This window comes from Scleropages formosus, chromosome 10 (assembly GCF_900964775.1).
Source record: "Scleropages formosus chromosome 10, fSclFor1.1, whole genome shotgun sequence".
NCBI classification, from domain to species: Eukaryota; Metazoa; Chordata; class Actinopteri; order Osteoglossiformes; family Osteoglossidae; genus Scleropages; species Scleropages formosus.
Window position 1 is genome coordinate 2,836,707 of NC_041815.1, and position 72,089 is coordinate 2,908,795.

Here is a 72,089-nt window from a genome sequence, read left to right on the forward strand (position 1 = left end):
GATTTCATCCAAGCTAGGGGGATCAACTTCTGACTGTAACTGCATGTCAGAACATCCTATGACCTCCCCAACTGTTTGTCTACACCTTGCACACCTCTCTTCCTTAGTAAGAGTGGGCTCAATTTCAACATCAACGCCCTGAAAAGGTAACACCTGCCAAGGTTCAGAGTTATCCTGTTCCTTAGCCCTTGCACGGGTAATCACACCATACAATGCTGTTTTACTGACCAAATCAGGCAACACGGGGAGATCCTGCCCCAATAGCATAGGATAGGGTAGTCTTGGCACTAGTCCTACCTTCAACAAGAAGGTCTGGTCACAAACCCGAATATACACATCAGCAGTGGTATGCTCACTTTTGTCACCATGTACACAGCATACAGTAAGCCTATCCTCCTCATTCCAAAATTCTGGAGGAACTAAAGCTGCCTGTACCAATGTCTGTGAACACCCAGTATCTACAAGGCCTACAACAGGCTTCCCATTGAGCTCAACCATAACAACAGGATCTCTATTCTGTATAGTTCCTATAGAGGAGGTGGGCCTGGGAACATAGCACAAATGAGTATATTTAGTCTTTTTAAGTGGACAGAATGTACTTTTATGACCTGGGGCACCACAATTAAAGCATGACACCGAAGCTTTATCTCTGGGCTCAGACTTAACACTATCAAGACCAGTGGGCAAGGTGTTCTTAGGATAACTATGTTTAACATCAGAACCAGCTCCTTTACACACACCATCAGACTTACCCCTGGCTTGACGGTCAAGTCGCCCAGCATAGCGATGGGTCCTGGAGCTCTTGTGGGCTGCTACATAGTTCTCCACCAATTCAGCTGCTTCTGCTGCTGTTGCAGGACTTCGTTCTTTAACCCAGATCTTCACTTCAGGGTAGAGAACTCGCAAATATTGTTCCAACACCACTGTTTCCATGATGTCCTCTTTGCTGCTTTGTTCAAACTTGACCCACTTACAGAAGAGTTCCTTCAGCTGTACATAGAGTTCTTGGGGGGGTCTCCTCAATGCTGGTTTCCATAGACCTGAACTGCTGGCGATAGGTCTCTGGGTTGATTTCATACTTTTTGAGCAGTGCTTCTTTTATTTTGTCATAGTCCATACTACTCTCTGACTCCATAGCTCCAAAAGCACTTCTGGCCTTACCCGTTAACAATGGAATTAAACGAGTGGCCCAGCCTACCTTTGGCCAGCCATAAACTACTGCCATCCTTTCAAATGTAGTAAGGAAATCTTCAATATTATCAGAGTCCTCCAGCTTTACCATGTTGGATCCATAACACCTCAATGCTATGGATGATGAAGGGCCTGGAGCTGATAAAGAAGTGCTTCCTCGCACCTTCTGTTGTTCCACATCAAGCTGTAACTGGTGCACCTGATGAGACAGGACTTTAAACTGTTGAACCTGATGGGCAGTCTCTCTCTCCATCCGTTCGTCTCTGACTCTCTGAAACTCCATAAACGTTTCAAACATCTTTGCAAGTTGCACCATAGCAAGATCACCAGCAGGAGGGAGCACCACATCTGCAGCATTTTCATCTTCTACTCCATCTTCTTCTTCCTGTCGCTTCTTCTTGCTTCTGGTGGCCATTTTCTTCAATGGTCACTACTCTATCGATTCTCCACTAAGTCAGTCCAAGTCCCGCTTCTGACACCACATGTGAGAGTATGGACGACGGATGGAAGCAGCAGTGGAGAATTGAAGTAGTTGGACCAAAAAGGTTTATTTTTTTTCACTAAAAGTATTCCTCAAAACACATTAACCCCCAACCAAGTACAAAACAAACACTAAGTTACAAAGAACACGAGGCCTATGAGCCATGGGCTTAACCCCTTGTATCAACATCAATGCTTAGCTCTCCTATTTACTGCATGAGAGTGTCTACATAAGTTTGCATCAATTCACCCTCCCCACTAATGCCCTAATACAAACTTATATAGCAATAACTCCGCCCTTCTGGTTATACCATAACAGCCTCAACTATTCCAAAGTACACTTCCCCAAAAATTACATCCAACATAAATACTAAAACATACAAACAATACAAAACATTTTCTACTATAAATATCCCTACGTTACAACTTATAAAAACATTTATCAATCTACACAATAAAACACCCCTGCCTAGTTGGTTGTGCCCAAGGACTCCCACCTAGATATACCCCAAATAGTTCACTCCATCTGGTTTACAACACAAGGCACCAAACACAACAGAATACCAGACAGCTGCACGGTAAGGAAAAAGCCTACAGAAATGATCTTCTAAAAACAATAAATACATTCACTCTCCACAACCAGTTACATATACCTGCCATACATTTATAAAAAAAATATTATTAGTTAATGACAAACAGACAGATACCGGTAGGCCTTTCCCGGCACCCAATCTAGTTCAAACAAAAAGTGTTAAATGGAATACTAAACCAGAACAAGCAATATAACAATACAAGGTGAAATGCATGTGACAGGCAACAACAGCAACAAGGTTCAGCATTTCATTGATGGTACTTTGCCGGCATCTTACTGATTCCTTGCAACCAACTTGCCTGTCACAGCTCAGTCTGTGACACTTGAACTCCTCTACCTGAGGCAAAAACTCTCCCCTTACCTGGAGGGGGCATACCATCCTTTTCCGTGACAGGACCATGGACTCAGACTTTGAGGTGCTGATCCTCATCCCCTCCGCTTCGCACTCGGCTGCAAACCGTTCCAGTGCGTGCTGGAGGCAGCCATGTGACGGTGCCAAAAGGACAACATCATCTGCAAAAAGCAGAGACGTCACCTTCCGAACCCCACACAGAATGCCCTCCTGACCTTGACTGCGCCTTGATATCTTCTCCATGAAAACCACAAACAGGAGTGGAGACAAGGCACAACCTTGGCAGAGTCCAACACCCACACTGAACAGGCCTGACTTAATGCCGAGTATGCGGACACAGCTTTCGCTCCGTATGTACAAGGACCGAATGGCCCGCAGTAGTGGCCCTGGTACCCCATACTCCTGAAGCACCTCCCACAGAATTTCCCGGGGAACACGGTCAGGCCTTCTCCAAGTCCACAAAACACATGTAGACTTGATTAGCAAATTCCCATGCCCCTTCAATGATCTGTGAGAGGGTAAAAAGCTGGTCCACTGTTCCACGGCCACGGTGGAATCCGCATTGTTCCTCTTCAATCAGACGTTCAACCATCGGCCGGAGCCTCCTCTCCAGCACCCCAGCATAGACTTTCCCAGGGAGGCTGAGAAGTGTGATGCCCTGATAGTTAGCATACCCTCTCCGGTTCCCTTTCTTAAAGATAGGGACCATCACCCCAGTTTGCCAGTCCAAAGGCACTGTCCCCGAGGTCCATGCAACATTGCAGAGGCGTGTCAACCATGACAGCCCTGCAACATCCAGGGCCTTAAGCATTTCCGGGCGGATCTCATCCACCCCCGGTGCTTTGCCACTGTGGAGCTTACCAACTACCTCAGTGACTTCCACCAGGGAAATGGACTCTGACAGCCCGAAAGCCTCTGGTCCTGACTCCTGTAAGGGAGGCATATCACCCGGGTTTAAGAGTTCTTCAAAGTGCTCCTCCCACCTCCCGACAATGTCCTCATCAGAGGTCAGAATTTCTCCACTCCTGCTAAACACAGCCTGAGCGAAACTCCTCCGACCACTTCTGAGCTGCCGGATGGTTCTCCAGAACCTCTTTGAAGCCGACCGATAGTCGTTTTCCATGGCCTCTCCAAACTCCTCCCATGCCCGGGATTTTGCTTCTGCAACCGCAGCTGCTGCTGCCTTTTTCGCCTGCCAGTACCTGTCTGCTGAGTCAGGAGTCCCCAGAACCAACCAGGCCCTAAAGGCCTCCTTCTTCAGCTTGATGGCTTCCCTCACCACCGGTGTCCACCAGTGGGTTCTCGGATTGCCGCCCTGGCTAGCACCAACAAGCTTTTGGCCATAGCTGTGCCTGGCTGCTTCCACAATGGAGGTTTTGAACAGGGTCCATTCAGACTCCATGTCCCCCACCTCCTCCGGGACATGGAAGAAGCTCTCCCGGAGGTGTGAGTTAAAATCATTCCGGACAAGGTCCCCTGACAGTCGTTCCCAGCACACCCTCATTAAACATCTGGGCCTACTGGGTCTGTCCATCAGTTTTCCCCGCCATCTGATCCAACTCACCACCAGATGGTGATCAGTTGACAGCTCAGCACCTCTCTTCACCCGAGTGTCCAAAACATGTGGCCTCAAGTCAGAAGAAACGACTACGAAGTCGATCATTGATCTTTGGCCTAAGGAGCTCTGGTACCAAGTACACTTATGAGCATCCTTGTGTTCGAACATGGTGTTTGTTATGGACAAACCCCGACTAGCACAGAAGTCCAATAACATTTCACCATTCGGGTTCAGATTGGGCAGGCCGTTCTTCCCAATCACCCCCCGCCAGATTTCCTAGTCATTGCCAATGTGAGCGTTGAAGTCCCCCAGCAGGACAATGGAGTCTGTAGGTGGGGCCCTGTCCAGAACCCCTCCCACCTTTTCCAAGAAGGCCGAATACTCTGAACTGCTGTTTGGTGCATAAGCACACACAACAGTCAAAGTTTTCCTCTCTGCGACCCTAAGTTGCATCGAGACGACCCTGTTGTCCACTGGGCTCAGCCCGAAAAGGCATCGTGGGGGGGCCATGTGGGCCCACAACCTGCAAGGTGGTGAAAACAGCTCAGGAAATCATGGGCACACAGCTACCAGCAGTCCAGGACACCTACACCGCACGCTGCCTCAGAAAGACAATGCGCATCATGAAAGATCATAATCACCCCGCACGGGCACTTTTCTCTACCATCTGCAAAGCAGCTCAGGTCTATTCGAACCTGGACTGCTAGGTACAGGAACAGCTTTTACCCCACTGCTGTAAGAGTATACAACACTAACCAGCGTGCCACCTTTAGTAACTAGAGTTGGACTGCTCCACCCAAGAACATTGGTAAATTACACTGACACTTTAAGCATTCTCATTCTCGTTCTCTGGCTGTCATCTGGTATTATTGTTATTACTGTTACCATTATTTATTGCTATTGCTGTTGCACTACTCATTGTCATTGTTTTGTTTGTGCATTATTTCTATTGTCTTTGTTTTTGTCCATAGTCTGTGGAGAAGCACACACACACACACATTTTCAGAACCGCTTGTCCCATACGGGGTCACGGGGAACCGGAGCCTACCCGGAAACACAGGGCGTAAGGCCAGAGAGGGAAGGGGACACACCTAGGACGGGACGCCAGTCCGCCACAAGGTACCCCAAGCGGGATTCGAACCCCAGACCCACTGGAGAGCAGGACTGTGGTCCAACCCACTGCGCCACCGCACCCCCCTGTGGAGAAGCATTCAGGAAGAATTTCATAATACTTGTACATGGTACCTGTACCTATGACAATAAACTTGAACTTGAAGTGCCTGATTCTATGTTAATTTTCTATGTGACACACATACAATACTATATGCGTGCTCCATTTAAAAAGAAATTATAAAGGCACCTCTCAGGCTCTTTACATTAAGAGAATTTTTTTTTTCACATTTTGTGACAGTTGAATTTTACAAGAATCACTGAGTTTTAAATATTTGAACTCAGTTTGTTGAGTCACTCCTGCTTTATGAATATGAATAAAAAATAATAATTCCACATTAACTGTAAAAAGATTCATGTCACAGTAAGATGTTGCTTTTCTCCTGTTGGCTAGCTAACTTGCTAACTGTCACTAAGGAAAGAAGTTTTGAGGTGATGAGGTCAGGATCAAATACAACATGCGCCGACACCCAGCATTGTTCCTCCGGGCCCTCCCAGTCCACCCAACAGTGCAATAACCCTCACCAGCGCCTGAAGTCAAACAACTCCCACACGATGTACGAGGGGGTGCCTGCGACCTGTACTGGAGGGAGTGGAGTGACGTCCAGGGGCTGCTGGAACAGGGATGTGGCATATGGCTTTAGGAGCGACACATGGAATGTCGGGCATATGCGCAGTTATGGGAGGAGCTGGAGTCTATATGTCACCGGGTTGATGCAGCGGAGGACTTTGAATGGGCTGACGTACCATGGGATGAGTTTCCTGGATGGTAACTTCATCTTGAGGCCTGGATTGACAGCCAAACCCATTGCCCTGGCACGAAGGTGAGCATGCAACGGTGGCATCAGCCTGCTGCTTGTATCTTAGGGTGCTTCGTTGAAGGTGATCCCAGATGGCTCACCATGCCTCCTTGCTCTCCTGATACCAGATGTCTACTGCTGGTACATTGCTAGGGCTGGGATGCCAAGGGAACAAGGGGGGTTGATAACCTAAAAAGTATTGGAAGGGGGAGAGACTTATCACATAGTGAGCTGTGACGGGCATGCTGGTAGCAAAGAATCAGTAAAATGCTTGCAAAAATACCATCAATGAAGTATTGAATCTTGTTGCTACTGCTGCCTGTTCACATGCATTTCATTTTGTTCTATTATGCTGTTCATTTTGGTCCAGTATGTCATTTAACATTTTCTGTTTGAACCAGGTTGGGTGCCAGGAAAGGCCTACCACTATCTGTTTGTCATTAGCTATTAACATTTCTTTTATTAAAGTATGATAAGTACATGCAGTTGGTTGTTAAAAGTAAACACATTTATTGCAGTTTTCAAAAATCATTTCTGTAATCTTTTTGCTTACCGTTCAGCTATTTGGCATTTTGTTGTGCTGGGTAGCTTGTATTGCAAACCAGATGGAGTGAACCATTTTGGATATTTCTAGGTGGGAGTCCTTGGGCACAACCAACTTGACAGGGATGTTTTACTGTGTAATGGGAGAAATGTTCTTATATATTGTAAGATAGGGATATTTATAACAGACAAATGTTTTGTATGGCTTGTATGTTTTTGTATTTATGTTAGGTGTTATTTTTGGGGAATATGTGTTTTGGAATTAGTTGTTGAGGCTGTTATGGTGTAGCCAGAAAGGTGGAGTTACTGCTATAAAGCTTGTATTTGGTCACTGGTGAGACTCATGCAAACTTATTCAGACAGGCACTCATATAGCAAACAGGAGAGCTGTGAATTGCTGTTGGTGTAAGGGGTTAAGCCCATGGCTCATAGGCCTTATGTTCTTTTGTAACTTAATGTTTGTTTTTATATTTGGCTGCGGTTAATGTGTTTTGAAGAACATCTTTTTTAGTAAGGAAAAATAAACCTTTTTAGTCCAGCTATTTCAGTTCTCTACTGCTACCTCCATCCGTCGTCCATACCCTCACAAGACTTGTGGACGAGTGTGTTTGCGAATTGTGCGCGTATTCGGCCCACGAGAGGTACTGGGACCATTGGTGCTGCTTGCCGCTGCAGTAACTGCTCAGGGAGCAGCTGATGTCTTGCTGGAGCTGCTCCACCTGCCTATTGGTCTCTGAATGATATCCCGAAGTCAGGTTGACTGAGAGCCCTAATTTACGCCAAAGCCCTTCCAGATCTGTGAGGCCTCGGTCTGAGATGATGTCCTTGGGGAGGCCGTAGAAGCAGAACACACTGTGGAACAGGGCCTCTGCCATCTCTAGAGCTGTGGGGAGTTTTGGGAAAAGAGCAAGGTGACATGCTTTCGAAAAGCGGTCAATCACCTTGAGCACAATGGTCTTACTGCCAGATGGCAGGAGGTCCACGAGAAAATTGACTGCTACATGAGACCATGGATGGGCCGACGTGGGTAAAATTTCGAGCAGACCTGCTGGCTTCTGGATCTGGGTCTTAGCCTAAGTGTAAGTTGTATATGAGTCTATGTAGTCCCAGACATTTTCTCGAATGGAAGGCCACCAGAACCGCTTCAGGTTATAGTAGGGACAGCATTCGGCTGTGCCTCGGGTGGCCTGCTGTCTGGGAGTCATGGGCACGCCGCAGGAGCATCAGTCGCATGCTCACAGGTATGTACTCCTTTCCAGCCGGTTTGTCTGTGGGTGCAGGCTCAGTCTCCTGAGGTGCCTAGAGGTCTTGGAGAAGCTGCCATCACACTGGAGGCATGACACAGTGCCAAGGTAAGATGGGCTTAAGATGGGGGGGCCAGGACTTGTGTACTTTCGTACATCCGTGACAATGCACTGGCCTTGGTGTTTTTGGTACCGAGTCTGTAGGACACTGTGAAGTGGAACAGGGTAAAAAATGGGCCCTCTGCAGTTACTCCAGATTCCTATGGTCAGTTAGCACCAGGATAGGGTGTGTGGTCCCCTCTAACTAGTGCCCCCACTCTTCTAGGGCCAACTTTATGGCTAATAACTTCCTCTTTCCTATTTCACATAGACCCCTACTACATTTGTTCACATGTTGTATTGCTGTATGTTTGGGGTTTAATTGTTATTGATGTATAACAGTTTGTATTAATATGGAGAGGGTTATGGCTTAAAGGGTGGGTGCTGTTGTGCAGCAGGTTTGGCTGGGTCCTGCTTTCAGGTGGATCTGGGGTTCGAGTCCTGCTTCGTGTCCCTTGCATAGGACTGGTGTCCTGACCTGGGTGTGTACCCTCCCCCTCAGCTATGCGCCCTGTGTTGCCGGCTTCGGGTTTGGCTCTGGCTTGCCACGACCCTGTTTGGGACAAGCGGTTTCAGACAGTGTGTGTGTTTGTGTGTGTGGGTTATAGCTTTGTAAACTGATGTTTTTTTTATGGTTGTTTATTGGGCAGGAAAGTGTCACTTCAGGATTAGCCAACCAGTGCTAAGAAGGGAGAGGCTTGTGATTTTCGAGGTTGGGGGGCAGTTCTGAGAGAGAGGAACGGGAGTTGGGGAAAAAAAAAAAACTGGAAAGAAGGAGAGAGTTCGAGAACGTATGAAGAAGATTGTGGTTTTATTAAGTTAAGAGACCGGGGTTTGAGATTACAAAGTAACTCTGGGAAAAAGAAGAACTCGAGAGTGAGCCATGTTTGGTTTTGTTCTCACTCAGAAATTTCACTAAGCTACGTGAGCAAAATAACCACTTGGTATTTGGTGGTCAGTTAGCTCCGATTAGCTTGAGTGGAGGAGAAGGAATTGAGTACATGTGTGGAAGACACCGTTGCGCTCAGTTTTGTAACCACGACCCTAGCGGTGGAGTGGAAGTGCCTGGGATTTGCTATGGTTTTGTCATAGCCCCAGAGTGACCTGACCGTGGACAGAGCGCCGATAGGATTCGCCATTGCCCCGCCCTTGCTGGAGAGAGAGGATATGAAGACAGGTTGCTGACTGTTTCCCGAATCACGCAGAACAGTGAGTAACGACAGATTTCCTCAAGGTGGACAAATAAACTCCAACAACCTCACCAACGAGATGGTACCATAGACTGAGTAATAAAAGCCCTGGCTATTAATGTGTTCACTTTCTGTAGTTGTGAGTACTATATTTAAAGGTGCAAATTACTAGTTTTTATATTAAATGTTCTTTGGTTTTGTATTTAACTGAGATGATGTGATATTCCTTTATGTGTGTTAGTAATAATGTTTTTTGGAAAAGAAAAAAGGGCTATGGTTAGATTTTACACTACACTAACTGGGCCTCTCCTCACCCTAGCAAGAGTCTCACGCACACACACACACACACACACACACACACACACACACACACACAGAGTCTGAAACCACTTGTCCCAAGCAGGGTCACAGCAACTGGAGCCTAACCCAGCAACACAGGGCGTAAGGCTGGAAGAGGAGGGAACACACCCAGAACAGGACACCAGTCCATCACAAGGCACCCCAAGCGGGACTCAAACCCCAGACTGACTAGAGAGCAGGCCCAGGCCAAACCCACAGCACCACTGCATCCCCTTGTAGCAGGAGTCATACACCTCAAATTGGAAAGCAACAGTAGATGCATCCCAAATTTATATATTTGTAGATACCGCCAATTCACCTCGCATGCAATGGAATTTTCAGAGGTATGATAAGACAATCCTGAAAAAAAAATCAGAACTGAGTGGATGGGCTGCATGTGGGGGCTCATCCGGGATCTATTTATTGTTTTTTCTATTGTTGTGAGTATATTTTTGTAAGAGGGACACCTAACGCTAACAGAGCTATTTACACCCCTATGGTCACTGAAGTGTGTTTCGTGTGCATTTTGTGATTTGATGTCTGGAAAGTTGTTGTAATATGGAGTTAGAGCAGATATTCCAATGGTTTAATGACAAAGCTATTGATGTAAGAAAAGCTATTGTGTTTAGTGGGGTTTCTCCTGATGTTATTGATTAGACTATTTACAAGGTACGGGATGGGGGAAAAATATTTGGTCACTGTAAAGTAAGAAGAGGGTGTTTAGAACATGCTGGTAAAAACCAATTAGTTTTAGCTGAAACTACAAATGATATGACTAAGACTACCATAACAGTTAGCAGCTGGAGATGAGTTGGGGCCCTGGGTAGTTAATGTCAGTGAGACCCAAGAGTGTCCTATACTTAGTCTGGAAACCTATTTTTTCACTAAGTTCCTGCCATTCCTAGTAAGTGAAGAGAAGACCTTAGCTGATGCCACAGGTTGGTTTGGCCCTACTCCAGTGCTACCTGTCGCTCCAAACTTGAACACCAAACTCGTGAATGCCTTCTCCTCACTTGTTGAGAAATGCCAAGCCATGCCTGCGGATGGACCAGGCTGTCGTAAACTTTGCTTGTTTTTCGGTGTGAAACCAACTCCACCTGAAGAGGAAGAGCATGACACCTGGCCTGAGCAGACCACCCACATGCTGGACAAGTGGCAGTGTTCAGATATTGTCAAGAAGCAGAGGATAGCTGAGAGTCTTAAAGGGCCAGCAGCAGACATTGTCCAGTGTTTGACAGTCCATAATCCCTCTTTAACTGCTAATGATTATTTTGAAGCTCTGGAAGCAGCTTTTGGAACAGCAGACAGTGCAGCTGATCTCATGGTGAGGTTCCATAGCACATTCCAGCAAGAAGGTGAGAAACTGTCAGCATACTTATTCTGTCTAGACAAGCTGTTGCATGCAGAATTGAAGTAGCTGACATGGACTGAACCCGCATTGAGCAGGTTGCAAGAGGCACTCTGTCTCATGACCTCGTTTTCATTTGCGTAAGAGCGACATATAAACTCAAACCTTCTGCAAGCTTCACTGAGTTGCTTTGTGACGTATGAGAAGAGGAGATGATCTTGGCAAGGCTAAGTGTGAAGAATGCTGCTATTCCAGTTATGGTTAGGTGTGTGGAGTGTGCTAGACCCTTCCCTTCACTGGTGCAGTCAGAGCCTGCTGCAGTACCTGTGGTAGTGGGGAATGGTCAGGCAATAGAGAGGCTCCGGAAACAGTTCCAAGGGCGGAAGATGGAGGTTGCCCAGCTGTTTTCTGCCTCTGTAGCTTCATCCGATGGTGTGCCACAATAAGTAACATAGAACCTAAGTCAGAAGAGTACATGGAACTCATATGCATGTGGAAGGGTGGGGTGTGAAAATATGTTTAAGTAGTTAATATTTTCAAGTGATTAATATGTTCTAATGTGATGTAAGAGTTAAGACATTCAGAAAATGTATGCTGTATGTTTAACGCAATGGAGAAATATTGATAGGGAAAACGAAATGCAAAGAAAGTTTAACCTTTAGGATGTGTCCCGACACACTTCTTAAATGGGGACAAATTGTTTGGAGTAAAGATCGCTTTTGCGTTGGATGCAAGGGAAGTTTTGAAAGTGTTTCCAGGCCTTATGATAATGTATGTATAAGTTTGCAAATAAAAGGAGGCAACGCAAACCGACTGGGGAGACACCCAGCTGTTTGGGGCTCTCCCATCGGCCGATGTTGTCATGAAAAGTCTCTATGTGTCTGAATGTTTTGTGCAGATCATCTCCTGCGACTGACTGGTTCCAGAAAAGGAAAGATGATTTCTTCCACAAGGGAGTCTAAGGCAGCTGATGGGAAACTTCCCAGGGGCCTCAGTGAAGAAACAGACTGCTTCCCCGGAGGAAGACAGATTCCACAAGGTGTGACACGCTAAGACAAAGGGAGGATAATTTGCCAGAGGGTTTAGTTGGACCCAGTACTATTGTCTCTGTGCAAATTGAGGGGATTTACGTCACAGCTTTACTTGATAGCGGATCCCAGGTTACTCTATTGTATCACTCCTTTTATGACCAGTATTTGAAACACTTGCCTTTGACCCCTATCAAGTGCCTAGAGATTTGGGGCCTCAGTGTGGAGCGGTATCCATATGATTTCTATTTGTGCTTGAAACTGGAGTTCACTGGAGATGTAGCCGGAGTAGCGGAGACCATAGAAACGCTTGTGCTTGTGTGTCCAGATCCGGCTGTAAAAGGGGAGGTTTCTATGGTGGTTTGCAGAAACACCTCCATAGTTAGGAGACTCTTTCAGTCCTGCATAAACTAAAGGGGGGAGGGGAACATCTTAGCTACCCTCGCTGTCCACCCAGCAGTAAAAGAAGCATATAAGAAGTTCCAGGAAGCTTCCGACGGCATGGCTGAGGCAAGGCGAGGGACCGTCTGGTTTGAGAGGGGCAAGCCTTTCACTTTAGCACCAAGTGGGGTCAGTACAGTGGCTGGCATGCCGAAGTTCCCCAGATGCCTAAATAGTCGGGCTGTGGTCAAAGATCGTCCAGAGGAGGGTTGCTTTCCTGAAGGGCTTCTGGTAATTGCCTGTTGTGGAGAAGTCAACTGCTGCCCATTGTTGTCATCTCAGAGTCACTTTGAGGAATGTGCCTCATCAGCTGGTGACATTGAAATGTGGAACGCCTGTTGCACACCTTTTTCCAGTGGATGTAATAAATGCAGGGCCAGAAAGGGAGAAGACAATGTCATGTATATCTCAACTGTCCCCCTCCCCTTTCACCTTTGGTAATTCTCCTGTGCCTCCTGAGTGGAGGGAGAGACTATGTCAGAAAATGATGGAGAGGAAAAAGGTTTTTTCCTGCAGTGAGTTTGATGTTGGGTGTGTAAAGAGTACCCAAAACCTTATCTGAGTGACAGAAGAAAGACCTTTCAGAGAATGTTCCAGACATTTACCGCCAGGTGATGTGGAGGATGTGAGAAAACATCTCAATGATTTAAAAGAGGCTGGAATCATTTCAGAAACTCAAAGTCCTTATGCTTCTCCAAAAGTTGTGCTTCTTAAGAAAAACAGAACTATACGCATGTGTGTCGACTAAAGTCATAATTCTGCTCAGCTCAGGGTCTGGAAAGCGTGCTGGGCTTGTTCAGTCCAGGGGAGGCAGGTGCTCTCATCTGTGGTGAGGGCAGTGAGCGGAAACAGCTATTCAACTGTAACCCCATATGAATAATCTGTAGAAATTGGCAAACCCCAGGAATCTCTGCAAAACAGTCTTTGGATGGGGCCACTCCATCACTGCCTGGACTTTCCCTGGGTCCACTGCCACCCTTTCCTTGCTCAGGATGAATCCAAGAAACGCCATCTACTCTTGGTGGAATAGACACTTCTTGGCTTTCACAAATAGGCGGTTCTGCAAGAGGAGTCGGAGCACCTCTCTTACCTGCTAGACATGTTGCTCTTGAACCTAGAATAGATCAGGATATCATCCAGATACACAAGGATGCAGACATTCTCCAGATTGCTGAGGATGTGGTTAACGAAAACCTGGCATACGCTAGGGGTGTTGGCCAAGCCGAAAGGCTGTACCCAATACTCGTAGTGGCCCAGGGTGGTAGTGAAGGTCGTCTTCTACTCATCCCCTTTACGTGTCTGAAGCAGGTTGTGTGTGTGCTGCGTAGGTCGAGAGTAGTGAATATCTGGGCCTCATGTACCTGTTCTAATGCTGCAGTGACCAGGGCTAGTGGATGAGGGTATTTCACAATGATACTACTGAGTCCCCGGTAATCTATAAAAGAGTGGAGTCACCTGTCCTTCTTGCCAATAAAGAAGAACCCTGCAGAGGCTGGGGAGGTTGATGGTTCAATGATCCCGGCCGGAGCTCTCAACCGATGTGGCACTGCATGGAAGGGACAGACATGACCAGGTGCACTAAGGGGTCCCAGGCAATCAGCTCCCCTTTGCTTCAACAGAACACAGGGTCGTGCTGGAAGAGCCATGGGAAACCCAGAATAACAGGAGTGTCGGGAGACTTGAGCAAAAAAAACCTGAGATCATCCTGATGGCAAGCCCCTACCCTCAGGCGTGGTTGTTCGGTCCGTATCTCCACCACCCCAGTCCCTAGTGGCTGGCCATCTAGCACGCTAACCTGCAACGTTACGTCACAATCATGGCGGGGATTGTTTATGTGTCTGCGTGAATCCCTCATCTATGAAGCAATCTGCTGCTCCAGAGTCCACCAGTGCACGCATGCTTGTCTGTGTCTCCCTTCAGGACAATACCTGGTATGCCAGTTCGGCCTGTATGCAGGGGCGCAGCCCATGCTGAAAACTGACCAGAAGGGACACGTCATTCCACCCACTCTGCTCGGCCAAGGTCTGGAACTCCAAAGTGTAATCAGCCACTGAGAAATTCCCCTACCTGATTTGCATCAGCTGATCTCTGGTGGTGCAAGCCGACAGGGAGTGGTCAAACCCGGCTTTCAAGCAACGTTTGAATGCTTCGTATGTGGTGTTGGTGCGATTCTTCCACACTGCTGTGGCCCACAGGAGCGCTGGCCAGGTCGGCAGAGTGAGGAGGTAGGTGATATTGCTCTCTGCAGTGTCATACAGATGAGGCAAGGTGGTGAAAATGAGCTCACATTGCATCAGGAACCCTTGACACTTTGTTGGAGTGCCGTCAAACTGGTCGGGCATGGCCAGGTGGGGGTCCTGCGTGGGCACCTGTGAGGTAGTCGTTACCGGCGCAGAGGAGGCTTCTGGCATGGTGTCGGCAGAGGCATTTTTTCTGAAATGCCAGGATGAGCCCCTGGAACACCTCAGCAAACTGGTTCAGGGACTGCTCGTGGGATCCCAGTAGCGTGCCTTGGGAACCACGCTCGAGCGTAGACGTTCCAGCCCTGCTGGGTCCAAGAGTGAGGCAGAACCTTCTGCCACTGCAGGCACCAGGAATAGAGGCGTCAGACCAAAATACAAGTGCATATTTTTATTCGGTTGTGTGGTCAGACAAGGGGCAGGCAAAAGAGTAGTCAAAAACAAGCAGGAGGTCACCGATTAGCAAACGTCATCCAGAGGAAAGAAGCCAGAATCTTGGTCAAGAAGCAAACGCAGACGGTCAGCAGCTGGGAGATCAGAACGTGGGTACCGGGAGGGAACGGAAATGGGAAAAGAAGGAGTGAGGCAAACTTTGGTTGTCACAAGTGATAGTGGAGGCTGCAGTTCTTTGAATGAGGTTCCGCAACCTGGAATGTCGGGGCAGCACTTTTATGCCCCGTCTCCTTGATGCCCTGCAAGTACGTCCAATTGGCATGCAGTCATGGGCGTGATATTGATAAAAACTCAACTGTGACAAATGGACTAGTTTGTGGGACTAAAAGACAATGACTCTGAACTTACTGTATGGTTTTGTTTTTGTTTGTTTAACTCTTGGGGGGGTATTGCTGGGGAGAAAGGGAATCTAAACAATGGGCAGATACTCAAACTCTCCTTTCTGTCCTCTGCATACTGTGTATGCTTTGACAGCTAAAGTCCCCCCTTTGTTAACGCTGGTATAATTTGTTAAAGGAAGGTGTGAAACTGAGAAGGAACAGAAAGCAATAACTGAACTATGTAGCATTACACACAAAGACCAATTAAAAAATGTCAGTATATTAAAAAGACTATGTACAAGAAATAAATTTATATTTATTCATTTAGCAAACACACACACATTTTCAGAACCGCTTGTCCCATACAGGGTCGCGGGGAACTGGAGCCTACCCGGCAACACAGGGCGTAAGCCCGGAGGGGGAGGGGACACACCCAGGACAGGACGCCAGTCTGTCGCAAGGCACCCCAAGCGGGACTTGAACCCCAGACCCACCGGAGAGAACTGTGGGCCAACCCACTGCGCCACCGCACCCCCGCTCATTTAGCAAACATTTACCTCCAAAGCAACATACATCTCATAGAAAATATTATTTGTGCATTACATAAGCAGAAACAAAGACATAGATGCAGATGGGTGATTTTAAAGTACAGGCAGTCCCCGGATTACGAACAAGTTCCATGTCATCAGTCAGTCTTCAACTGGGGGATGCAGTGGCACGGTGGGCTTGGCCAGGTCTCGCTCTCTGGTGGGTCTTGGGTTCAAGCCCAGCCTGGGGTGCCTTCGGATGGACTGGCGTTGTGTCTAGGGTGTGTCCCCTCCCCCTCCAGCCTTGCGCCCTGTGTTGCCGGGTTAGGCTCCGGTTTGCTGCGACCGTGTTCGGATCAAGCGGCTGCAGACAGTGTGTGCCTGTCAGTGTGTCTTTAAGTCAGATCAGTTCGGTGGTATCTAATGTCAGTTTGCCATAGTATACTGTGTACCTTTCTATGCATAAAAAACACTTCCGGATACACTAAAACATCTTTAATATAATACATACACACACACACACACACACACACATCATCTGAACCGCTTGTCCCATACGGGGTCGCGGGGAGCCGGAGCCTAATCCGGCAACATAGGGCGTAAGGCTGGAGGGGGAAGGGACACACCCAGGAAGGGACGCCAGTCCATCGCAAGGCACCCCAAGCAGGACTTGAACCCCTGACTCACCGGAGAGCAGGACCTGGTCCAACCCACTGTGTCCCCCTTTAATATAATAATAATAATAAGAAGAAATGTAACTACAGTATTTATACTAGAGACATAGAAAGAGATAATACATTATTTAGCAAATGCTTTTCTCTAAAGCGACTTCCAATGAACTCTATGTAGTGTTATTGGCCTACACACCTTATTTACCACTGTCACTGACAGCTCACTGTCTTTGTATACTGTACTTAAAACTCCCTAAGATTAGCTCAAAAATAAATTCACTGTAATTATTTTTACAGTGCATCATGGAGCATATTTCTTCAGTGCTTTGTATTCAGTCATTTGGTATGGAGTCAGTTGCAATTGCTACATTTTGAGAACCTGCATAAATTACAGCAGGGAATATAAGAGACTTTGGCAGTAGCATTGTTACAGCTGAATTTATTTTCGACTCATGGCAAGCTGTCTGACTTCTTCAGTGTTTTATGGCTCACAGTTCATCACCTGGCTACTTTATAAAGCTTTATAAACTTTATGAACTTTATAAAGAAAGAGGCTTGTCATTACTTTTTTAGAGTGGTGGGTCCTTTTTTGTGGAGTAATGGATATTGTATTTTCAAGGCTTATTGAATCAGTTTGACTGCAATCTAATATATTTCCGAAGCAGCAAAAGAAAAATAAATCTGGGTAACCAACAGCCATGGATTCCTACTTGTTTTAATTGTGTAATGAAACTTTTTTCTTTTCCTGTATCAACAGATGACTTTTTATTTTGATAACTAATTTGCTTCTGGTTCAAAACTGTCTCTTAACTATGTGTACAGAAATACATACATGCCTGTTCTTGGAATGTGGGAGGGAACTGAGGCACCCAAAGGAAAGCCACACAAACATTGGGAGAACATGCAAATCCCACACGGACTGAGCTGAATTTGAGATAGGCCATGCTGAGGCAATTTAACAAAAGTTAATGATATTAAATAATAATAATATTAAAAAGAAAAGTAGCACAAGGTATATTTATTACAGCTACTATATGCAAAATTTTTACTGAACCAAACCAGAAAACACACACACACACACACAAAATGACGGCCCATTTCAAAAGGATAGATAGATGTTACTTCGGCTTTGAGGAAGAAGCGCAGTCTGGCAGAATGGACTGGCACAAAAGAGCAGACATTACAGGTGCCAAATTAAGGACATTTGTGGAACAGAACAATCCAAGTCTGGTCACAAACTATGGTGAAGCATCCCTTGACTCACCTAAAAAATCTTTTGGATTATTTGGGTTAGGGGTGGGGGAGGGGGTTTGGCCGGAGCCTGCTGTGAGGTGGGTCTGGGGTTCAAGTCCTACTCGGGGTGCCCCCTCCCCAACCTTGCACCCTGTGTTGCCAGGTTAGACTCCGGTTTGCTGTGACCCCTGCTTGGGATAAGCAGTTGTAGACATTGTGTATGTGTGTGTGATTATTTGAGTCTGCTGCTGAGCAGGACCTGGGACTGCTTATGCGATCAACTAAGTCTGCTTTCTGTCCCTTGGACCCCATACCAACAAAACTGTTCAGATCTTCAATTATATGTGATACAGCTTACACACAGCAGTTAAAGCTTCTCTGTTATATGGGATGATTTCAGTCTCATTCAGAACCACTGCTATAAAAGTTTCTTGTGCAACCCTCCCTGGAACCTACTCAGTAATTATACAATTTCAAATATTGCTTTTATCTTTAAAATGTTGGAAAGGATTGTCTTGCTGCAGCTTCTCTGGGTATTTAACTGGTAATGCACTGCAGGGAAAATTTATATCTAATTTTTTTCCATGCCTTGGTACTGTAGTTGCATTATGTCCACCTGTCAAATAATGCAAGCCATTGAACATTTGTGACACTCATTATCTTTACTGTAACCTTTGACACCACAGTCTGATGTCCTTCCACATATGTTTCAGTATAAGGTGGTGGCAATTACTCTTTATTTCCCATCAAATAGGGGGTAAGTTGTCGCTCAGTGCTGGGTCCATTACTCCTCTCTATTTATACTACAGTTAAGGGAACATTCCAAAAAATAAAAATTTTCCCACCTATGCCAATGACATGGAGCTCACAGACACGCAAGTTACTAGCCCTGTTCTCTCTGAAGCACCTCTCACACTGTTGGTGTTATTGCTTTTCCTTTAATTGTGATGTAGTACACAGCTTTTCCTTCAAGACATTAGACAGCATCAGACATCAACCGCGCATTTTTGCCTTTACCAATTTCTAGTTATTTTTAAATACAACTGAATTGTACCTGGTGGTACTGTTCTATCTGTAAAGACAGAAAATGTACTGCAGTGTGTCTATTGCACTTGAGCGCATTTACAATTCAGTTATTCAACAACATTAGCATTAAAGTTTAATAAAACAAAATCAATATTGAGTGCATTATTTTTACGATTCGTTCGACCTTATCCACGCTAGGGTACGCGAGCTGCCGTTGTACCAGTTTTTATGCAGCGCGCACGCGCGCACACACACACACACACACACACACACACACACACACATTTGTACAACATGTCTCCGCGTTAGGACGTGCTAATGACGATATCAGGCAGTAAGCAGCAATTTGTGATGATATCGATTTTCTCAGAGACGCACTTGAGGTCCTCGAGAATGAGCCGAATGCTATGAGATGAAGTGATTATGCCGTTCTGCGAACTGCTCAGAGAAGCAGTAGCCGCGCGGATCTCTTTGCTCGCGCTGCAGTGCACGTGCCGGTACATGTGTCGTACGTCGTCGTACAGTCGCCAATTGCTCTCTTGCAGTTTCTGCTCAAGTAAAGTACTGCAGCGACCGCCCTGCTCAGCTTTGGTCGCAGAGCAATGTTCAGCGTTCCTCTCTTTAGCCTCCTTCGTTACGACAAGCGGCGGTATAGCCGAATGAAAAGTGTTTCCAGCAGAAACCTGGGCGTTTTGCCCGTCATCATCTGGTTCCTCTTCGCTGTCTGTCTCCGGCGCCTCTCCAGGAACTTTCAAATCAGCTGCGATCGAGTGCGCAGAAGAAGAAACTGAAGTTATATACAGCTCCTCATCTGAATCCGTCTCGGAAGCTTCTCCTCGCACCACTACTTGGTACTTGTTGTTGTGGGCCGCCATTCTCTCTGTGCGCCTAAAAAAGACCCCAAAAAGAATTTTGGAAATAAATTACAGGATGTGATATTTAAAGATAAAAGAAAATAACAGCTGCTGAATATAAAGGCTCCTCACGTTTAAATTTATAAAAAGTGTACTAGTCAATGACAAAACAGCTCCAGAGAAACCTTGCAATAATGGTGTTGCGTGTAAAGAAAGTCATGTGAACAGGAAGCAAAATGTTGTTCCCGGCGTCCAATCACGTCGTGCATTTCGTAGCACGTGACACCACACGTCAACCAATCGGAGTCATATGACAGAGACGTAAATATGAAGCGAACTAGACGCTGCGTAAACTGCGGGGAATGGATGATGTTTTATTTTTAACAGTAAGCGCTTTAAACATTTTAAACCACTGCAAGCAAGGCGGCTACACAATGCCGTCTCGCTCAGCTGGTTCGCGGCACCGTAGGCACGCGTCACCAATTCTTGCGATATCTCGTGGCTTCCTTGTGAAACGGTCATTGGACCATTTTGTCTCATCCGTCGGCGTCGCTGCTAATTTTGCTAACCGGCAGATGATCATAATACTGTACAGAGAGTGGTAGAATGAAGCCCCGTTTGTCATCGGCGTGACAATTCTAACCGCAGTCGCGATGCATAAATCCTTTAATCAGTCCTTTTTAATATGAATAACTTATTTTCTGCTTGCGTAAATCACTGTTTCATAAGATCTATGGAAAGTTAAGAGAATAAGCCAGATTGGTCCATGCCATGGATGGCATATGATTCATAGTGATTATTTTTAAACTTAGCACATTTGCTTAACGTTATAATTATATATAAATTATATATATTATGTTTATATGTAAATATTTATAGTATTTATATATACACATACTTCAGTGCGTAATTAGTAGTTTGTTTCACAGTGACACTGACTGTCCTTTGTCAGAATATAATAAACCACTAACGATTCTTTCTTCTGTCAGACACTAACTAAAATTTAAGTGCCAGTCATAGGTGTCGTTAACTTTTAATTTACTGTCAGCTGAATTTGTTTATGTCACCGATTCCATCATGCATATTCTTCCTCAGCATACTGTATGTCTTGTACTGTGATGATTTTCAAATAATTTCATATTTGTCCTTAGGCATGTTATGCTGGCCAGTTAATTACCCTTAAAATTGTGTTTTTCTCCCTCGTCGTTGATGTTTTTGTCTGAAATTCCATCAATGTCTTACATAATTCTGAATATTTTAATGAATTTCATGTTGACAGTTTAGTAATGTAGCCTACTCATTTTGGGATGGATCTTGATTAGACCTGGATTGGTCTTTGGTCTGATGTTGCTGAAAAGGTAGGAGTTTTACGCAATATGGTGTTTTTGAAAGGTTTATAAATTGTTTCTTTTTGTATTGTTTCTGGAAATCAAAATTTCCAAGTAGAGATGTCTTCAGATTATTAAAAAAAAAAAAATACATTTATTAATTTTAATAGACTTTACTGGCAAAATATATCTGTTAAAGGTTTCTGAGATTATTAAGTAAATATTTTTTTTAAAGAAATCCAAAAAAAACGAGCTTTGCACTGGTAAGAACAGTATTAGGTTGGTGTAACAGATGGCAAGTGTAGTTATTGTTGAATTGTCCATCTCATCTGAAGGTTTTTCCCCTCTTTTGTCCTTAAGTCTTTTGCAAGGAGGGCTGCTAGCAGAACTGGCACAAAAAAGGAAGAAGATGGACTTAATCGAGAGGAGGCCCAACAAGTGGTGGACAGAGACAGACACTTTCACCATGCTGGCCTTGATCGAAGAGTTGGATCTGGTGCATGAACTAGATAAGAAACGTCAGCGCAATGATTTACATTTCCGCCGCTTGCGCCACAGTCTAGCAAAAAGAGATATCCATTTCACTGTCAACCAGATCCGCAACCGCTGGAAGAGTCTTAAACATAAATACCGTAAAATCAAGACTGCAGGATACCGCAGCCATGCTGCTCGTCTCTCAGCCATAGAGTCCTTTCGCTATTTCAAGAAGCTGGATTGTATGCTTGCTCGGAGACCCAGGGTGTCTGGCCAGGTGGAGGAGACAACAGCAAGTCATAACCTGGTGGTGGTCTCCAATTCTGACCTGGAAGATCATACTGACAGTATTGCTGCCATTTTTAAAAAAATGTCTTTTTGGATTCTTGTTGATGTTGACAGTTAGAAGTTAGCATAATAATTGCTAGATTAACACTTGTCTAAACTGTTTATTTTACAGTATTTTATGAGTATAGAGTACTGTGCAAAAGTCTTAGGGACTTCGATGTTTCACAAAAATATTTGTTCTAGACAGTTATTTAATGTCTTCTGCATTAGTGTCAATGGGAAAGAGCATATTTTAGATTTCCAAGCATTCCTTTTGCAAAAAGTTACAGTATTATAATAAGGGTTTTATATGTTGTTCAAGAAAGAAAGCACACACACTGTCTGAAGCCACTTTTCCCAAGCGGGATCACAGCAAACCAGAGCCTAATCCAGCAACACAGGCAAGGCTGGAAGGGGAGGGGACACACCTAGGATGGGACGCCAGTCCATTGCAAGGCACCCCAAGCAGGATTCGAACCCCAGCTCTGCCAGAGAGCAGGACCCGGCCAAACCCGCCGTGCCAAGTGGTTGTTGACAATGGGTGATTACTAAGCTTTGTAGGAAGTTTATTAATTAAGAGTGTTATTTCTGGAAGCATTGTCACTTTACATCTTTTTTGCCAAGTGCCTAAAACTTTTGCACAGTACTGTATACTGTATTGTTTATTATATTCTGATTTCCATGCATTGTTTGATATAATTCTCAAGCGTTAGGTCTGTCCGTAGTCTACATTACATTAAGGCTGCAGGTGTTGTACTTACTTGTTTGGTTTAAATTGTAATATATTTTATCAGTTTACCAGTTAACTAATTCATTAATGAACGTATGTGTATGTGCATCCGTAGTGCTTTTCATTGCCAAGTTTAGCTGATGGAATTTGACTACTCGTGTGTGATTCAATTTTAATTCATTAGAACATCATTCTCAGGTGTTTTTGGTGTTCTGTTTTGGTTATTGTGTATATTCCCCTCTCACAGGTGATATTCCTCAGTCTTTCACCACTGTACACCGTCAGGCCACTCTTCTTCGACCAAAGGCAGATAATGAGGAAAGTAAAGGACCACCTGAGAACTCACTGGATTTCAGGTCAACCAGTTTGGATATTGGGACAGAGGAGGTTGTGACTTTGGGATTGTCAGGGGAATACCTGTATCCAGTGAAGACTGAACCACATTTGTTTTCTTCCTTACGAGGACTAGAAAGCACGAGAGATTCGTTAAGCTGCAGCCCAAGAAATGTCTCAGGTGACTGTATGTTTCATTCATTTGGAGACACAATTATAGGGCATTAGAGACACAGACAGAAGCCATACATAGAGTAGCCTCTGCTGCAGATTACAGTAATACTGACAAACATATCATTCAAAATGCTGTATTTAACTCCAATTTCAGGCATGGATTATCACTAATTCTCAAAATAGTGATTATTAATAGATCCCCCCCCCCAGCTAGATAATTGAGTTTAGAGAAAAAATAAATCTAATTAAGTTTGCAAGTGCAAGAGGTTGAATAAAGTATTTTATGTCTGGACCCAGAAAACAGGGTGGCATTTATACTAATGAATGTGTGTATCGAATTTTACAGAAATATTTTGAAAGACACAGGCACAGTATTCATACAGTTTAAAAAAGTTATCACTCATATGCAGATCTGTACAATAGATAATTCTGTTAAATTTGTCTCTCTGTTTTTGCAGGCACTTGTGAGGATACCAGCAGCCTGATTCTCCAGCAGCTCACAATTCTCAACCACCAGCTGGAGGAGCAGCTTGCAGAGCAAAGGGCTTTCCATTGTAGCATGCTGGGCCTTATGGATCGACAGATAGAAGTCCTGCAACAACTATCGAATACAACAAGGGATCCCCCAGCAAAGGAAGCTCTTGGTGAACAGGATCCTGCAATTAACCAACAAGTTCATAATGCTCTGATGCGCATCCTTAAGGGTGTGGAGCAGGCCCAGGTACAGGGATTTGCAGCCTTTCAAAATAAACCCTCTACCTCTGAAACTATTCCGCCATCCTGGACGACTTCTCTGCTAGAGGGTCACAATGCATCTCCTCCAAGTGATGAACACTTACTTTGTGAAACCTTGCCTGAACAGCCTCCAAATGAAAGGGACTCTGTTCCCTCTGATGCAACACTTCTTGAACAGCACAGCCCTTCATCTAGAAAATGTGCTGTAATAAATGGTTTGTCAAATTTGTGCCAAAACAAGTGAGATTATCTGACATCAGTATTCTTGTAATTAATAATTATAGCATTACATAAAGTTCAAAGATTAGTCCTAACGTTAGAACTCTTAAAAACCTGTTATGAGTAAGTTTTTTTTTTTCTTTTTTTTTTTAATTTTATTTTTTATTTTATTTAATATTTCTATAGGTACTAAGACTTTTATCTGTGTCATTTAAGAATGTCGTCTTTTGATATAACATCTGAATAATGTCATTTTAGAATATTACTGTGTCTTTTCCCCATATCCCTTTGTAACTGATGTCACCTTTTCAGCATGTTTTATTTATTTTAAGCAAGACACATTTACCTCTCTCTTAATGAACATCTAATGGGGTCAGCCTGAGAACCTATTAATTCTGTCAGCTCAGATTTCACCTTTTTCAAAAGAGTATAGAAACAAAGTACATTTGGATTTTATCTGAAAACTTGACAACATTAGGTCAATCTTCAGCTGGTTCTGGGACAATTTATTGTGAACTTTCTACACTGAATTTATACTGTCTTGTACATAGTTTATTCACCCCTGATGGACTGGCATTGCATCTAGGGTGTATGTCCGGTATTCTAGGATAGGCTCAACACAACCACTGTTATACAATGAACAAGCAATTATGAACAATGGCTAGATGGATGTTTTTATTCAAATTAAAGTCATACATTGGAAATTTGCATTTTATGCAAAACTCCTGCGATTCTGGCCATTATTAAGTGTATTTTTCACTAAAACAGAGTTGGATTACTTGAGAATTAGTCTCATACTGAATGTTTAATTTGATGTAAATTATAAATCACATATTTCTCAACAGGAAAAGGGCATTCATTTGAAGCAGACAGTTTATAAATAATTAGATTTTTTTAAATATAGGTAACACTCAAAGTGTTTGGTTTAGGTTTAAATGAGCTAAGTGTAATGAGTTTTAAATATAAAAACTGTACATGGATTTGGCTTAACTAGTACACATTCATGAAGAGTGTACTGAGAATTTAAAATTTTGTTCTGATACTTTCTAACATAAATTAGTGCACATTATTAACCATAATTTAAATTTGTATGCTGGCAATCAGATGTAACAGAAAAGCAGTTGTTAATATTATATTCAGGTCTGTGTGTGTATGTGTGTGGCTAACCTGTAATTGAGTGGCATCCTATCCAGGTTTTACCCTGCCTTGCTGAGCACCCTATGCTTCCAAGTCTTTGACCCCATGGTTACTGACAGTGAGTGAGTGAGACAGCTAAATGTAAACTAACACAATGCATAATGTATTTCCAATGCATAGATACTTGTTGGTAGTAAAGTAAGGTGCATTTCTTTTTATTTGCTATATCCTCATGTGTTTCTATACCTGACAGAATGATAGGAAGTTACAAAATGAGCAATTAATATTTTGTGGAGTATTCATTGGATTAAAGAGAGTAAATGGTGCTAAATATGTCCCATTTTATTAACGCTATACGTCCATGTGTTTCGAAAACATTGAAATTATGAAATGTACTATTTCAAATTTGTGGACACTTAACAACTCATTTTAAGAAATTTTTAATAAGTGTAAATATATAGATATTATGGTCACAAACTGCATGTTTCTACAGAGAATATCAAAAGAAAAATACTTTCAGATTGCAAGAATGGAAAAGGGTTAAAAACTGTCATTTAAATTACAGTTTATTTCCCAGATATAAACATTGCATTTTGTGGGATTAAGTATTGAGTGCTGCATGAAAAAGAATGTGGATTATTATTAATTCCTCGATTTAAACAAAACTAACTCATCCCAAAATTACAGGGCTTTTTTTTCCCATAAGAACACATGTTAAAGATGAAACTTATATCATGGAAAAATTAACAGTTCAAATTTGACGAGCATGAGACAAATAAAAATAGTTTTGGTTGTTTTTGCAGTTTGGTTTTTTGTTAATGCTTTATGCAGTTGGCTGTTGTATTTGAATGCTGCAGTCTGTACCTTTTCAATAACATTGAAAAGAATCATCCACAAGTGGATCCATTGCCACTGCTTCAGAGTACTAAGAAGTTTCATTTTCACTTTAATTTCTTTCTGTCCTGTATCTCTCATTTATACTAACGCTGTGATAAGTCCTTATAGTACTGAAGGGTCTAACCGTTCCTTCTTGTCTTACCGTATTTGCAGCTTTTCGGAATTTAGTCAACTCAGAACTGGGCAGAAAATCTGAAGGACTGAGTCAGGACCCAGTGGGGAATTCAAGAGGTTGTCTCCTTTCGGGTTTCAATATGCCTGGATAAATCAGCTGCTTCCTTATACATTATAACCCCCAAAATAATGATTATTCATAATACAGTTCTAAACTATTCTTCTAAGACAATAATGTTGAGTGAGAAAAATCAGTGTTAGATTGTAAACCTGCAACATGCATGTTTATATCTCCAAATTGAGATAGTTACCCAGAAGTCACTGTAAATTTGTCTATATGACCAACTGATGTCAAGCAGGGTCACGGCAAGCCAAAGCCTGCTGGGGGGAGGGGTTGGGACACGCCCTGGGCGAGACGCAAGTCCACCTCAGGGCACCTCAAGTGGGGCCTCAGGCTTTCCACACAGTGGGCACTGGTCAAGATCACTGCAGCACCCATCCCCCATATGAGTTATAATTTAATTTACTTCGAGACAGAACAAACCTCTAGTTTGCAATTCTGTCATCAAATGCATGGTACTTAACATTTCTTTTATAAGCAGTAAAGCTATCCTGATTTGTGACATTATTCCCAATGCTAAAATTAACATTTTTATTGTCAGAAGTGGCCTAAACATCATTCTGAAACAATGCAAGAAAAGACGGTTGCTGTGGATGCATTGGAAGAAGAAAGCAGGATTTTGGACATCCATTCCACTCCCAGTTACATCAGTTCACCTTCATTTGGTAGCATAGATGAAGGAGATATACTGGTCAAGGAACCCATTTGAGTGTTATGAATGAGATGTTCGATCAATTCAAAGTCATGGAAACTAAACATTCACTATCGAAACTTAGCTTTCAATGTCAAATTAGAGAAGCTTTTCACTACCATGACACTGCTGTTAAAGTTTTTGCTTATAATCTGGCCCTGGTTGTCATGTTGTGACATCTCCCCCACTTTCTATTTGTCTACCTGCCTTTCTTTTATATTTCTTTGTTTTCTACCTCTTACAGTAAGACAGACTGTTTTCTTGGGTAACTATTTTGTAAAGTAACACACACACACCATACAGGGTCACAGGGAACAGGAGCCTACCCAACAACTCAGGGCATAAGGCCAGAGGGGGGAGGGGACACACCTAGGACAGGACACCAGTCCACCACAAGGCACCCCAAGCAGGACTCGAACCCCAAACCCACCGGAGAGCAGGACTGTGGTCCAACCCACTGCGCCACCACACCCCCACTAAAATAAAACAGTCTCCAGTAAAAGTTAAACCTATCAGTTTGTTGTTAATATAATTATAGGTAATTATAGGTTTGAGGAAATACTGTATTATATGGAAAATAACTTTCTGCATAATTCCATTGAAATCTTTCAAAGACATGCATCAGTTTAATTAATCAATTGATTTATTCTTATCAGCCAAAATGGTATTTCTGTACTCCCATTTCTCTATTTATTGAGGATGTTACATTTATTCATTTAGCTGATGCTTTTCTCTGAAGCAAGTTACAATGTTAAGCTACTTACAGTTATTTACCAGGAAATGATTGGCACACAGCTACCAGCAGTCCAAAACATCTACACCACACCCTACCTCAGAAAGACAATGCGCATTGTCTGGAAAGTGGCTTAAGTCTGTTCAAACCCACACTGCTAGGTACAGGAACAGCTTTCACCCCACTCCTGTAAGAGTATACACCACTCACCAATGTGCCACCTTTTGTAACTAGCATTGGACTGTTCTCTCCAAGCACATCGGCACATTACTTGTATTGTCACTTTAAGTATTCTCAGTGTTGAGTACTCTGGCTGTCTATTGTTATTTATTGTTACTGTTTTTTATTGGCATTATTTATTGTTATGGTTTTGTGGAGTGGGGTGCAGTGGCGCAGTGGGTTGGATCAGGTCCTGCTCTTCAGTGGGTCTAGGGTTCAAGTCCTGCTGGGGGTGCCTTGTGGCGAACTGGCGTCCTGTCCTGGGTGTGTCCCCTCCCCCTCCGGCCTTACGCCCTGTGTTGCTGGGTAGGCTCCGGCTCCTTGCGACCCCGTATGGGACAAGCAGTTCAGAAAATGTGTGTGTGTTTTGTGCAGTATTTTCTGTTGTTTTTTGTTCATAGTCTGTGGAGAAGCACTCAAACACAAAGTTCATGGTACTTGTACTTATGACAATAAACATTGAACTTGAATTTATTCAGCTGGGTTTTTCTTTACTGGAGCAATTTAGGGCCACTACCTTGCTCAGGGAAGTAGAGCTAGAGGTGGGATTCAAACATGCAACCTTTGGATCCAAAGGCATCAGCTCTAACCACTACAGTTGGCCCAAGTGCCCCATGGTGGTGATGTTTTCTTCTGTCAGATAAAATTATAATTTGATCTGAATGACATCTGTATTTAACAGCTCATAGGTAAATACTCGTCTGGACAATGGACTTGGATAATGGCAGTAAATGACTTTTGTGAAACATTAGAATTTGCTCTTCCTTGATTTATAGATTTAGTTACTTCCCATATTACATTGTGATGTTGCCTTTGTCTGTGTATGGCCCTGTGACCCAGTATTGCTTTGGCAGACGGGAAAAAAAAAAAAAAACTGAGGGCATGTGTATGACTACAGATCAGAAGAAACGCACTATGGATTCAAGGCAGTGGCACCTGATCTGGGTTTGTGTATATACTGTATGTATACATAAACAGTATATATTTCAATTTTTCCTATTCTCCTTTGAGGTCTTATGCAGGTGATATAAATTCACTAATGTAGGATGAGAATGCTGTGTAATGTCTGAAACTAACTGATTTTAGTTTCATGTTGTAAAAGCTGTTTATATAACCTGTTTTTATGATTTTAATTTCCATTTTCTAATTTAGCAGATGCTTTTCTCCAAAGCAACGTTCATCTCAGCAAAAAACACAATAAGTACGTTACATCACGAAAAGTAGAGATGTGGATGCAGACCCGTGCTTCAAGATTACAGTCAATATGTCACATTCTATCATATGAGCCAGTAGCACCATAAAGATTAACTTATAACAATTTCTAATTAAAAAAAATATTAAGCAAAAACATTTACCAGGCACTTACGAGACTAGGGCAGAAGTCCGAAAAAGGTGAGCTTTGAGACCCTTAAATATGAAGAGAGATTGAGTAGTTCTGAGTGAGAGGGGGAGGTCATTCCACTACATCAGAGCCAGAACCAAAAACTTTTGTTCTTCAGATTTTGGACCTTTTGTGTGTGGGATTATCAAGGAGGCAGATGTAGAGGAGCATAGCAGTCTGGTATCGGTGTGGCAAGTGATCACGTGTTGTAGATATCAGGGAGCAGATCCATTGATGGTTTAGTAGGCTTTAACCAGAGGCTTGAGTTTGATCCAGGCAGCTATAGGAAGCCAGTGCAGAGAGACGAGGAAGGGTGATACATGGAAGCACTTTGGCAGGTCAAACACGACTCATACAGCAACATTTTGTACCAGCTGTAGAGGTTTGATGACAGATAGAAGAGAATTGCAACAGTCCCGGTAGGCTATTGCCATAGGCTGGACCAGGAGTTGCATGGAGTTTGTTGTGAGATAGTGTCAGATCCAAGCAGATATGATGCAGGATGTATCTGTAGGACTGGGTTGTGGTTTTGATATGTTGAAAGACAGACATGAGTCAATCATTACTCCCAGGCTCTTACCTGATGTGGTAGGCAAAATAAGTGAGTTATCCAGTTTGATAGACTTCAACAAGACGTACCAGCTGGGAGGTGAAGGATCTTAGTTTTGGAGAAGTTGAGTTGTAGCTGGGGGGTGTGGTGGCACAGTGGGTTGGACCGGGTCCTGCTTTCCGGTGGGTCTGGGGTTCGAGTCCTGCTTGGGGTGCCTTGTGACAGATTGGTGTCCTGTCCTGGGTGTGTCCCCTCCCCCTCCTGAGTTGCCGGGTCAGGCTCCGGTTCCCCGCGACCCCGTATGGGACAAGCAGTTCAGAAAGTGTGAGTTGCAGGTGGTGATCAGACATCCAGGCAGTTAGATGGCTGAGAGGCTGGCACCAATATGTGAAAAAATTTCTGTATCTCCAGGCAGAAAGGAGAAGAAGAGCAGTGGTAGTATTACTGTTTCTGCTAATTGCTGTTTATTTTACAAGTGTTTTTGGACACTTACTAGAACATTCTTGAAGTGGAAGTCATTACTTTTCATGAAAAAAAACAGATGTGAGTATTTCATGTGACGTCAAATTAGGGATTGAAAAGAGACAAATGGCTTATGGACAACTCCAAAGCATAGCAGTGGGTAAGGGACAGCTTTGTGAATGTCCTTGAGCTGCCCACTCAGAGCCTGGAGTTGAACCCAATCAAACATCTCTGGAGAGACTTGAAAATTGCTGTCCACCAACAGTCCCCATTAACCTGACAGAACTTGAGAAGATTTGCAGAGAAGAATGGTAGAAAATCTTCAAATTCAAGTGTGCAAAGCTTGTCGCATCATATCCAAAAAGAGTTGAGGCTTCAGTCGCTGCCAAAAGTACATCAACTAAGTACTACTAAAGGGTCTGAATACTTACGTCAATGTGATATTTCAGTTTTGTCTTTTTAATAAATTTGCAAAAATTTCATAAGTCCTATTTTTGCTTCATCATTGTGGAGTATTGAGTGTAGACTGACAAGGGAAAAAATTACAAACTATTTTAGCAAAAGGCTGCAACATGAAAAAGTGAAGGGGTCTGAATACTTTCTGAATGCACTGTACATATATACAACTATAAGTCATTAGGTAATCTCTACAGTCTTTGTTGTGTTTCCGGCTATGTGTCCGATAGGGCCTCAATTCTCACTTTCTCGCAAGGTGCTACACTATTGTTCCCAGAAGGAGGTGTTGTACTCTGTGTATCAGCTTGTGATGGTGGCAATGTGTTTTCAAATAAAAAGAAAAAAACAAAACCCATGTGGCATGTGCAAAAGTTTGGGCTCCCTTCCAGTTCAGAATAATCTACCAGTTGATGTTAGGGAAGCCCCCTTAGTCAATACATTCAGACACAAGGCTGCTTTTTCTTTTATGACCTGTTAGCCCTCCAATTAACTTGAAATGCCATTTCAACTTTCTTCCGTTCAGTTCAAGTATAGTCACATTAGTCATTCACTCATTTGGTGGTTAAAAATCTGAATCATGAGAAATCATCAAAAACATTTAAAATTCATATTCACCATATCAGACATCCCATCAATGCAGCCCAAAGACTTTTATTGACATTAGAGTTGATTCTACACTGAAGTTATTTTATTGTTTTGTGGATTTAATGATATTTAGACTTCTTAAAAGATAAAAATGTTCAGAATACATTTCTGTAGAATACATTAACATGATGCAGACAAGATCTTTTCAAAAGGCTGGTGTGGTGTTTTACACCAAGAATGAATGACTGAGAGTTTTGTAAAAGAAAGGTTCCTGCCAGCCTGTAGGGTGTAAGCTGACAAAGGATCTCATTGGTTATTTCTTAAGTGAAGCGGGAATTGTTATTGGCGACACTATATATAACGCAGGCTTTTTCGCGCGGGAAGAGACGAGGTTCCGCAGTGTGAGGTAAGATTGTGACACGAGCTACTGTTCATAATAAACTCTTTTATTTGTACACTCTGAGTGTTCCAGTGCTTTGTTTCAGTAAAACCTCCAAAGAACAGTGTACCTTCCTTTCGGACACCACAGTTTTGGCGACGAGGATGGGATGTTTTACCGTAAAGAAACAGAGTTATGAGTAACTTCGGAGAAGCCTGGGACAGAGATACTAGTGCTGAAGAGCAAAGGAGAACAGAGCTGGTCAAAAATGACTTTTGGGAAGCCAGAGGATTTCCTCTTCAACGAAAGTGAGGAACAATTCGATGCTTATTTGGAAAGGCTCAAACAGTATTTTGTGGCAAATGGATTGAAAGACACCGACAAAAAGACAAAAGCGGTATTTCTGACAATTGTGGGGAAAAGGACTCAGTCTGCTAATGGACTTATGCATACGATTAAAACCAGCGCAAAAGACTTTCACAGAGCTGATTGAGCTGATAGAAAAACACTACGTGCCCTGAACAAATTTCATCACGGAGAGATGCAAGTTTCACTCCAGGAATCAACTAGATGGCAAACTGATAAGTGAGTACGTTGCGAATTTGAGAAAATTGTCGGCAACGTGCAAGTTTGGACAGTTTTTAGATGAGGCTTTACGCGATATATTCGTGTGTGGCGTGAAGTGCTGAGCTCAGAGACCGTCTGTTAAATGCAGCACATTCTAAAGACTTAACCCTTGCACTTGCAATAGAAATGGGGCTGGCGTTTGAAGTGACTTTAAAGAGTTCGCAACAGTTTTCCCAAAAGACTTCAAAACACACGTAGTGGAAAAGAGGGGTTCCACAAAGCCAAAAGATGCCATTGTAAAACCGTGCTACAGATGTAACGGTAAGGGGCACAAGCCCGATTCTTGCTGGTTCAAAGATGTTAATTGCTACGTATGTGGAAAAAGGGGACATGTTGCGCTAGCCTGCCAAACGCGTCAGGAAGGGCAAGATGATGCCAAACAAGCCAAGTGGACGAAGCACCTGGATGCCGCCACGTTGCAGGACAACGTTTCGCTGGATCCGAGATCGCCACTAACCGCGAGGAGCAACGAACTCTGTGCATCGGATTGCATCGCACACGAGCGCGGACCCGGAGATGGTGATTACAACGCACTCCAGCTACAGAAAGCCGGACTTGATCGCACTAAGGAGTCACGAGTCAGTGATGGTCACAGAGAAAGAGACATACAAGGCACAGAATTGTTTGCTATTGACACAAATGTGCACAAAGTAAACAAGCCTTACTGTATTTATGTCCGAATTAATAATGTGCGAGTGGAAATGGAGGTAGATACGGGGGCAGCTGTTTCTGTGATTTCAGAGAAATTGTACCACTAGATTTTCCAAGGTAAAACTAGCTCCAGCTAACTGTGTTTTGAAAACATACAGTAAAGAGTCCTTAGAGCTTAAGGGTAAAATCACAGTAAGAGTGAAAAGTAAGGAACAAGCACACATGCTAGACTTGATGGTTGTAAAAGGTAATGGGCCTTCTCTAACGGGTAGAGACTGGATTAATCACCTGAATCTAGATGCTCAAGCATAAACAAAGTGACTAGTGAGACAGTGGAGCAGTTCCATGACAGATATTCCTTAGTGTTTCAGTCAGATTTAGGGATGCTTAAGGGAATCAGTGCTAAACTCCATGTAGTGAAAGAGGCGATGCCAAAATTTTGCAAGCCACGCACTGTGCCCTATGCTTTGAGGGGTAGTGTTGAAAAGGAGTTATGTAAGCTAGAAGCAGAAGGTGTAATCTCTTCTGTCAGTTACAGTGAATGGGCAGCACCCATTGTGTGTATTCCGAAAAAGGACAATAGTGTAAGGATATGTGGTGACTACAAGGTTACTATTAACCCTTGGTTGGAAGTAGAGCAGTATCCTTTACCTCGAACACAGGATTTGTTTGCGACGTTGTCAGGAGGTCAGAGATTCACTAAATTAGATTTGCCTCAAGCTTATCAACAAGTACCACTAGAGGACATCTCCAGAAGATACCTTACCATAAATACACCAAAAGGATTGTATACCTATAATAGGCTACCTTATGGGGTTGCTAGTGCTCCAGCCATTTTTCAGAAAATTATGGATCAAGTACTACAGGGCATGGATGGTGTAATATGTTATCTTGATGATATCTTGATCACAGGAAGTGACACTGAAAAGCACATGAAAGCTTTAGAAGGAGTTCTAAAGAGATTGCAAGCATATAATCTCAGAGTCAGACGAGACAAATGCTCTTTTTTTCCAAAGTAGCGTACTTAGGGCATGTCATTGATGCGGAGGGTATTCACCCCATGAAAGAAAAGACTGATGCCGTAGAAAAGGCTGCTGTTCCCACAAATGTGACAGAACTCAGGTCTTTCTTAGCGCTGCTAAATTAATATGGCAAATTCATTCCTAATCTTACCACCATCATACAACCCATGACATAGTTGTTGCATAAAGATGTGAACTGGGAATGGTCAAAGAAATGTCAGGCAGCTTTTGAGAATGCAAAAAGACATTTGATGTCCAATCAAGTTCTGATTCATTTCAATGCTGTTACCTTTAGTCTTAGCGTGTGACACATCTCCTGTAGGAGTGGGTGCAGTAATCTCCCACAGAATGCGTGATGGTGGTGAAAGGCCTATTGCATTTGCTTCAAGGATGCTGACAAAAACTGAGCGCAACTACTCTCAAATCAAAAAAGAGGCTTTAGGATTGATATTTGGAGTAATGAAATTCCATGATTATCTGTTTGGAAGACAGTTGCTGAAGACAGTTCCATAAGCCACTGCTGAAAATTCTAGGTCCTAAAACAGGGGTACCTACTCTCACTGCAGCTAGAATGCAAAGATGGTCCTTGATCTTGTCTGCATACAAGTATGAAATCCAGTACAAGAGATCAGAACAGCATGGAAATGCTGATGCCTTGTCGAGATTAGCCATGAACGATGATAACGCCATTAGGTCCAATCCAGTGTATAGGGTGTCTTATCTCGAAGAATTACCTGTCAGTGCAAACAAAATAGCACAAGAAATGGAGGCTGACCCTGTGCTCAAAACGGTTAAGGAACATGTAATGTGTGGGTGGCCAAAGCATGTATCTGAAGAAGTACTAAAGCCATACTTTTCAAAGAAATTTGAACTTTCTGTGGAAAATGGTTGTCTTCTTTGGGGGTATCGTGTAGTAATACCTGAAAAATTGCATGACAGACTACTGGCAGAACTTTATGACAGTCATTGGGGTATGGTGAAGATGAAATCATTGGACAAAAGTTTTTTCTGGTGGCCTGCCCTTGATATGGACATTGAAAATGTAGTTAGTCAGTGTGACGTGTATCAGCAGCAGCATAGCATGCCTGCTCCTGTTCCTGTACATACATGGAAATGGTCATCGGGACCCTGGAAGCAAATCCACTTAGATTTTGCTGAGGATCACCAGCAGTTGTTTTTGGTGGTAATGGGTGCTTATGCTAGATGGCCTGAGATTGTTCCTATGCAATCAATTACTTCAGCAAAGACAATCGAAATGCTGAGAAATTTATTTGCATCTTACGGTCTTCTTCAGGAAGTAGTAACTGATAATGGACCCCAGTTTATGTTCAGAGAATTTGAACAATTCTTCCTGCTGAATGGGGTAAAACATACAAAATCTCCTGTATATCATCCTGCCTCAAATGGGTTGGCTGAACGGTTGGTGCAGAATTTAAAAAGAACACTTGCAAAGAATGAAGCAGTTGGGAGTAAAACGCTTCAACACTGTGTTGCTAATTTTTTGTACAATTACCGCAACACACCTCATAGTACTACTCACAAGACACCAGCAGAATTATTTCTCAAGAGATCAGTTCGTACGCGATTGTCTCTGATCAAGCCACACTTTTCACAAGCTCTGAAGCGTGAGAGCCCTGCTAAAACTGAGAAACCCTGTAGAGTCAGGACCTTTACTGTTGGGCAACATGTTTTGGTGAAAAATTACGGGGGAGGGGAGAAATGGTTGCATGGTATCATTTCAAAAGTGCTGGGTCCAGTCACTTACATGGTTGATGTGAACGGAAACTGTGTAAAGAGACGTGAATCAGATACTGAGTAGTAAATCTAGGTGTGACAGTGGTAATGTTTAACATGGTCATGTTCCTTACAAGGGAAGAAACTGGGATTATGGTGAAATTGACATGGATGTTAAGGGGAGCAGTGAAACTGTCTTATCAGAAAGAGCTGCAACTGACTCAGAGACAGAGTCAGCACCTGAAGCAATGCTGCTCTCATCAGCATTATCCTCATCACCGTCCTTCCCCACTGAAAGTGTTTTTGTGAAAGCTCGTCCTGTTCGTAGCAGGCGTGTTCCCCAGAGGTTGAATTTGTAAAGAGTAATAATGTAACCACGGTTATAAGGGAAATTTCAACCTGTAACCAACAGAAAGAAAACAAAAAAACAACAAAATTGTGTGTTGGTTGTTCTGTTGGATGTTGATAAGGATTGTAAATATTTGTTCTCTTAAGGGTAGTAAGAGATTGGAAGCTACAGGGGAGGAGCTGCAGTGTTTTACACCAAGAACAAATTATTGAGAGTTTTGTAAAAGAAAGGTTCCTGCCAGCCTGTAGGGTGTAAGTTGACAAAGGATAATTGTCATTGGTTATTTCATAAGTGAAGCGGGAATTGTTATTGGCGGCACTATATATAACGCGGGTTTCTTTTGTGCAAAAGGAGACGAGGTTCCGCGGTGTGAAGTGACTTTGTGACACGAGCTACTGTTCTTAATAAACTCTTTTATTTGCACACTTCAAGTGTTCCAGTGCTTTGTTTTAGTGAAACCTCCAAATAACTGTGTACCTTTCTTTCGGACACCACAGCTGGTAAAACAGCCATCACAGTAGCCTTCACAAAATGCGAAGAGTAACATACAGAGAGAGGGGAAATGTATTAAAACAATTTATTAGTAGGCACAGACACAGGCCAAACCTGCTGCACCACCACACCCCCTTAAATGTAGCTACAGTATTTATAACAGAGAGAGACATAGAAAGAGATAATAATAAATGTTACTACCATCATGATGAGCAAAGGACATGGAGAAGGCTGGACCCAAGTGCAGGAACGTTTATTTAAAATCAAAGGACAAGACGTGTTTTCGTCTTCAACGGGCAAATGGTCAGTCAATTGGCGAACTGAACAGAGGCGAGGATCCAAAGCCGTGGTCGAAGGACAAGGCGGGCAGTCGTTATCAGAAACATGGAACGGAACTGGGGAACAATAAGGGACAGGACTTGGAAGAGCAAAGTGAGATAGATTTGAGAACGCAGAGGGAACAGTTGTGTTGAGTGAGAATCCGCAATTGGGAAGAGCTTGAGAAGTGTCTTTTATAGCCAAGAGAATGAGAGAGTGTGTGTGTGCAAAACATTAAAGAAACTTCAATGTTCGCTTTGCCAGTGTTCGTTGATGTTTCACGTTTTCACTTTATTATTTCCACTTTAGTTTCAGTCTTGATTGTTTTCCTTTTCTTTAATGTATCACTATCACTTGCATCACAATTACGCTTTGGTGCCATGGTTAGGAGGGTTAAAACAAAAAAATTAAAGCCAAATACAGTAGCGTAGTCCGACTGAAAAGAAAGAAGTCTTTTTGGTAATTCCCTGAGATCAAGTTGGTGGCGCGTGTACAACGCAAGTCTCAGTGTCTCCCGAAAATTTGCAATTTAGTAGTTATTTCTGTACTAGCTGCAAGCTTATTCATGCAGAATAGTCTTGCACTTATTTCAGACCTCTGACAAACATTGTCAAACATCAGTCTCTGCTGCACAGACGATACTTTAACACAGTTTCACCCCCCCAGGAAATCACCAGAACACCGTGGACTGCTGATCCAGCTCACCCAGCAGCGAGAGCCCAGCATTAGCGCAGTGACCCTAAACAAAGATGGGGGACGTGAGGCTGCATTAGCGCTAGGCTGAAGCTAAACCTGCATTGACCATCGCTCCAAAGCATCTTTCTTACAAATGTACGGCCTGTGGTGAACAAAATGGACAAACTGCGGCTCCAGATAACAACAAACGAATGGATTAAGAAATGCAACGTCACGATTTTTACGGAAACATGGCTTAACACCAACATTCCCAGCAGCGCCATTGAGCTGGAGAGTCGCAGTGTTTTCAGGGCAGACAGAACTGCAGTGGACTCTGGTAAGGACTGTGGATTTACGTTAACAAATCATGGTGCGCAGACTCCATTGTAACTGAAAGTCATTGCTCGACTCATTTAGAGTATTTGGTGATTAAGTGCAGATGCTTCTATTTACCAAGAGAATTCTTAGCCTTTGTTTTGACTGCAGCATACATCCCTCCAGATGCTAATACTAAGTTAGCTATGGAAGAACTGCACGCAGCAATAAGTAAACAACAGTCTGTACACCCCGATGAAGCTTTTATTATTGCTGGAGACTTTAACCACTCCAATTTAAAAACTGTATTTCCCAAATTCCACCAGCATGTCTCCTGCTCTACTAGAGGGGACAACACACTGGACCATGTACATACAAACATTGCTGAAGCTTACAAGGCCATTCCCCTCCCCATTTGGGTCAGTTTGATCATCTCTCTTTGTTCATGCTAGCCAAATACACACCACTCATCAAATGTGTGAAGCCATCAATGTTGACAGTGAAGGTATGGCCAGAGGGGGCCATTTCTTAATTACAGCAACAGTTTCAGGACACTGACTAGAATAAGTTTGCCTCACAGGCCACCTTGGGCTCACAAACAGACATCGATATTTATACATCCTCTGTACTGGACCATATCAACATATGTATTGACACCATCAATACCGTCAAATATGTAAAAACTTTCCTAATCAGAAGCCGTGAATGAACTCTGAGGTCTGCCTCCTGCTGAAAGCAAGAGATGCTGCTTTTAAATCTGGCGATGCAGAGGCCTACAACAAAGCCAGGGCTCACCTGAAAAGGGGCATTAGGAAAGCCAAACATTCATATAAACTTCGCATTGAGGATCACTTCCACAACAACTCCGACCCCAGACGCATGTGGAAAGGCATCCAATCTATTACCGACCACAAACTAACAATACAGTCCCTACCAACTAGCGATACCTTCCTTCCAGACAAGCTCAACCACGTCTTTGCTCGCTTTGACCAAGGTATCAGACATCACACCACAAATGCTAACTCCTCCTCTGTTGACCCCCCACTATCACTCTCCACAACTGAGGTGTACTCAGCACTAAGCAGGGTAGATGCATGTAAGTCAGTTGGCCCTGATGGCATACCCGGGCGTGTGCTCAGGGCACGTGCTGGTCAACTGGCACAGGTCTTCACTGACATTTTCAACCTGTCATTGGCTCAGGTCTCTGTTCCCACATGTCTGAAAAGTACAACTATCATACCTGTGCTAAGCATTCAAATGCAAAGTGTTTGAACGATTTTTGTCCTGTTGCACTCACCCCTATTGTTATGAAGTGCCTTGAGAAACTGGTACTGAGTCACCTTATAGCGGGCCTCACATCTACACTGGACCCACACCAGTTTGCCTACCACCCAAACAGGTCGACAGAGGATGCCATTTCCACTGCCCTTCATTCAGCCCTCACCCACCTGGATAACAAGAACACATACGTAAGGATGCTGTTCAATGACTTTAGTTCTGCATTTAACACGGTTATTCCCACAAAACTGATCACAAAGCTCAGTGACCTGGGTATCTGTACACCCATAAGCAGATGGATTCTGGACTTTCTATCCAACAGACCCCAGGCTGTAAGGTTGGGCAACAACATGTCCTCAACCCTCATTTTGAACACCGGCATTCCACAAGGTTGCGTGTTGAGCTCACTGCTCGACTCCCTGTTTACCCATGACTGTGTTCCTCTGCATAACTCCAACATCTTCATTAAGTATGCAGATGATACCACAGTGGTTGGCCAGATCAGTAACAACAATGAAATGGCCTACAAGGAAAAGATACAACGCCTGTCAGCATGGTGCTCCAGCAACAACCTCACCCTCAATGCCATGAAAACTAAAGAGCTCATTGTGGACTTCAGGAAATCTAACAGCAGCAGACACCCCCCTATCTACATCAAAGGTACTGAAGTAGAGCGTGTCTCCAGCTTTAAGTTCCTGGGTGTCCACATCTCTGAAGATCTGTCCAGGCATCAGAACACCTCAGTTCTGCCTAGGAAGGTGCAACAGCATCTTTACTTCTTGAGAACACTGAAGAAAGCTTATCTGCCCCTTGAGATTTTAACTAACTTTTACCGCTGTATTATTGAGAGCATCCTGACAAACTCCTTGACAGTGTGGTATAGCAGCACTACAGTGTACGAAAGGAAAGCCCTGCAAAAGGTGGTGAAAAACGCCCAACTCATCATTGGCACACAACTACCTGCTATTGAGATTCTTCACCATGACAGATGTTTGTGCAGAGCACACAAAATCATCATCGCGGACTCCTCACATCCCAGTCACAAACTGTTCAACCTCCTTCCATCCAGGAGAAGATACAGGGCCATTTGCACCAGAACCAGCAGGTTCAGGGCCAGCTTCTTCTCTACAGTCATCATCCTACTGAACTGTACACTTCACCGTTAGGTCACTGCTGTCTCACTGATGCTTTACTATTTTTTAACTGCTTGTAATCATTATGCGGTTCTGCTCCGCCTTGTACTTCCGATGTTACCTATTTAATAATAATAATAACAATTGTAAATAATTGATAATTCATAGAATATCCTAGTTATCTTTGTGTATATTTATTTATGTATGTGTATTGTGAGAGAAAATTTCATCAGTTGTTCATTTTACTTTTTGTAAGGCTCTTTATTCGCCTTTAAACTATGGATAAGGGATTGTGTGTAATAATTGCTTGCTAGAAAATGTAATACACCCAGTGTTGAAGATGCAAGGCCACACGAATAACTGCACCCGGTCTGCTGCTGTGCAAAGATAAGGTGGCAACATCACATGAAGAAACTGTGCCCGTGGGATCGAAAGGAGTTAGCCTACCCACGCATCTACAAAAAGAACAAGGCACAAGGCTGAACTAACTGTTATATTAGTGGAAATTTACTAACCCCACCCTAGACTGTATAAGTATCTGTACTCTGCTTCTCCCCTCTACGGGGGGCGTGGTGGCGCAGTGGGTTGGACCAGGTCCTGCTCTCCAGTGGGTCTGGGGTTTGAGTCCTGCTTGGGGTGCCTTGCGACGGACTGGCATCCCGTCCTGGGTGTGTCCCCTCCCTCTCCAGCCTTACGCCCTGTGTTGCCGGGTAGGCTCCGGTTCCCCGCGACCCCGTATGGGACAAGCGGTTCTGATATTGCGTGTGTGTGTGTGTGTGCTTCTCCCCAGTATGACTCTCTCTGGGAGGCTCACCTGTACGCATATGAATAAATGGACTTTTCTGCACTCTGGCTAAACTGAGTCTTTTCTTCCTACCATAGTTTGTATTACTATATAGTATTTTTTATTTCTCTTTGTAAAATAACATTGGTTAATGATGAAATCAAATACAATTTCATATACAACAAACACTCACAAATTTCATACATTTTGAATAGCAAGACAGTGTTACACCTGATTCTGTGGTTCTTCATCCTGGAGTGTCAGTGAGCAGAGTGAGACAATCTCTGGGATGTTCATCATCAGGCATCTCTCTCAGATTCGTATATGGAAGGTGCTGTGAGCACAAGATAAAATTAAAATATACCTTAGTGATAATTTGATTCTTTGTTCTGACTTTGTAATAACTGAATGCATATTTTTATTATGTTGTTATAGTTTTATGTGACATACTGTTCATAGTTGGTCTGCTGCTTACAAATTATTGGGACTGAGAGTTAGTTCATTATTCAAAAATTTGATAAGCTGATTGTGACTCAGCAGGCCTGGGGCTTGTCATTAACTCTATATGCAACTACTACATAATGTGCCCTGGTGAAAAAGGTGGTATTGGTCTATGTGACTATTTTGAGAATAGTGTGTCTGCGTCTGTATCTCTTTACCGCTTGTGAAATGGAATTTTATTTACTCTGATCTGAATGTAGCTTTGGAGAAAGAAAACGTGTGTCTGCTAAATGAAAAAATGTAAAGTAAATTTCAAGAACCTGGACAGCTCCACTGGTAGGAGGTAACAGCAGTTTTTTTTTTTTTTTGGATGGGAACAGAGAGGTGCAGCAGACTGCACTTTACTTTACCTGGAAGTTTGTAAGTAGGAAACTAACTAGATTTCATGTATTGCAAAGTAACTTGTTTGTCTCTCTCTTCATTTAGTTCTATTTTCTGTATCACAATGTAATTTCTATTACTTAAGAGCCATTGGCCATAGTTAGCCAACCTTGAATAGGAGGGAATTTGAGCAAAGGCAGGTATGTGGGTGATTGGCACACAGTGTTTCAGGTCAAAAAAATAAACTTTAATCTCATTAGACTACAAAAGCTTCCAAAAGTTTTTTTGAAAAAAAAAGAGGAAACAGTTATTAGCTTCATTACCCTTTTTAAAGACAGCAGACAATATCTATTTGCCTCACACTCTGAAAGTCAGCAATAAAAAAATACCATAAAAAGGTAAATAACAGCAATAGAAAGCTGTATTTTATATGTCTGGATCCAAGCCATTTCATTCTTCAATCTTACCACTTTTTTGAACTTATAAGATCTCCCAAAGCTTTTGCTCTATTTAACAACTGTAAAGCAAAGTTACTTAAAAGATATAACAGTGGTGTAGGGAGAAGAGGAGAGCTATACTTAAATTAAACCATACTTAATGACTGAAGATATCTACAATTTAATCATGTTGGAACAATTCTTACTTACAAAAAGATCATCCTTGAAACATTTCTAAATACCTAATTTTTTGTGCATCACTAGTTTTATGTAATCCTTTCACTTAATAAACTTTATTTTGAGGCTTAAAGTAAATATATACTGTTTGTTAGCATAATGCACCAGTTCCTCATAACAAGGTTAAATCATTCCTTAAAATGACTACATTTGCTAAATTCCTGAAAATTGTCAAGGGAGTTAATTATCGTTATTTATTCGATAAAAGAATGATAAAAGATAATAAAGAATGTTTGGTACTAGTTAATGACTACACACACACACACACACACACACACACACACACACATTTTGGTGGAAAATAAAATATTTTTATGATTGCTTCCAGGAAAATTTTGAGGTTTATGCACTAGATTTAGGCAGAAAATAGCCAGATTGATATGCCTGATGGACTAAACCCTGTGTACCTTTGTGCCAAAACATCCAATACAAGTGGAAATGCTGCTGTAGGGAATACAGTACCATTTGCTTAAAATACTAATTTAAGTGAATGATGCATTCATGCATTCAAGGTGCCGAGTCAAACTTGACCCGTAGTGAGCCCTCGGTTGTTTTTAAGGCAAGTCAAGGGAGGAACAGAGGTGGGTAAAAGTAATCATATCTTCAATTATAATTACAATAATCTACCATTTTGTTGATTTCATAATTACTTTCAAACATTCACAGTTAGTGGGTAAGTAATTGTAGGTATCTTAAAATTAAAATCTGCTTTTAAGAAAAGTGTTAGATCATATATTACCTTAAGAAGTCAGGAGCTCTGGAGATCATGTTTTCAAAGTCAGTGAAACAAAGTTTGTTATCCCCATCCATGTCAGCCTCCTCAATGGCTTTCTCACAAACAAGATTCACTTCCTCTGGCGTGAGCTCCTCTCTTGTCAGCTTATTCAGTGTTTTCTCCAGGTCCTCCTTACAGATGAAATTATCCGTGTTGAAATCTACCCACAATAAATAAGCAATGGTTTTGTTACTTCTTCTGTAGAGACTGTGACATGTTTGTGCACAAGTAAGCCATGATTTTCGTATTCATTTAATATATTTTAAAAAAAATCACTTAATTTTTTTTAAATAGAAAAACTCATTACCATATATTTTGAAGGCATAAATGGCCTTCAGTTCTCTTGGAGCTGTTTCGCTGAGTACTGAGAACATGTCTACAAAATCATTAAAACTGATGTTCCCCAAACCATCCTCAGAAAATGATTCCACAATTCTATTTCTGAAAGGGTTTTCCTGTAAAACATGAAACAAAATAACAGAACTCATTCATGCAATTTTATATATAAACACAAGGAAGCAATCCAAGCCAGTAACTGGCAGGAGAAGCTACAGTAGAGAGGAAAACCTGTAAAGGTTAAATTAGACATAATGGTTATATAAATAAATAAATAAATAAATAAATAACTCGTCTGAGTGTGTGTGTGTGTGTGTGTGTGTGTGTGTGTGTGTGTGTGTGTGTGTGTGTAGAAGCAGCCACACAGGACACAGGCACAGGAGAGCAGGACCAAAAAGATAGTTTATTTTAAACCAATATAACTGAAAGAAGCCCTTCCAAGCAAAAGGCAACGACAAAGCCAAAACCAAACAAAAACTTATTCTCTCTAGAGTGACCCTTCAGCTGGACTTTCACCCATCAGCCCATCCCAAGTCCTTAGGTCAGCTCTCTCTCTCTCTCTCTCTCTCTCTCTCTCTCTCTCTCTCTCTCTCTCTCTCTCTCTCTTTAACATTAAAATTTATCGTATTATAAGTAGTACTGTGGTTTGAATTTGGCTCAGTCTCCGTGGAGTTTGCATGTTGCCCCATGCACATGTAGATGGAATGAAAATTATATATTGCCCTTAGTGTGCAAGTCGGTGAGTGAGTGTATGAACGTGAAGTTTACGCCCCCTTCAACATTGCACCCAGAGATTCCAGGGTAGGCTCTGAACCCCTTCAACATAATCAGGACAAGTGGTTTATGAAAATGGATGCATTGATGGATGGATGGAAAAAATAATAGTTATAAATAATGACAATTGTAAAATTATGTTGTAACAATATACTGTATGTACATAACTCATGTTGTAACATGACAATACTTTTTAGAGTTTAAACCACAGAATATGTGTAATGAATTTATTATTTAGTTCAGTCTTAAAATATTGTATTGTGATATTACACCATGACCCCTTTAGGAAGAGTGGGAAATGTAATAGTAAAAGCTGTTGCTTTGCAAAATGAAGGTTCGTTGTTCCAATGACTGCTCCTGCAGGAATGTTCCTGAGCAAAGTAAAATTGCTCATTGCTTTGTCCAACACTGCAACTTGTCTTAGAAAATGGTATCAAGTTTGATTAGAAGGCCTTTATACACTCACACTACTTTTAGAAAACTGTTTGGTTTTTTTATGTGCTTCTGCTGCTATCTGTGGCACATATTTATGTCTGTGCAAGTAATTATTTTTGACTGATTGTTTTTTTCTTCCTACAACCTTAACATCTTAGAAAACCAATACCATGTCATGAAAGTTCCCCCTATCCTCCTCATATCTCCCTCCCAAGATAACCAGAAAGACCTTGTTTCCTGAAACTGTCTTATACTGAGGCTCCACCTGCCAACTTGACCTTTATTCCTTGTCCTCTTTTACAGACTATTCAACTAATTCCTTTCATTTTATCCACCTGCAATTCGTTAATACTCTAGTTATTTCTAGTCTGCTTCCAAATGACCTATGTTTGACAACCAGTGGAGAAGTGTTTTCTGGGCTGAGTTTCAGCCCAAAATTACAAATCAGTGTCTCTCCTTTCTGATTCTGATTCTCATTCTTATTCTCTCCTCCTTTTCTTTTCCACAATCCTTCTGTGTATTGTTTACACAATTTAATTGCATCTGCAATGTGCTGGGAGAAACAGTTTCAAATTGTTAATCTCATGCTTTTGACAGAAGGTCTGGAAAATATTACTGCACAACTCATTTATCCACAACCTCAGTCAAAAGGCTGGGAGTAACATCTGAAAGTGCTTCTTCCAGCCCATTGTACGTGTAATCCAATCTTGCAGACCACCTCTAATATAAGAGCATGAACATAAGCACATGGAATGTAATGACCATGTATAAGACATGGGAGGTAACACAAATAGCAACAGAAATGAGAAACTATGTTTCTGCCCTCCAAGGTAGCTGTGAGATAAGATTGACAAAAGCCAGACTAAGAAAAAATGGCATCAGAAGAGTTGCAGTCAGATTCAGAATATGAACAATATGAACAAGATGATCCACCTTTGTGTTGGTCTTAGAGTAGGTCTCAAATTGTTAAACCAAGTACAGAAAGCAACTGATTGGCTGAGAAGCACATGATCTAAGAATCTTCATTGTATCATTTAGAACCAATAAGAGAAAGATCAAGAAGATCAAAATCCAACAGAGGAAACTAAAGAGCGCAGCAATAAACACACAACCACTTGTCCCAACTGGGGTTGCGGTAGGCTTCAGCCTAGCTTTGCAGCACCAGGTACGGGGGGGAGACACACACACCCCGGATGGGATGCCAGTCTGCCACAGGGCACCCCAGGCAGGGCTCAAGCCCCAGACCCACCGCATGGCAAGCACTGGGCAAGCCCGCTGCACCACCACACCCACCCTCCTAGCAGTAAACAGCGACATGAAAAAGTAAAGCAAAAGCAAAACAGCAGGCTCAAGCCAAAGAAGTGGCAAAAGCAGTATTAAAGGAGACAAGAGAAACTACATGGATGAATAAGCAACAGAAACTGCAACAGTAGCAAAAAATGCATGATATGAAGATGCTTTATGACACCAACAGAAAGCAATCTGGAAAATGCAGCATATCACAAATACCTGTCAATGACAGGGAAGGAAAGGCTATCAAAGTCACAGAACAGCAAATCAGCAGATGAACTGAATGCTTTCAGGAGCTCCTAAAAAGAGCAGCAATACCCCCTCCATTCATCAGATCATTTAACACTGTTATTCCCATAAACTGCGAGAAATCTACTGAGGTCGCAGAACAACTGAAAAATGGAAAAGCAGCCAGACCAGATGGCATTCCAGTTGGAGCAATCCAAGCAGACCTAAAAACATTTGTTGAAATGCTGCACTCCTTCTTTGAGAACATCTGTGAGAAAGAGGAAATACCATTTGACTGCAAGGAGTTTTATTTTATTAGGAATCCCAAGAAACAGCTGTTCCCTCTGCAGAGGAATCAGTGCCTTGGAAGGTCCTGTTTCGGCCATACTAGAGGGATGAATGATTTTGTCAGACTATGGCTTTGAGATAAAAGCAGGTTTTTGATTATCTGGCATGCCACATTATCTGGCAACAGGAATGTTTGTCATTTTTATTCAAGACATTTTGCAAAAATGCCTATGGTCGAAAACCAATCCAGTTTAGAACTGCTTTTAAGCATCTAGCAATGATGTTCACCTTTGGCTGAAAATTGGGGACAAATCAATTAACATTTTACTCAACAGAGAGATTTGTTTCATGAGCTACCTTTGTTAGTTGTATGCTGAATTATGACAGTGGAAAAGACTGATGAATTAAAAAAGAAAGTCATGGTTTTCATAGCACTAAAACTTAAAACCGTTAAAACTGAATTAAACATTTTAATAGCTTTTCTCACTATTGAGCCTATCAAACAATCCTTTTCCAAATGAAACTCATATTATATATAATTGTCAGGGACGAGGACTGGACGCAGGTAAGTTTATGGACACAATTGCGGGTTGGACTTTAATCTCGTAGGACAGGTTCAAGGGACAAGGCAAGGTCAGAGTCAGAAACAGGTGTGGGTCAATCCAGGGACGAACGTGGCAATACAGGCAATCCAAAACTCGGTGGTCAAGCAAAGAACAGGCAAGGGTCAAGACAAGAGCAGGCAAGGAACAGATGCAGAGGAGAGCCGCTGAAACTGCAAAGGCACAGAGCAACTGCAAGAATCCGCACAGGGGTGTGGACACGGAGCCTCTTTTATCCCTGGTCTTAAGTGGGCACAGGTGTCTCTGCTTCGCTCGTTCCCGGGGGCGTGACAGTAATTCTGTATTATCAAAATTATGTTTAGGCTGGACATTCAAGACTCTGCTCTAGTTTATTGTAGAAGGGGGCAAAACAACAGATCAGTTGTATATGTTAGATAATTAAAAAAATAAATTAAAAATAATTTTAATACAATTCTTCTTATTATTATTATTATTATTATTGGTGCAAGCCTCGTTGAAGGGGCAATCCAAAAGGCGAGGTCGGTGAACAGGCGAGAGGTTGATGATCATGAAGAGGCAACGATGACTAAGGAGTAGGGTAAAGGGACTGGGAGAGGGCGAAGAGTTCTGGAAGGAGTTTAGGTTTAGCAAGGAGGTCTCGATATGCAAGGCTGAGCAAGGTTCCGTGTCAGCTCCTGCTCTGACACAGCCTTTTATGTGTCAGTCTGCGCCATGCCCAAGGTGTTCCACATTGCCCTGGCGGTGTGGGTGTGGCAATTATTATTATTATTTTCTGTATTGAACGCACCACTAGTTTAGAGAGTTGTGAAGAGATACCTCAGGATCCTGAAGAGACTACCATTATGGTCTCCTGTCGCTCTTAACCCAGGTCTTGCCCTAACTATTAGCCAAATTGGATTCCAGAAGTGGTTATCTAAAAGGGTGTTGGATACATGATTTACATTTGCAGATCAAACAGTGGTAAGTTTGAACCTCATAAGAAATAATTCTGACCGACCCAGTACGGACATCTACAAATACCTACATCATTAATAACTAAATTATTTCACCGCCATTCTAGACAAGGAGAACAGATTATGGGCAGAATGAACTAAAGCAGAGCAGCAGCTCATTACATCAGACAATGGTAGGGGCATGATGCCTGCATTATATACTGTTTTATCGTCTTGCTATTGGCTGTAAAATTGCACAGAGGGATCAAATGCCCTTGACTTACATTTTCGTGATTATGAATGGTATTCTATAGTGATAAAATCTTTCCTGCCTGCACCTTCCTCAAAATCCAGGAACAAAACTTCAAACACATTCACAGAATCAGCTTCACTCCAGTGCACCTTCATAAGGATTTTTCCAAGGACATGTCAGCTGTGTTTGAATGCAAAGCTTCTGGGGGCTATTTTCTACATTTATTCTGAGAATGTGAGAACATACAAAATTACTGGACTATGGTACTCGCGAACATTCAAAAAACATTTAACAAAAACTCAGATTTGACTCCATCTACTTTCTTCCCAGGGGGTGCGGTGGCACAGTGGGTTGGACCACAGTCCTGCTCTCCCGTAGGTCTGGGGTTCGAGTCCCACTTGGGGTGCCTTGCGACGGACTGGCATCCCGTCCTGGGTGTGTCCCCTCCCCCTCTGGCCCTACGCCCTATGTTACTGGGTAGGCTCTGGTTCCCCGCAACCCCGTATGGGATAAGCGGTTCTGAAAATGTGTGTGTGTGTGTGTGTACTTTCTTCCCAACGAAAATTCCTTTTTTTTGATTGTGCTATGGTATGTAGGATGGCTACTCCTATTTACTTAGCAAGGAAATATATTTTAATTTTGTAGTCTACAACAGAAGCTCCCTCTATAAATATGTGACTGACTGTAGTGTTTCAATTGCTTCCACTTGAAAAGCCGACATTTGATCTGCATAACAATTCTAATGAATTCTATAATGCCAGGACACACTTCTAGACGTTATTAGAAAGTGCTACATGATCATATCTGTGATACATTGTAATCTTTTGACCTTGAGCACTTGTTATATGTATGTGGACATAAAATTTTATTCTATTATTATGTTTATGTTACGTTACTTCATTTAGCAGATGCTTTTCTCCAAAGCAATTTCAAATGAGCACTATGTAGTGTTATCAGCCCACACACCTTATTCATCAAGGTGACTTACACTGCTAGATATACTACTTACTGTTGGTCACTCATCCATACATCACTGAAACATGCTCTCCCTTTCACTCTATGGGTGACTTACAGTCATCAATCCACCTGAACAGCATGACTTTGGCCTATGAGAGAAAAAGTGGAGTACCTGGAGGAAACCCACACAAGCACAGGCAGATCATGCAAACTCCACTCAGACTAAAAGGAGATTATACTCACACCATCTTGCACCCAAAAGCTGTGGTATACAATGATTTTCTTTTGTATCTTTTTATTTTACTTGATGCACATATTGATGTTCCGTGACTCTCGACCTCACTAGAAAGTTCTAAAAATATCAGAACAAAACACCCTTCTTATTTGTGGTTTTCCACTAATCAAGGAAGGAATAAGGAAAATTTTGGGAAAAAAAGAAGTTCCAGCAGCCTCTTGCCACTAAATATCCACCTGGAAAAGCAGCTTGAGGAATAATGTGCCCCTCACATGGTCACTGTGTGTGGGCCCAGCAACAACATGGAAGTATATCAAGAGAAATATTGCTTAGAATAGGTCAGTGGTAGATAAAAGGCTATGAAAAGAAACTTGGGAAAGTGTTTTGCTGGTGTCAGGAAAGAAGTAAAAATTAAAAATGCACCCAGCAAATGGTGAGATCGGACAGGTCCTACAATTCCTCTTCAATTTTATGTGAAACCCGAACATAAGTAAATTGTAATCAGTTCCAAAACTTATTCCAGGTCGCGGCATTAATATAAAAATGTATCTTTTCCACCACTTGCTGTCAAGGATATAGTCAGTCTGTTTTCTGTGTGCTTTATCAGGCAATGGCCAACTATAAAAATTGCACTTGTGCCATTTAAAGAATGTGTTGGGAAGGTGCTCCAATGCTCACCCTGAAACACTCTCCGTGGGTTCCATGGTGTCATGCCCAGCACCCTAGGCTTTGAATCCAGTGATCTGAGTTTAAGTCTGGGTGGGACCTGATGTTGCGCTTCCCCACATAAGCAACTGCAGGGTTTCCCGCTGACAAGAACACTGCTGTGCGTGAGAAGCATGTTTTGCGACTCGTTACTGCAAATAACAACTTAAAAAAAAGGGCATGATGAAGAAGGAAACCCTTGTGGATGGTTAGCTCAGTTGGTTAGAGTGCAGTGCTAGTAAGACCAAAGTTGTGGGTTTGATCACCGTATGGGCCTGTGGGCGATGTTTGTGCTGTCAATTTAACCTTTGCTGTTGTGCTCTGAGTTCACTATATCCAAGAGTTGACAATATGCTGCAGCAAAGCATGCTGTGGTTTCCAGTGTTGATTTTGTCGCGAGTCCTCACTGATACGGGAAGAAAAAGAGAGCAAGCTTCGAACTCGCTGCGCATGTCTCTGGAGAGCACGTCAGAGGGAACAGCCGCAGAAAGACCTTGGCACAAGCCCACTAAAACACATAGAGAATGCGGGCATCCATCCCGCTACCTCCTACATGCTAAGCAAGCAGGCTACCACTTGAGCCAATTCTTCTTGCTCGCAGGCACACTTTAGCCAAGGCAAGGCATCCCACTAGCCAACAGCTCAGCTGCAGGATAAACAGAGACTACTCAGTTCAGATTCCCAGGTAGACTAGTAGTGGCTGCTTGTGCAGCAAGGGGTGGCACCACCAGTTCCAGGGTGTAATGGCTAGCACCCTGGACTCTGAATCCAGTGATCTGCATTCAAATCTTGGTGGGACCTTTTTGCCTGGTTGCTTGGGCCCAAGTGTGCTTCCAGGGGCTCTGACTCCAGAAACCCCCAGCGCTGCTGCAATGCTCACCCTGAAACACTCTCCACAGGTTCAGTGGTATTATGGCCAGCACCGTGGGCTTTGAATCCAGCGATCTGAGTTCAAGTCATGGTGGGACCTGGTGTTGCTCCTCTGCACATAAGGGACTGCAGGGTTTCCTGCTGACAAGAATGCTGCTGTGTGTGAGAAGTGTGTTTTGTGACTCTTAAAAAAGGGCATAGTAAAGAGGGTGGCCCTTGTGGCTGTCGATTTAACCTCTTTTGTCGCACTCATGCTTTTTAGCTCTCTGAAGCGGGACTCAAGCCACAGACCTGCCAGAGAGCAGACACCGGCCAAACCCAGTGTGCCACCACGTCCCCCTTTTTTATATATATCTTGGTTAATATATATAAATGTATGTATAGTTTAGTTTTATTACTTCTCATTGTAACTACTATACTATGTCACAAGATCTTAGGGAGCACATTAAAAAAGTGCACGATATAACAAAGAGTTAAGAAAAATCTAGCCTTTGAAGTGATTCTTTTCTCCAGTTTTCAAGGCAATACCATACCTTCAGCTCCGGCATGTTGATGATGAGTGCTAAGGGAAGCTTAACATCAGGATTGTTAGTGTAATCCATTGGTACTAAATGTGGAGCTAGTTCATGGTATCGTCCATGCAACCTGCAATAAAGATAAAAATCTGTTAGGATTGTTTTGTTATTTTATCATTAAACATTCAGTAGCCTGTTATGCACACATGTATAAAGATGCTATCTGTGAAGATTAAGCTGGCTTTGATACAAGTATGTTGTCAAAATATGAGTTTCAATTACCATTTATTTGTAATTAATAAAAAATAAATAAGAAATGTGAAAATGAATCAATACCCAGTACACAGATACATAACTGACAAATTTCCAGTGTGAAAACAGACTGCAGCAGGACTGGTCAACAAAGTAAGTGGATCCAAGTGCAAAATGTATTTATACTTTGTAAATCAATGAAAAATGGCTGACATCAGGCTCTCTGTGGGCAAATAAAGCAGGAACAACCAGTTTTTCACACAAGCAAGTGAACCAAGCCATCACTGACTGCAAAGCAGCCTGTCATGGTCATGCTAACCCATATCTGTGGAGGGCTCCAATGCACCACAAGTAGACATCCCAAGGGACTACCAAGATCTCCAGGACATCTTCAGCAAGGAGCAGACCACGGTCCTACCACCCCATAGGCCGTGGGATTGTGCCATTGACCTCCTCCTGACGCCTCCTAGAGGTCGAGTATACCCCCTGCTGGAACAGGAGGCGATACGGAGGTATGTGTCCGAGGTCTTGGCGGCAGAAATCATTGTCGAAAGTGCCTGTTCTATACCAGAAGCAGGTAGCCTTCCTGGGTTTCATTCTGAGCAAAGAAGATGTAGCCATGGACCCCGGGAAAATCCAAGCCGTGAATAACTGGCCCCGCCCCAAGACCCTGAAAGCCTTACAAAGATTCCTCGGGTTCACTAACTTTTACCGCCATTTCATCAGGGACTACAGTACCATCACTGTACCACTCACCGCTCTCATGGATGGTAAGGTCCCTGTCTCTCCCGGACGATGCAGCTCAGATGACTTTTGAGTCCCTGAAGCAAAGATTCACGTCAGCACCCATCCTCCGGCACCCAGACCCTACCCTGCCATTTGTGGTTGAGGTAGATGCATCAGTAGTATGGGTGAGTGGCGGTCCTGTCCCAACATCCAGGAGACTCCCTGAAACTGTAGCCCTGTGCCTACTTTTCCCATAAACTGTCCAGGGCTGAGCACAACTATGACATTGGCAACTGTGAGTTGCTGGCCTTGAAGTTGGCCCTGGAAGAATGGCAACACTGGCTAGAGGGGGCTGTACATGCTTTCCTCTTTCTGACGGATCACAAAAATCTGGAATATCTGCAGACAGCAAAGCGTTTGAACCTTCGGCATGCCAGGTTGGCTGTTTACCCACTTTTGCTTTAGTGTGATGTACTGGTCAGGTAGCAAGAATACCAAGGCTAATGCCCTATCCCGGATGCATGAGGACCCTCCAGCCTCAGAAGCCTCAGAACTCATTTTACTGGAACACTGTTTGGCGGCCCCAGAGCAGTGGCAGTTCTACCAGGATCTCCAGGAGGCTTTAGGGACAGAACCAGGCCCCCATAAAAGACCGGAAGGGAAGTAGTACATACCCACCTCCATGAGACTGACCCTCCCGCAGTGGACCCATGACTCCCTTGTGGCAGCTCGCCCAGGGTTCAGTAAGACCCTTGACCTCCTAAAGAAGCAATTCTGGTGGCCCTCGCTTTGAGATGATGCCTCGGACTACATCCGGGCATGCCCCACATGTGCCCATGCTAAAACCCCAACCCAGAAGCCAGCCGGGCTCCTCAAGGCTTTGCCTGTTTCGAGCCATCCGTGGTCCCACATTGCTCTGGACTTCCTGGTTGACCTCTCGTCTTCTGAGGATAAGACCACCATTCTTACAATTCTGGACAGATTTTCCAAGGCCTGCCGTCTTGTCTCCCTTCCCAAACTCCCTCCAGCACCGGAGATGGCCGAGCTGCTATGCAACCATATCTTCCGTATCTCGGAACTGCCAGAGGACATCGCCTCGGACCGGGGCCGCCTTTCACCTCCAGGGTATTTAGGGCCTTCTGGCAGCGATTGGGGGTATTGGTGAGTCTCACATCTGGCTACCATCTGCAGGCCAATGGGCAGGTGGAGAGATTGCAACAGGGCATCAGCAGGTTCCTATGCAGTTATTGCACAAACCAGCAGCACCAGTGGGCCCACTGCCTACCATGGGCAGAATATGCCCACAACTCACTGTCCCACACATCCACAGGTCTATCACCATTCCAGTGCATCCTACGATATCATCCCCCATTGTTTCTGGGGCACCACAGCCCAAGCAATGTACCCGCTGTGGAAACCTGGTACAAGGAGAGTGAAGACCTGGTGTGCGGTATGAGACCACCCCCAGAAGAGCACCCAGAGGACCAAACTCCAGGCCAATACTGTCCTTCCTGCTTGGCCAGTGGGTCTGGCTGTCTACCCAGGACCTCCGACTCAAGTTGCCCTGGAAAAACTCAGCCCCAGGTATATAAGCCCATTCAAGGTGCTCCTCCGTGTCACCCTGGTCTCTTAGCGCCTGCAGTTGCCCTCCCATCTGTATTTCAACCTGATGATTCATATGTCCCTCCTGAAGCCCTGCATCGCCTCCCTAGACCAGCAGTTTGTCGAAGCTACTCCACCCCTGCCGGTGCAGGTCAGTGGAGCACCAGCTTATGCAGTGAAGGACCTACTGGACTCCCGCCGCCAACAAGGGGTGCTGCAGCAGTATCTCGTGGATTGGAAGGGCTACAGTCCCGAGGAACAAAGCTAGGTGGTGGCGCGGGATGTGTTGAATCCGGACCTGGTCACCACATTTCATCGGGACCACCCAGACCACCTGGTGCCCTGGCCATGGGGCTGTCCCCCCAAGGTCTGCGGAGGGGCCAGTGTCGCTCATGAAGGGGGGGATACTGTCACGCCTCCACATGGAGTGGTCACACCTGCGGAAGATCAGGGCACAGGAGTATAAAAGCACAGCACCCAGCCACCTCCAGTGGCAGAACCTCTTAGAGTACACCACTGCTTCCATGCCCAGTGCTTCCTATGTTTACCTTGCTTTCCCCGTTCCTGTGTTTTCCTACCCCATCTCTGTGTTTCCCTGGCTCCTTGACTCTCGCCTGTCTCCTGACCATGCCCTTTCGATCCTCCAAGAAATGATGTTTGCTCATTGAAGACCTCCTGCCTGCCCCTCGGTTCTCGTTTCAGTTTGTCCCTACTTGGCTTCCACATTTGGTGAGCCTATGCAACCGAAGAAATGAAATGCGGTGTGATACGAAGAACACCGAGCAAAAAGATTCACTGAGCGTCACCATGAGGGAGACTAAAGCAACACACAGAAATATAATTTTGAGCTAAGACACAGGAGCGGGACAAGAGTATGGAAGACAGATGAACACAGATTGGACCTCAAAACCCTGTAAATGGGACTTTGGAAGCAGAATTTCTATAACATCTCCAAGAAATGCAGTGAAGAGTTGATCACAAATCCACAACTAGTTGTTTGTCCCTCATTCCTGTTACAGTGCTGGGCTTCTGGTATTCACTGAGTTCAGGTGTGCTGATATAGCTGAGTGGGCCTGGGGTGACGTCCCCTGTGTTCATCCTGAGAATTTTCCTCTGGGGTTGTGACAAGCAGTTCATATAAACAGAAATGTTACTCACCTAAGAATCTCTTTCCGTGTGAAAAAAGTGCAGTCCTGTTAAGATAGAAAATACATTTTAATTTGAAGGCCACCTTTTCAAAATATGGTTAATGAAGACCGCACATCATGTCAAATTAACCCTTCAAATAAAATTTCCTCTTTTGACTTTAATTTTGAAATGTCACATAGAAAACACCCTTAGCCTATACTTATTCACACATTTCTGCACACACTTCGACTTGATTTTGACCCATTGTCACCAACAACCAAATCACCTGAACGTCATGCATGACCTTAGTTTAAAAATCTTGAAAATCATTTCACTGGAACAAGCATGGGTGTGGTTTGTACTTTGTGGAAGAATGAGGGAACTGTTACAATATCCTTATTGAAATATTTAAACTCAGAATATAAGAGGATATTATAAGAAGATAATTGTCTTAACTGAGGATATATTTTGGTGATTGGCAGAGGACATGTATTTCATGATAGCCTACTTACTGGGTTTTTTTTCTTTGAAATGCATGTATCCTTGTGTATTGTTAATTTGAAAATTATATTAGCCAACCTCGAGGTATTTCACAATGACAAATTAGCTTACATTATTTTGAGAGAATTCTCAAAAATGTCCAGTAGAACAATTATAACACTTTTACCTAGTAAACGGTATCAATCACACACACACACTGGCTGAAAACACTTGTTCCAAGCAGGGTCACAGTGGACCGGAGCCTAACCCGGCAACACAGGGTGCAAGGCTGGAGGGGGAGGGGACACACCCAGGAGGGGATGCCAGTCTGTTGCAAGGCACCACAAGCAGAGCTCAAACCCCAGACCGACCAGAAAGTGGATACAGGCCAAACCTGCTGTGCCACTGTGCCCCCCTTTCATGGTATCAATTTGTTTCTAAAATTTAAACAGTACTGTTTTGTGAAATGCCTCCACAGACTTTCAAGGGTTGTTGAGCAGGTGTTCAAGTGTTTCAGGAGTGTCAATTCTCATTTGGCATAAGACCCAGTAAGAGCAGCAACATTCATCATTGTACATGATAAAAAGGTTGTCTGTTTCTAAAATATCCAAAACTACATGCTGCTTTGATCCTGCCTTCTTTATGTTTCATGGAACATTTAATAAATCATGATCGGTTTCGTTATATTAATTTCCTAAGACAAAGAGACAATACCACTGCTTGCTAGCAATGCATTTGGTGTGTTGAACTCAGTAGCTTTATATGCTTTATCTGCAATGACACAAGAGTAAAATATGGTTCAGGAGAGAGGGAAAATAAAAGACAAGCACGGCAGAAACTCAGACTTTAGAAACTCAGAGACTGTGACTTCTGAATGCTCTTCATGTCAAGCAGCATTATCTTATTCAGAACCTGGAGATTAAATGGGCAGCTGGGAGCCATGGCAACCAAATGTTTCTTAACTATTATTTGTGAATAGCTATGACTCTGACAAGGACAAGCGGTTACTGAAAGAGAGCGAGTGAGTGTGGGAGTGTTTGTGAATACCCCACCCACCTCTGCCTGTCGCCAAAAGAGGGGCAATGACCATATCCACATATGCTTTTATGTTATTTCTCTTTGCCTACTGCTGGTCACACTTTTGTCCACTGCTCTTGAGAGTGCATATACTGGATAGACTACAAGGATTTATCCAGGAAGTTTGCTAACTTTACATCATATTTCTGCTATCCTATGAATTCTTGTAGGATGATCTCTTGATGTCTTGTTTTATAGTACAACTTGTTGTTTGTGATTCATTTCAAGTTCAAGATTTACCAAAATACGTAGTGATACAAATGTTCACATGGAGGGATGTAGTTATCAGAAATTCCATTTCTCTTTGTGTATAGGTGCTTTCATCACTTGTCAATGCATGAGAGCCATAGCTACAGGCAGCTAGTGTTCTTCATGTTTTTGAAGAAGTACTACCTATTCAAAAATTGCATTCTGAAGGTTCCAGTTATGAGCATCCTGAGTTACAAACAAATACAATTTGTACACAGAATTTGCATAATGAGCTGCTAACTCTCATAAAACACTCTTTTTTAAAAAATTTGACCTCCTTCCCCTCACGGTGGTCTCTAGGTCCTCCCTACTGACCATTTTCCATATGTCCATATGGCTGAGGTTATAACCCTTTTCAGTTGTTTATTGAGTACAATACAGTTTTATGTCTCTGATTAGAATGAGGTTAATTCTGAGGGGTCTTTGATAGGAATTGGTGTCATCAGAACTTTACTGTTGTTATACACTGATACCATTTTTATTAAACTTACAAAAGAATGTCTGTTATCAAATATGTTGCCCCTAGTGTTAAATGTCATAATATAGCACTGTTGTTGTAAGCTTAATGTGAGTAATAGATGGATTTGGGGTATTGAGCAAACTGAGAGCATTTCTGTACAATTTTCGGTTACACAAACACAAAATCAAATCCACTGGCTGATCTGTCAGCTGTGAGTGTGTGTTCAACTACAATAATACAACCCCAGATAAAATTTCCATCAACAGCCACTAGGGAGCAGTCTCTACCTTCTCCAGGAATACACCATAACTGGGAAAATCATTATCACAACCATATGGGGGAAAACCAATGTGTCAAGTTCAGTCTGCCTATGCTGTTTGTAGCTTGCTTTGGAGACATTTATACTAGGGGTGCACAACAATAACACCATAAATGAATCACCCTGGATTCCATGCCATTCTAACACATACACCTAGTTACAGTTAGTAAATGCCTATGTGCTATGATTCCCCTCTTTAAGTCCCATTTGTCAGCAGGAAGCTATTTACTCAAGTGAGAGACAGAGAAGAACTGGACAGTTTAGGAGTTTGAGTCTCTGCCTGCTGTTTTGATTCCCTTTTCCCCAAAATCTTCCCCAGCCAAAGAACTCAAAAGTAAAGACAAGACCTCTTAATCTTTAGTCAGGGTTATCTCATGAACCAGTGCACTTGTCACACTCCTCACTGTCTACCCTTTCACAAAAAGTCTGATACCTGCAATTTCCTTGTCACTTTTCTAGTTTTATTTGACATTATTAAAATTAAATGTCAAACATATAAATGAAAATTCAATAAAACACAATGGATATAGTTTACTATAGAGTATTTTAAAACCTGCATAAGCCACATTAGAGATAAATGCTCAAAAAATCATTTGAAGGTGTGTCTTCTGAATAATAATAATAATAATAATAATAATAATAATAATAATAATAATAATAATAATAATAATAATAATAATAATATTGTCTACCCAAACATATTTTTACAGAATTGCAGTTCACAAATTTTAGAAACATGAAACTGGCTTAATATTGATCTAAAACAAAGTGGGGACAGCTGATAGCAGAGTGGTTTGCATTGCTACCTGTGGATTCAAAGGTCGTAAGTTTGAATCACATCTCTGGTTGTAGTAACAGTGAGCAAGGTATGTACCCTGAGTTACTGCAATAAAATTACCCAGCTGTATAAATGGGTAAATAAGTGTATGTACCTTAAATTTGGAGAAAAGCATTACATAAATAAATAAATGTATGTGTGCTGTTACCATAAACAATTATTAAATTGATTGTAGCTCTGTTTGAGCAAATATTAAGCATTTTTAATGGTATATTGTTTTTCATGTTCGTAATAGGCAAAGCATGAGTTGGTTCCACCTACTGGCAGTTTCTTGTATATTTTACGTATTTCTGAGACTTTTAAGCTTCCTCTCTGATAGAAAGTAGGAAGTAGTTCTGTTGTTATTGTCAGTGCACATGGTGAGCTCCTCTTCTAATCTCTCCGAATCTTTTCCATCCTCAGTCCTGCAACAGCATTGTCTGTTATGTTTCAGTTCACTTTCACTTTATTAATGTTATAGTCTCTATTTTGCTATGAGATGTTATAATTTAGGTAGTTATGATAACTTATTGATGGTGTTACCTTCTGGAAATACTGTATAGAAATTCTCTGAGAGTATTTTGATAAATCAGAATGAATCTGTAAGAATTGTTTTAAGTAATGCATATTTACTTTGTGCATTAGGACAATTGTGATGCTTTATGGTTTGTATATTTATCTGCATATGGATTAAGTTTCAAGTTTTATTGTCATAGGTACAAGTACACACACACACACACACACACACACACACACACACACACACACACACACACACACACATTTTCAGAACCGCTTGTCCCATATGGGGTCGCAGGGAACTGGAGCCTACCTGGAAACACACGGCGTAAGGCCAGAGGGGGAGGGGACACACCCAGGACAGGACGCCAGTCCATCGCAAGGCACCCCAAGCAGGACTCGAACCCCAGACCCACCCAAGAGCAGGACTGTGGTCCAACCCACTGTGCCACCACACTCCCTTAGGTACAAGTACTGTGAGCAATTATTATGAAATCCTTCTTGAATGTTTCTCCACAGACTATGAACAAAGACAATAGAAATACTGCACAAAAGAGTAATGCTAATAAACACACACACACACACACACATTTTCAGAACCGCTTGTCCCATACGGGGTTGCGGAGAACCAGAGCCTAACCCAGTAACACAGGGAGTAAGGCCAGAGGGGGAGGGGACACACCCAGGACAGGACACCAGTCTACCACAAGGCACCCCAAGTGGGACTCAAACCCCAGACCCACTAAAGAGCAGGACCTGGTCCAACCCACTGCACCACCGCACCACCGCACTCCCATAGCTAATAAACAATAACAATAAATAACAGTAGACAGCCAGAGAACTCAGGCCATGAGAATGCTTAAAGTGACAGGGTAATCTACCAATGTGCCTGGAAGGAGTAGTCCAACACTAGTTACAAAAGGTGACACATTGGTGAGTGTTGTATACTCTTACAGCAGTGGGGTAAAACCTGTTCCTGTACCTAGCAGTGTGGGTTTGAATAGACCTGAGATGCTTTCCAGACGGCAAAAAAGTGAGAAGTGCCCGTGTGAGGTGATTGTGATTTTTCATGATGCACATCGTCTTTCTGAGGCAGCATGTGGTGTAGGTGTCCTGGACTGCTGGTAGCTATGTGCCAATGATTTCCTGAGCCGTTTTGACCACCCTCTGTTGGACTTTCTTGTTCTGTATGGAGCAGCTGCCACCACAGGATGTAATACACCCTGTGAGGATGGACTCCACAACACACCTGTAGAAAGTGGTGAGGACTGTATTGGACATCCTGGCTTTCTTCGGACGCCTGAGGAAGTGGAGACGTTGATGGGTGTTTTTGATGGTTGATGTTATGTGCTCAGTCCATGTGAGTTTGGCAGTGAGGGTGACCCCTAAGGATTTGAAACTGTTGACCCTCTCTACAGTGTCCCGTCCTATGTAGATGGGTGCATGAACCGTATCCTGTTTCCTAAAGTTAATCAGCAGCTCCTTAGTTTTACTGACATTGAGAGACAGGTTGTTGTCCTGGCACCACACCTCCTCTCTGCAGGCTGTCTCATCGCTGTTGGTGATCAGACCCACAATCGTGGTATTGTCAGAAAACTTTATGATGGTGTTCGAGCTGTGCCTGGCTACACAGTCATGCGTGAATAAGGAATACAGCACCGGGCTCAGGATGCTTCCCTGTGGAGTGCCAGTGTTGAGGGTAAGTGGGAAGCAGGTATTTCTGCCAGTCTGCACACGATGGGGTCTGTTGGTGAGGAAATCCAGGATCCAGTTGAAGTTATTGATTATTGATATATTGTATTTTCATTTCCTTATCTTTAGTTCAAGGGGGGCACGGTGGTGCAGTGGGTTGGACCAAGTCCTACTTTCCAGTGAGTCTGGGGTTCGAGTCCTGCTTGGGGTGCCTTGTGATGGACGGGCATCCTGTCCTGGGTGTGTCCCCTCCCCCTCCGGCCTTACGCCCTGTATTGCCGGGTAGACTCTGGTTCCCCGTGACCCCGTATGGGACAAGCGGTTCAGAAAGTGTGTGTGTGTGTGTGTGTCTTTAGTTTCACCCCTTGCCTAAAACTGTTAAACTTGTGGGCAAAAAAAAAAAACACTATACTTGTCAGACCCATAAAGATTCTGGGGGAGGAGGTTGAGACTGTTCAGAAATGCAAGTATTTAGGTGCCCACTTGAACAGCAGTCTGGACTGGAAGGACCACACTGATGCTGTGTACAAGAAGGGAATGAGCAGAATCTATTTTCTGAGAAAGCTCAGATCTTTCAATGTGTGCAGCAAGATGCTGGAGATCTTCTACCAGTCTGTTGTGAGCGCCATCTACTTTGCCGTGGTCTGCTGGGGGAGCAGCATCAATGCCAGAGATGCAGGCAGGGTGAACAAGCTCATCCGTAAGGCCGGTATCATCATTGGACAGAACATGGAGACGTTTGAGTCAGTGAGGAATAGGAGGTCACTGAACAAACTGCTTTCCATCATGGACACTCCATCCCACCCACTTCACAGCACACTGCAGAGACAGCGAAGCTCATTTTCTAAAAGACTCATTCAGCTCCGCTGCCGTAAAGAACGGTTCAGGAAATCATTCCTACCATTTGCAATAACTTTGTACAACAGCTCGCCTCTGTGTGACAGATGAGCTATTCAGCACTATTGTTAGTTCATTTTGTTAATACTTCATAATGACTATATTACCGTTTCGTACAACTTGCACTTTACTGTTGCACTACATACTGTTTTAATTTATTTATTTAATATACTTTTTATTCTTTTATTCTTCCAACTCTATACATAATTGTACATACTTATATTTTTATCTTGTATTTTTAACTTGAATTTTTCCACGTTTTATATGTTTTTTACATATATTGCAAGTATTTATCTGACTTGTGTTCTGCTGCTGTAACATAATAATTTCCCTTGTGGGATCAATAAAATAAAAAAAAGATAAAAAATAAAGCTGTAAACAGCCAAATTGGAGGCAACAATGGACAGAATGGCATTAGAAATGAAAACTGCTGCAACAGTAGCCAAAGCTGAAGCACTAGAGGCAGCTCTTGACATGAGTAAGCAATGCAGTCATGAACTTCAACTGCATGCAAGCCCTGTCGATCTTATGAGGTAGACAAGAGAGTATGTTGACCAGTCTAATGCATACAATATCACACGATCAACACCAGAAGTAGATCCACCTACTCTAGACGAGACTATATAGCCTCACACAGAGCTACAAGCATCAAACCCTGTTCCCGCTTCACGTCTCAAAACAGAGAATGGTTCAGACGATGCTGATCTTCACAATACAGTGCCCATTAATAAATATCCCAATCATGGCAGTTCACTTCAGATGTGCCTCGACCCGCAAGTAATGAACAAAATGACTATTGCAAACGTATTGAGACACCGCAAGTGCGTACTGCACTTATGAAGGTGCCTGGTGAACATATTTGACACCAGCTAAGGAAGAGGGGCCTACCACTAGCAGATGTCTCAGTCGATAGCAATGAGGAGCCAGAAATATCCATACTGATTGGAGCCAATTACTACTGGAAGGTAGTGTCAGGAAGAGTAGAGCGAATATCAGAAGCCCTAGTACCTGTAGATAAAATGTTTGGCTGGGCAGCACAGGGACCAGTCTCTGCTTCAAACATGAACAAAGTTGCTTGTTTGAACATTGGAATAAGTGAATGCAATGAAGTCTCAAAGCAGCTGTGCATGTTCTGGAAACTGGATTCCCTGGGCATAACAAAGGGAGATGGGGACAGCACAGATGACAGCGAGGCTAGACAGAGCTTTGAGAAGTCAGTCAAATATATTAGAGGGTCATATGAGGAAGGGTTACTGTGGCAACAGAATACCCCACACCTCCCAGACAAGTTCAGAATTCCCAGAAAAGACTTGATAGATTGCAAAGGAAACTGAAAACAGATGTAACGTTGTTCAAGAGATACAATGATGTCAATGAGGATTATCTGCAACTGGGGGGTGTGTGAAGATGTCTCAGAAGACAACTGTTCACAAGCGACAGAGGATGAAGTGACATATTACTTGCCCCATGTTATCAGAGAAGACAAACTGACTGCTAAACTGAGAGTGGTCTTTGATGCCTCCTCTCATGAGCATGGCAGTCCATCTTTGAACAGTTGTTTACTAATCAGTCCAAACCTTAATCCAGACCTTTTAAGCATTTTAGTGAAACATTAGACCGCATCAGTTGCATTCACAGCAGACATTACAAGGGCTTTCCTACAGATAACCATTACAAAGAAAGACGGAGATGCCTTAAGCTTCTTATATATTACAGGACCACCTGATGCTGAGAACATGAGGCCATGCAAGATGAGCATGACCTGTGTCATGCTTGTGGTTTCTTCAAGCCCATTCCTGTTGGCAGCTACGGTCCAGCATCATTTAGAAGGGTCCAGAAACAGACTTCCACATGCCATTAACATTCTAGAAACCTGCCTTTATGTAGATGATGTGATTGCCAGCGCAGAGGACCCTGAAGAGGCTTATATGTTGACATCAGGATCAAAGAAGATCTTGTCCAGAGCCAGCATGAACTTGTGTAAGTGGACAACAAATTCTGCAGAGCTGAAGGTTAAGTGGCTGAACAGTGGTTTTGAATGTATGCAGAAACCTGAAGCACATGGTTGTGTGCTAAAAATACTTGGGTTGGTATGGAGACCAGATAGTAATGATTTTGTCTTTGACCTCAGACACCTGATGAGCATCTTAAAAGACCAGAGTAATACAAAAAAAAGCATTTCAAAATCATCCACTAGAATATTCGATCGTGTAGGTTTCCTACATGATCACTATAGGAGGTAAATGCCTTTTCCAAGACATGTGGCAAAGGGGCTTTGAATGGGACAAGGAGCTGCCAGAAGACCTCAATCATGAATAGCAACAATGGTGCATGGAACTCCCACAGCTGCATCAGGTCATCATTCCCAGGGGGTACAGAATAAGTGACTGTCAGAATGAGCAAACCCTACTTCTTCATAAGATAAGATAAGATAAAACTTTATTCATCCCGAAGGAAATTCTTGTGCCAGAGATTGCTCAGACAGATTAACCACAACAATTAAATATAAAAGTAAAAGTAAAAAAAAAAAAGTGCACAAAGTACTACAAAAGCAAAGTGAAAGGTAGAAAGTGACGCAACACGATACACACACACATTTTCAAAACCGCTTGTCCCATGTGGGGTCGCAGGTAACTGGAGCCTACCCGGCAACACAGGGCATAAGGCCAGAAGGGAAGGGGACACACCCAGAACGGGACGCCAGTCCGTCGCAAGGCACCCCAAACGGGACTCGAACCCCAGACCCACCGGAGAGCAGGACTGTGGTCCAACCCACTGCGCCACCGCACCCCCCTCATAACATGATATTACACCTTATATTACATTATTATATTAATAATGATAGCATGATATTAAATGGTTATATTGCTAGTAATGTTGAAAGAAGTAATGATATTGCACATAGTTATACAATTATTGTCTTGATGTTACCACTTTACTCCCTACAGAAGGGGGAAGATTTATACAAATTGATGGCCACTGGTATAAAAGACCTCCTATGGCGTTCTGTGGTACACCTCGGAGGTCTTAATCTACGGCTGAAGCTGCTCCGCTGTGCTTCCAATGTGGCATGCAGGGGATGAGAGGCATTATCCATAATACTGAGTAGTTTCCTCAGCATCCTCCTCTCTAACACCTCCATCAAAGTCTCCAATTCCACCCCCACGACAGAGCCAGCTTTCCTGATGAGCTTATTGAGCCTATTGGCATCGGCTGCCTTCATCCTGCTGCCGCAGCACACTACAGCATAGAAGATAACACTGGCCACTAATGAGTGATAGAACATCTGCAGTATGGTCCTGCAGACATTGAAAGATCGAAGTTTCCTGAGAAAGTACAAGCGGCTTAAACCTCTCTTGTACAAAACCTCAGTGTTTTTAGTCCAGTCCACCTTATTATCTATGTGAACACCCAGATACCGGTAGTTCTCAAGAATATCCACCCCTGTTCCCTGGATGCTAACAGGATTCGGACAGGTCTTTTGCCTCTTAAAATCTACCACCTTGGCCTTTGTTATGTTGAGTTGCAGGTGATTTAATTTGCACCACACTCCTGTACTCAGCCTCCTGTCCCCTACTAATAAAACCAACAATGGCAGAGTCATCAGAAAACTTCTGCAGATGGCAGGACTGTGAGTAGTATCTAAAATCTGATGTATAGAGTGTGAACAGAAAGGGAGACAGGACCGTCCCCTGAGGTGCATGTCTTCAGTGATACCAGTGAAAGGGCATATGGAGCAGTTGCATACCTCCAAGGACGAACTAAGGAGGGAAGAACTGTGACCAGTTTTGTTGCATCCAAATCAAGGGTGGCACCCATAAAGAAACTAACTCTACCCATTTGGAGTTGATGGGAGCTTTAGTTGGAGCTAGAATAGGAAGCAATTTGTTAAAGATTCTGAACATGATGCCATCCCAGCTTTCTTTGTGGTCAGATTCCATGATAGTTATTCAGTGGATTCGTGGCTCAGCACAAAGATGGAAGCAGTTTGTTGCAAGCAGATTCACAGAAATACAGTCACTGACAGCACGAGAACTGTGGTCACATTCTTGTGGTAAGCTCAACTCAGCAGACCTTATTACAAGAGAACAGACAGCAGCCAAACTGAAAGTGGATGAGTTGTGGTGGTCAGGTTTGCCTTTTCTAACATCACCAACACAACCAGAATCAACAATGGAAGAGAAGAGTTCTCTGAGGATGATTTGAAGTCTGAAGTGAAAATGAAAAGTAAAGCATGGAGGTTCTCGGTTCTGGCTCCATTGTGGAATGGAATGTGGTGGAATGACCTCCCCCTCTCACTCAGAACTGCAGAAACTCTGTCTACATTCAAGAAGGGTCTTAAAACTCACCTTTTCCAGACTCACTTTGCCTAAGATCTCTCCGGCTCATGTATGGTGTAAATGTTCATGCACCGTAACTTTATGATCATGCATTTTACGCACCTACTCCAGCGATGAACATCGGTGCATCAAATGGAAAGTAACAAACTAGGTTTACTTAGGAATCACATGTCTGCAGCTTTGTCTCTTTCTCTTAATGTAATGCACAAACTGTATATACGCTGAGATGTATGTTGCTTTGAAGAAAAATGTCTGCTAAATAAATAAATGTCAATGTAAATGTAAGTTATGTCAAGTGACAATTCAACTTAGCAGCACTAAAGTGACTCAGTCTGAACCACTACTACAGCTGGAAGCATACAGTAACCTTACCACTGTTTTGAGAGTCACAGTTTGGATCAGACAGTTTGTCCAAAATTGTCGTGCTCAGGACAGGAAATGAGGACAACTCACAGCGGAGGAGCTGTCAGAAGTTGAAAGATTGTGGATTCAAGAGACGCAAGGTAAACTTTTTGCCAGAGAAATGACTAAATTGAAGACAGGGCAGAGTATTCACAAGGACTCAAAAATCAGAGACCTTAACCCTTTACTTGATGAATATGGATTAATATGTGTTGGAGGAAGGTTGCAACAGTCAAGCTTGAGTGAGACAGAGCAGCATCCATGGCTGCTACCCCCAACTACTGACTGTCTGACATGCTGGTTATGTGTTGCCACAACAAGGTAAGGCATTCGGTAGTCAGGGACACATTGGGCCGGCAGAGAGAAAAATAGCGGATCCCAGGTACCAGATGGAAAGTAAAGAAGATCATATATGCCTGCATGACCTGCCAAAGGTCCAAAGCAACCTCAGCTCAGCAAGTGACTACATCCCTACGAAAGGACAGGATTGTTGAATTATCTCCATTTGAAATTACAGGCATTGACTTTGCTGGCCCTCTTTATGTCTAGAACTGCACCAACGGAGAAAGGGCATCCTGTCATGCCTATGACCTCTTCGCGACTCAACACACCTCTGGGTGACTGAGATAAAAGGGATGACGCTGGACCAGCCAGATTGCGGAACTTTTTTGAGCCATCCGCTCACTCACGCCTGCGTGCTCCTGTGATTTCTCCTGCATCAAGTTTCCTCCTCGTACTTGTTCCCATGCCTGTCCTGGTTCCTGTTTCTACCTTGCCGTGTTTCTATCTTCCCTGAATCTACTCCCCATCTCCTCTTTCTTTTCGTTCCCTGACCATTGGCTTCATTTCCTGGATTATGACTTTAGATTCTCCTTTTTTTGATGTCTGCTCATCGGTGACCCTCGCTACGACAACAGCTACACATTCTGCCTGCCAATCCTGTATAGAAGAACACTGTGCCACTGCACTTGGGTCCACATCACCTTGGCAAACATGACAGAAGGTTCCGCCTCCACTTCAGACCCAGCAGTAAAGAACCACCTGTAGCGTCCGGACGGGAGTCCGACACGGACGCGCGTTGCTATTACGTCCAAACACAGACGAAATATATAATGACTTCACGTGCAGTGTGAGGTTAGAAGTGTACTGTGAGTATTGTAAGACACTCGGTGGAAGTGAAACAGGAAACACGAGACCAGGAAACACACACGGTGTTGGAACTACGGTGAACAGTGAAACGCTAATCTGTGAGTATGACCGCAACCCTGAGACGTGACGAAATACCGGACAGGAACGATGGACCAGGACTGAAGAACAAGAGGCAGGAACTGACGGGACGGGCACTCGGGACTGGAACATGCACACCTAGGAAACAGACTGAGGGAACAAGAGACTACCAATCGCCAAGGAAGCACAAGAGAACTGCTGATTAAGAATCCGCAAGTAGTTCTGCTCCGCTGGCTCCTTTTATACCTCCATGTCCTACGAGACTGTGAGGTGATAGGTAAGCGTTAACTAGCGGCACTGAGTGGCGCCGCCTCTGACCAGGAGGGGCAGTGACCCGTGGGATGTGACAGTACCCCCCCCTCCAGGGGCGGCTCCAGCTGCAGAACGCCGGCAGGTAGGCGGTCGCCCCCGCCGTCGCGGAGCAGGCCGATCTGGATGAGACTCATGGAAGTCCTCAATAAGAGCTGGGTCCAATATGTCCCGTGCTGGTACCCAAGACTGCTCCTCCGGCCCATAGCCCTCCCAGTCGACCAGATAGTACAGCGTACCCCGTCTTCGTTTGGAGTCCAGGAGGGCCCTGACGGAGTAGGTAGGAGAACCATCCACCTCCAACGGTGGAGGTGGAGAGACTGCTGGGCTCTGCAGGGTGGAAACACAATGGGGCTTGAGGCGCGAAACATGAAACGTGGGACAGATACGATAATGTGAGGGCAACTGAAGGCGGTAAGAAACCGGGTTGATCCTCTTCAGGATCTTGAATGGGCCGATGAAACGGGGGGCAAGCTTCCTCGAGGGCAAATGTAGTTTGAGATCCTGGGTGGACAACCATACTCTCTGCCCTGGTTGGTACAATACAGTCCTACGCCTTTTGTCGGCCTTCTCTTTTTGGCTGGACACCACCTCCTGGAGACGGACATGTGCGGATTCCCACACCGACTCACTCCTCTTGTACCAGTCGTCCACAGCTGGCAACCCACTGGTCTCCATTGTCCACGGGAACAGCGGAGGCTGGTAACCGAGCACACACTGGAAAGGAGTTAAGTTTGTGGACGAATGGACCAGGGAGTTCTGGGCGTACTCTGCCCAGGGGAGGTATCTGCTCCAATCCGCTTGATTCTGAGCACAGTAACTCCGCAGGTAACGTCCAATCCCCTGGTTGAGGCGTTCCACTTGCCCATTAAACTGTGGATGATAACCAGAGGAGAGGCTGACTGAGACTCCTAAGCGGGCAAAGAAGGCCTTCCAGACCCTTGAGATGAACTGGGGTCCCCTGTCCGAGACGACATCCTCTGGCAGGCCATACAGCCGGAAGACATGTTGGAACAGCAGTTCCGTGGTCTCCAGGGCTGTGGGCAGACCTTTCAGAGGAATCAGTCGACAGGCTTTGGAAAAGCGATCTATGACGACCAATATGGTGGTGTTTCCATCAGAACACGGAAGATCAGTAAGGAAATCCACCGCTATATGGGACCATGGACGGTTGGGAATCGGGAGTGGTTCTAGAAGCCCTGCTGGCAGCTGCCGTGGGACTTTGGCCTGGGCACATGTGGTGCAGGCAAGGACGAAGTCTCGTACGTCCTGTTTCATGGATGGCCACCAGAAGCGTTCAGAGAGAAGCTTCAAGGATCGGTTGACCCCTGGGTGTCCTGTACTTGGACCATCATGGGCCCAGTGTAGGAGCTCGGACCGAACAGTGGACGGGACGTATTCTTTGTCTTGGGGCTGCTCGTTGGGACCGGGTTCTTGACGTTGGGCTGCTTGGATATCGTCCAATAAAGCCCAACGGATAGGAGCCACAAACTGCGTCGGGGACAAGATGGTGTCTGGTGGGGAGAGCTGAGGCGATACCTCGAACAAGCGGGACAGGGCATCGGCCTTGCCGTTCTTGGAGCCAGGACGATAGGTCACCGTGAAACAGAACCTGGTGAAGAACATGGCCCACCGCGCCTGTCTGGAATTGAGCCTCTTTGCCTTCTGCAGATACTCCAGGTTCCGGTGATCAGTTAACACTAAGAATGGGTGCGTAGCCCCCTCTAACCAATGTCTCCACTCTTCCAAGGCCATCTTTATGGCTAAGAGCTCCCTGTTTCCTACATCATAATTCTTTTCAGTAGGCGACATCTTGTGTGAAAAATACGCACATGGATAGAGCTTCAGGGGATTTCCCTGGCGCTGTGAGAGCACTGCCCCTACCCCGGCCTCAGAAGCATCAACTTCCACAATAAAGGGCAGTTTGGGATCAGGGTGCTTCAGGATTGGGGCAGAAGTAAAACACTTCTTTAGGTCTTCAAAGGCCTGACTAGCCTCAGGAGTCCAGGTCAGGCGCCTAGGGGCTCCTTTTAACAGAGCAGTCAACGGGGCTGCAACGGAACTGAAGTTCCTTATGAAGCGCCTGTAGAAATTCGCAAAACCTAGGAACCGTTGCAGGTCCTTTACTGTCTTTGGCTGGGGCCATGACAGAACTGCCGAGACCTTCTGTGGATCCATCGTGACCCCGTTGGGTGTTAGGATGTACCCCAGGAAATCCACAGAGTGCACATGGAACTGGCACTTCTCCCCTTTCACGTACAGCTTATGTGCTGCCAGCTTTTGCAACACCTCCCTGACATGTCCAATATGCTCCTCACGGGACCGAGAAAAGATCAGAATATCATCCAGATACACTAATACTGAGCGATTAATTAGCTCTCTGAGTACTTCATTAACAAAAGCCTGGAATACGGAAGGTGCATTCGCCAGGCCAAAAGGCATGACCAGATACTCATAATGGCCGAGGGCGGTGCTAAAAGCGGTCTTCCACTCATCCCCTTCCCTAACGCGAATCAGGTTATATGCGCTCCTAAGGTCCAGTTTCGTAAAGATGGTAGCACCGGAAACCTGTTCGAGGGCCGACGTGATAAGAGGCAAGGGGTGCGGGTACTTCACAGTAATGGCATTTAGCCCCCGATAATCAATACATGGGCGCAAACCCCCGTCCTTTTTCTCAACAAAGAAAAAGCCAGTGGAAGCTGGAGAGGTAGACGGCCGGATGAGTCCGGCTTCTAGTGCCTCCGTTATATAAGCCTCCATTGCCTGATGTTCAGGTTGAGAAAGAGGGTATACCCGCCCCCTAGGGGGTGTAGTGCCAGAAAAAAGATCTATAGCACAATCCCAAGGTCTATGAGGAGGCAGTTCTGCAGCCTTGTGTTTGCTAAACACCGCCACTAGATCTGCATACTCCCTTGGAAGCTGCAGGGGCAGATCTGCATTAGGGCTCTCTATGGATGTGGAGTTACAAGACGTCTCCAGGTGTTTGGGACACTGCTTTCCCCAAGACAGCAGTTTCCCCTCACTCCAAGAGATAATAGGGTCATGGGCGAATAACCATGGATATCCCAAAATAATGGGGTGATCAGGGGACTTAATCAGATAGAACCATATCTGTTCCTTATGGAGTGGCCCTACCTGCATAGTAACGGGCTCTGTGCGCTGCTCCACATGCCCCGACCCGATTGGAGCGCCATCAATAGCTTTAATAGCCAGGGGTTTGGAGCATCGGGCACAGGGCAAGCCCCAAGACGCGGCAATATCATGATCCATGAAATTCCCTGCAGCGCCACTGTCTACCATAGCTTTTGTCTGCTGCTGCTGGAAACCCCAGGATACTGTAACTGGTAATGTCAACAGGGAGGTATGGAGAGATACATCACTCACCAGTAAGTCGGTCCGTTGGGATCCACGGGGTGGCCGCACTGGACAGGAAACCTGAACGTGATCCGCAGCTCCACAGTAAAAGCACAGGCGTTGCAGAAAACGGCGCCTCCTTTCCTCCTCTGTCAAACGCCCGTTACTGAGTCATATTATTCCCTGCCTGACGCACTGTTCTTCGAGCCCTGCACAGCTGACAAGGTTGCGTGCTTTAGCCGGCTCACTGTCCACAGGGCTGTAGGGCACCTGCTGCCCTGGCGGCGTCGGGGTCCGGCTGGACCCGGAGTTGCTCCAGTAATCCGGCGAGAACTCCTGAGAGAGTGGTCTTGACAATCGGTGGCTGGATGTCTTCTCCACTGGAGACCAGGAACGCACCTGAAAGCTCTTGGTGCTGGGGAAGAACTGTCTCTCTGTCTTTCT

At 43.7% G+C, this 72,089-nt stretch overlaps 3 protein-coding genes across 5 annotated transcripts; 1 reads left to right on the forward strand and 2 right to left on the reverse strand.

Annotated features, from left to right (window-relative positions):
* Positions 1-17,994: 17,994 nt before the first annotated feature.
* Positions 17,995-19,920, reverse strand: bloc1s3 (biogenesis of lysosomal organelles complex-1, subunit 3). The gene is made up of 2 exons (XM_018765151.2): positions 19,832-19,920; positions 17,995-19,733 (listed from the first exon to the last, which is right to left on the reverse strand). Exon 2 carries the CDS (start codon positions 19,718-19,720, stop codon positions 19,151-19,153), a length of 570 nt encoding a protein of 189 aa, XP_018620667.1. The 5' UTR covers positions 19,721-19,733; positions 19,832-19,920; the 3' UTR covers positions 17,995-19,150.
* An 89-nt stretch (positions 19,921-20,009) lies between these two features.
* Positions 20,010-24,104, forward strand: LOC108942083 (uncharacterized). 3 transcript variants are annotated; one of them, XM_018765152.1, is made up of 5 exons: positions 20,020-20,085; positions 20,979-21,057; positions 21,388-21,848; positions 22,806-23,072; positions 23,524-24,104. In XM_018765152.1, exons 2-5 carry the CDS (start codon positions 21,044-21,046, stop codon positions 24,042-24,044), a joined length of 1,263 nt encoding a protein of 420 aa, XP_018620668.1. In that variant the 5' UTR covers positions 20,020-20,085; positions 20,979-21,043; the 3' UTR covers positions 24,045-24,104. The 3 variants fall into 3 exon arrangements, with proteins under 3 accessions (XP_018620669.1, XP_018620668.1, XP_018620671.1); XM_018765155.1 differs by having other exon boundaries at positions 21,388-21,545; XM_018765153.1 differs by lacking the exon at positions 20,979-21,057 and having other exon boundaries at positions 20,010-20,085.
* Positions 24,105-41,434: 17,330 nt separating this feature from the next.
* LOC108942088 (calcium and integrin-binding family member 2-like) lies at positions 41,435-55,565 on the reverse strand. Its single transcript, XM_018765160.1, has 5 exons — positions 55,534-55,565; positions 51,814-51,925; positions 43,701-43,848; positions 43,358-43,553; positions 41,435-41,456 (listed from the first exon to the last, which is right to left on the reverse strand). The coding sequence occupies exons 2-5, from the start codon at positions 51,880-51,882 to the stop codon at positions 41,435-41,437; spliced, it is 435 nt and encodes a 144-aa protein (XP_018620676.1). The 5' UTR covers positions 51,883-51,925; positions 55,534-55,565.
* Between the last annotated feature and the right edge of the window lie 16,524 nt (positions 55,566-72,089).

Bases quoted from the DNA above. Each gene is read 5' to 3' on its own strand.
- LOC108942083 (XM_018765152.1), top strand. The intron at 21,849-22,805 runs GTATTGCTGCCA...CCCCTCTCACAG, and splicing joins CCTGGAAGATCATACTGACA to GTGATATTCCTCAGTCTTTC. The intron at 23,073-23,523 runs GTGACTGTATGT...CTGTTTTTGCAG, and splicing joins CAGCCCAAGAAATGTCTCAG to GCACTTGTGAGGATACCAGC.
- LOC108942088 (XM_018765160.1), bottom strand. From the start codon at position 51,882: ATGGATTACACTAACAATCCTGATGTTAAGCTTCCCTTAGCACTCATC. The intron at 43,849-51,813 runs GTATGGTATTGC...CATGTTTTACAG, and splicing joins TCAACATGCCGGAGCTGAAG to GAAAACCCTTTCAGAAATAG. The intron at 43,554-43,700 runs GTAATGAGTTTT...TATTGTGGGTAG, and splicing joins TTATGCCTTCAAAATATATG to ATTTCAACACGGATAATTTC.
- bloc1s3 (XM_018765151.2), bottom strand. From the start codon at position 19,720: ATGGCGGCCCACAACAACAAGTACCAAGTAGTGGTGCGAGGAGAAGCT.